General features: G+C 47.8%; 2 protein-coding genes across 2 annotated transcripts; one reads left to right on the forward strand and one right to left on the reverse strand.

Moving 5' to 3' along the window:
* Positions 1–8,397: 8,397 nt before the first annotated feature.
* Positions 8,398–12,761, forward strand: LOC311208950 (tRNA methyltransferase 10 homolog B-like; the record flags this gene model as incomplete). The annotated part of the gene is made up of 8 exons (XM_084285997.1): positions 8,398–8,526; positions 8,610–8,718; positions 8,806–8,918; positions 9,329–9,481; positions 10,050–10,128; positions 10,963–11,030; positions 11,335–11,458; positions 12,018–12,761. The coding sequence occupies 8 exons, from the start codon at positions 8,398–8,400 to the stop codon at positions 12,122–12,124; spliced, it is 882 nt and encodes a 293-aa protein (XP_084142123.1). The 3' UTR covers positions 12,125–12,761.
* A 2,066-nt stretch (positions 12,762–14,827) lies between these two features.
* LOC311208951 (FERM and PDZ domain-containing protein 1-like) lies at positions 14,828–37,108 on the reverse strand (the record flags this gene model as incomplete). Its single annotated transcript, XM_084285998.1, is given in 17 exon segments — positions 14,828–15,060; positions 15,063–15,456; positions 16,543–17,159; positions 18,438–19,253; positions 19,934–20,081; positions 20,524–20,706; positions 21,799–21,894; positions 22,302–22,428; positions 23,482–23,618; positions 23,935–24,054; positions 25,168–25,293; positions 27,700–27,795; positions 31,322–31,429; positions 34,207–34,252; positions 34,387–34,489; positions 36,070–36,227; positions 37,008–37,108. Coding segments are annotated over 17 exon segments (3,609 nt in total).
* Between the last annotated feature and the right edge of the window lie 34,821 nt (positions 37,109–71,929).

Here is a 71,929-nt window from a genome sequence, read left to right on the forward strand (position 1 = left end):
AACAAAGCAAGAGAAGTGGTTAAAGTCTTGTTAAATGAAATAATACCATGCTTTGGGATTCTAGTAGCAATGTCTTCTGATAGAATTTCACATTTTTGTGCACAAGTGGTAGGACAGATAAGTAAGATTCTAAAGATAGATTGGCAACTGCATACTGCTTATAGACCACAGGCAAGTGGACAGGTAGAAAAAATGAACCATTTAATTAAACAATAAATAGCTAAAATTGGATAAGAAGCTAATTTGTCATGGCCTCAATCCCTCTCTTTAGCATTACTTGGAATTAGAGTTAAACCTAGAATAAAAGGGAATTTGAGTCCCTTCAAAATCTTATATGGAAGGCCATAGCAATTTCTATTTAGTGGAGAGGACCTAACGCAGTTAGGATCAGAATATTTATATGCTTATATAACTGAACTTCAGAAACAATTAAATAAAGTACATAAATTTGTTTTAGGGACCAGGGCTAGAGGGTTGGATCAACCAATCCACCCCTTTAAGCTCGGGGATTATATATATATAAAGACTTTTTCAGGACAACCCCTACAGGAAAAATGGAAGGAAAGTGGACGGAACCATACCAAGTATTACTGACAACACACACCGCCATTAAAACTAAGGAGCAAGCAGCTTGGATCCACAATTCAAGGGTGAAGAAGGCCCTGGCGAGGATATGGACCACCACTCCAATTGGACCAACAAAAGTTTTCCAGAAAAAGTTTTCTGTTTTTCCAGATCCTAATGATTGCAGAGGTGCAGTTCTCGGATTCGGGGTGGGCAACTTGGGATGAGAACTTACACCTGACCTTAATACAAACAATTTCTCAAGTAACTAATAAGACGAACTGTTGGGTATGCACCCATCTGCCACAGCATGGGAATAAGGGTGTATCGTTAATTGGGATTCCCTTGCCTGCAAACTTATCTTGGACTAATTTGTGGGAAAACACATCTTGGGGTCGAAAATATTAAGAAGTTTTGGAACTAGAAGTGAGTAGCTTCATGCCGTTAGAATCCTATTATGTATGTGTACAAAGGTGTAACCCGCCTAAGGGTATGGGAAAACAGGATTGTATAAATACAGGTACTACTTATGTGGGGAATCAGACATCTTGTAATCGAACAATTGATATTAGTACAACTAGCAGTTGGGCAAATTCAACCAGCTGGCCAGTACCAGAAGGAAAAGGGTGGTATTGGCTATGCAACGATACAGCCCGTAAGGTCTTGCCTGAGAATTGGAAGGGAACTTGCACTCTTGGAGCGGTAGTCCCCAATATGACAGTACATGATGTAGTGCCTCGAGGTTACTTGAGAAATCATATGCGGAGAATCAGACGAAAAATTGACAATCCATTGATAGAGAGACACACCCCTTTTCATAGTTTTGTTCGATGGTTTATCCCATGGTTAGGAGTGAGTGAATTGGAAAAGGCAATAGTTAATATTTCTGCAATTATAGAGAAGTTCGAAAACAAAACTCTGGATTCTATAAAGGCTCAACAAGAAGAGATATCTAGTTTATCACAGGTAGTATTACAAAATCGGATGGCCCTAGACTTGTTACTGGCCGCTCAAGGGGGAGTCTGTACAGTAATAAACACAAGTTGTTGTATGTATGTAGATCAGAGTGGAAGGATCTCTACCGACCTGGAAGAAATATGGGAGCAGACAAGGGTCCTACATGAGATCAGTGAAGATGATCTTTCATGGAGTTTTAGTGAACTATGGAATAAGTTAACCTCTTGGTTGCCCAATTTTCAATGGTTGAGACAAGTGTTCATTGCTCTAATCGTATTAGTAGTGTTAGGAATATTTGTGTGCATGTTGTTTAGATGCCTGCTTTGTTGTGTTACTGTAAATAATGAAAGTATCTGATGCAAAAGAATTTGCATGGGAAAAGAAAAGGGGGGATTGATTAAGGAGGTATTGGGGAGGCAAGGACAATCCCCAGACAAGGACTGTATATCTCGAAACAAGACACTGGAACTCATGATAAGGAAGCGGCAGGCGGACAGAGAAACGAATGTAAGGACTATAACTCTCGAAACTGGACATTGGAATTCATTATAAAGATACAACAAACGGGAGAATTAGCAACAACCAGCTCTTGCAATTAAGAAACATGCCAATTCAGCAGATTCCTGACCAAAGGTGAAAAGTACACTGTGAGGAAGACTCGGGGTCTTCCTCCCAAAGACCCCTGCCCACGTCCCAAAGACCCCTGCCCACAATTCTTGGAAGGCTCTGCACAGGCGCAAGGTGCCAAAAGGCTAATTAGCATGAGAAGCGAGGGAAGGCGGGGATAGGTAATGCATATGTATAGGTTCTTGTAGAATATTGATAGATTGATTGTATAAATTCAAGACTGCTTTCTGCTTTGGGTATGCACGATAGGTGGAGAGATCCCCCGTGCATCCAGCGCTGCAATAAAGAATATACCACTTAAAGGAATTTCGGCTTCGATCTTTGAATCACTTTTACAGGAAAGGGCAGCGTTCTAGAATTTGCTAGGTAGGCTTAAACAAGTAAACAACTTTTGAAGTTAGAGAGAAGAAAGCAGACAGGAGCAATGAGATACCCTAGGACTGCGGCTTTGAGAACTTCTAGGAACCACAGCTTCGTCAGTGTCTAGCCCTGTGCCTTCTCCAAAGAAGCTCTGCAGAAGATGGCTGTACTTTGTTAGAATCAACACTAATCATTTTGACAAACAGCTTCACAACAGGACTGTGCACAGGACTGGAGTAACTTACCCGGCTATCAGCACTCTCATTCTTTGCCCTTTTTATCACATAATTAGAAACTGAGTATTTTGAAACCACACTTCACAGTGAAGGCCAAGGTCCCTCTTCCTCTCCACAAAACCTATGCTTTACTGGACCTTGCAAATACTTCCATAAAACAAGTGTCTTGCAAGAAAGAGTGTGAAAGATGCTAATAAAACCTCTTGGATGAAGAGGAATCAGAAGAGAACTTCTTGCTCTGAAATGGGGTAGTGCCAGAAGGTGGCAACTCTGTGATACCTCCAGAGAGATGCTGAAAAGAAAAGGGAATGATGCAAGATAGTACTAGCATCCTGAGCCAAACAGGATGGAAGCATGGGAATGAGAAGGGAAAAAATATGACTCTTGTATAGTTGGCAGCATGGCTTCACTCCAGCAGCACCCCCAGAGAAGAAAGCTTCATGCATAGACTGTACGTATGACTGGGTGATCCGTAAGGTTCCACTCCTTGCTGTCCACAAAGACCCTGCCTGCAAACCCTCATCTCCTCTAAGCAAGAGTCTAACTCATGACAGCGTATTTTACACAGTCCTGATCTTCCTGATGCACCTGTACAACAAAAACAATGAGAACAGGCACCTCAGTGGCCCACAGCACAGGAAACAGGAGGGGGGATGAAGCAGTCCTCAAACTCTGTTTTCTCAAGGGTTAGAAAGCTGCGCAACGTTCCCTACATGAAGCCCAGCCCGAGCTGCACTGCAGCAACCAGCCCTCCATTACCTTCTACTCCAAGGACACCCAAATCTCCCAGACTGTATGGAAGCAGCATCGGCTTCTTCCTGCTTCTACTGGATATGTTCAACAACATGGGTTTGGAAATCCACGGCAGTGTGTCAGGGCCCACAGAGTACATCCTCTCTCACACAAATTTTCTGTACGGCTGATGGCCAGTTCATTGGGAAGAACTGTTGTGAATAAAGAGCAGCAGGAAGCCTCAGCAAGGACCTTGGAACATCTCCCTTTACCTGGAAGCTGTTTTTATGCTGCGCCCTTAACTATAGCTCCCATCTGACCTACATGGCAGCTGCAGTGTCTGGACACGTAACCGTGCTGATCTGGAACTTGACGCAGACACAGACCAGCTTTCTGCCTCGATCTTGGATCCACCTCATCTCTATGGCCATGTCTGGGGAATCTGGACTCTTGGCAGACTCTGGTCACCGCTGGCAGACCTACTCTGTTCACCTCGCTCAGGTAGTGAGACACTGTAGCACTGTCCATGTGCCTCTGCCTGTGCTCTACTCATGCTCTACTCCTGACACCTATTCCCATAGGCAGCCACCTCTCCTTTTCTGTTGAGACACAGAGCATGGTGTAGCAAAGTAGCTCAGTGTGGCTTCAGAGCTGCTTTTTAACCACAGGATTAAGTATGAAGATTTACACAACATGAGAAAGCCATAAGTACCTACACAATTCTTAACTCTGACAGTTGTTATTATGAGGTGAGACAAGGCTGGTGAGGGAATAAAACTGACAATGTCAGAAATGCTGCTTCTAGGACTTTTTACATCTATAAAGAGAAGGGCAGTTTTGAGGTGGTTGTATGGTTTACCTGTCTCCTTGTTCATAATGACATTGTAATAAGCAAAAAAAGCTCTGAACTCGTCAGGTGGGTGAGACAAGGCTTTGAAGACATTGGGCAGAAATCCAGTCTGTTCAAGGAAAAAGATAAACCAGTCAAGAACTGTAACTTAACAGAGAACAGCAGGCCACATTAAGCTTAGAGAATAATTAATTAGCACAGCAGTACTGAGCAATCTCCACAGACCCAATCTCTTTGTGCTTTGCACCCATTTATACATGACTAAAAATGTAGTGACGTTGTCCTTAACTAAGTGTTGCTGCAGTTTCATAGCAGGGCTGATTGCCTTGCTCACTTCAGACACACCAGTATTGCCTTGGGGCAATATGACAAACTCCTTTTCAAAGAGAAACATTATCATCTGTTTCATCTCCCTGCTCAGAAGCGACAATGCCCCTTTGACTATCCTACAGCTCCTGGAGCTCTCCTCATTCCTTCAAGTTTACTAGACACAAGACAGAGCCAGTCCAGCCCAAACAGCACGGTGTAGGAGGTACAGGCACACTGAGTATAACATGCTGGCACAGTGACGTTCCTCTGCTTCTTTCTCCATTCTCTCCCGGGTAATTGGCAATGCACAGCACATCTCTTTGATGGCATGCCATTCACAGAGAATCACTTGCTACCTCCTACAGGCAAGAGAAGCTCTTACAGCGCCCACCTGTTCCAGCAGCCAGCATTTATCAGTATGGGATTTCAATTGCCCCTCAGTGCCTGGCTGCCAGACATGGTGAGATCCCTCTGCAGTTTTACACACTCATTTTTTTGTTGTGATTGCAGTAATCGTCTGTAGACTCTACCAGCGTATGGGCTGCTGTTCTTCAGGGTGTTTATGTAGAGCAGCTCATAGTGTAGCTCAGGTGTGCTACACTATGAGCTGCTGGTGTGCTGAATCTTTGCTACAAAGCAAAGATTCAGCAGACTCACAGGACAGGAAGGGATGGACCAGCTTTCCTGTGAGAGGAAGGTCTTGGAAAAGAGAAGTCTCAGAAGAGCTGTGGCTTGTGCAATGTTTCAGCATCAGTGAAGCATGTGCAACGTTCGCTCTCCGCAGCAGTAGGGAAGGAAACTCTCGTCCTCCATACTCTCAGCTGTGTGTTAGGCTTACTGTTCTGTTGTGCCAGTATGCCAAATGTGGTTCCCCATGTAGCGTTGGGTAAAAAAAGTCAAAGCACAGCAGCAGAAGTACCCTCTTAGCCTTTTCATGCTATCATCAAAACAGCTGCCACCACTTTTTTTTTTCTCCAATTCAAACAAATATATATATATATATATATATATATATATATATATATAATATATTTGTAGCAGTGTTTCAATTGAATGCAGATGCTATCCCCAGAAAACATGCCAACATTCCTGCTTCCACCCTACACAACCCAGTCTGACACACTAGCCTCAGGGAACCAGGAAGACATACAGTGTTTACCCTGCAGAATTACCAGTAAAACCCCCATCCTATAGATTGGAAACAGCTTTGGAAGAAGTGCAGCTCACCTCAGTCTTGTATCAGGATTGTGTTACATCAAAGTGTACGGGAACTGGTCTCTTACAATGTATTACCTACTCAAAGTTTGGATGCTTTCCACTGATGTAATTTTACAATAAAACTTCTTACCCTCCTTTCTACTTCCTCCATGAGCTCCACAATATCGTATGGCATGTCCTTCTTACTTGGCACTGGGTATCGTCCAATAGGTTTGGCAGAGCTATCTTCTGTGGTGCTGTATGCATGGCACAGGGCTGCCATGCAGGGCCTTCTCTTTAGTCCCCCAGCGGCTAGGAAAGGCAGATGCTGGTGAAAAAGGAGAGAGGAAAATTTATTATTTGGATGGACATTTATCGTGTTGGGAGCCTGGGAAGGGAGGGTTTTTCCTCAGCTATGACAGGACTGAAGGGCACCTCTGTCTCTGTAAATCACTCTGTGCTGTTAGCAGGCAGCTGGCACACTGGAAAAGAGAACCCAAGCCTCACTCTTGGCTTTAGCACTACACTGCTGAGTGGACATCAGATGAACATGACATCCCCTCACCTCCTTCCTACACGTCACCTTCCTTCCTATTCGTCTCAGATGGCAGGCTAGCGCTGCTGTTCTGCATAGTCCTCACTATTCATGGATCACCCCATCTGCTCCAGTGCTGAACGTGAGGCATCTCACAAGCTAAAATGTTTTCTCCACTGCTCTTCATACAACATCACGTAAACATCCAGCAGTAGACCTAACAGATCTTCAGTAGCGGGCAGCACTATGAATAAATTGAAGACTTTGTTTTTTCTTTTCTGATCCACCTTTTTTACACCAGTCAAAGCAGCCTCACCTCCTGCAGGCCAGTAAAGTGGCACCAGATTCAGGCCTTTTCGTGGCCTTTAGTAAACAGCATTGTCATACCAAGACCATTGGAAAGAGTTTGGTACTGACAGGACTGTGTGTCACACTTTGAAATACCGCACTAATGCAGTAAGGTGTTGTGATCATGCAGTGTTTGGTAGAGAAGCTATAGGCATTTCTAGGTTATGGGCCTTGGTAGCTCTTCAGCTGTGTCTCAAAGCGCTTCACTCCAGCAGCTCTAATTTACAGCTGAGGAAAGTTGCATTCAAGAGGGGTGACTCCCGCTGGGTGAGCGTTAGGTCGGTGGTGAAGGTGTGGGAACAGCACCAAGGTGTCTTGACTCCCTGTACAGAGCGTACTGTGAGCAGTCTCCACAGCTCTTCATCACTCACCACAGCAATATCCAAACTCCCAAGGAACGCCGTGTAATTACCAGTCATTCCAACAGCATTCCCCACAAATTTGGGGTGAAAATTAAACCTGTTAGATCATGCACACTCCAAGTGTTCGTTTTTGGCATGGGTGTAGCTGAGTTCCAAACTGAACTGTCAGTCCCCTCCTACAGCATGAGTGAGTCACCGTGATAACCAGGGTCATGTCTGCTTGCTGCTGTGAAGGATGACTCCAAAGCAGCTGCACCAGGATGCATCTATGCAGCACGGATGAAAATGAGCAGTACACTGCAGCAAGTAACTAGTAAAACGAAAACCATCTCAGAATGTGACTGCTGAGGCTAAACAGAAAAATAAAAATGGAATACGACAAGCAACTTTAGGGCTGCTGAAAGCAAGGTCTCCGAGTACGTAAAGATCAGCCACCCACACTGTTCGCAACCAAAGCCAGTCAGCACGCACCGCTACGAAGGCCGGACTGCTTTTCCCTCTAATAGCGGAAGGGAAAAGTGCCTGGCTCCGAGGAAGCCGTGCGTGTGAAACGGCACAGCCTGAGGAAGGGCTGGCAGGCGGTGACCGACACATTCACCCGCAGTTTGCAACGCCGAAAGAAAAGGAAAAGCTATCAGGGGGCTCCAGCCGCGCGGCCCAAGGGCACAGGACTCCGCCACGGGCGGCCTTCCCCTGCCGGGCGCTCCCGGCCTGCGGCCGCACGGCTGCCTCCCGGCCCCCGGGACCGCGGCCCACGGCTGCCCCGGCGCCGTGGGGCCGGGGCCGGGACCGGGACCGGGACAGGGACCGGGCTCCCCCTGCCCCCTGCCCCGCTGCCGGGTCCCGCGTGGCAGTTGCCTGACAGCCCCCTCCCAGCGGGTAATAAATAAATGAATAAATAAGTAAATAGATAAACAAACAAATCAGCACTCCCAGCGGGTAATAAATAAATAAATAAATGAATGAACGAAAAAATGAAAAATAAATGAATGAATGAATAAATCAGCACGTGCCCATACGGGTAGGTGGAAACTCTCTGGCAGGGTTGTGCCTCTCTCTGCGTGACCCCATCACAGGGGCAGCCGCCCCCTACAGCTACAGCGCTGTTCAGGTGCTTTAGAAACCTCTCCAAGCGCAGCAAGGCGACCCGGGACCCCGGCCAGGCCGGGAGGGGGGGCTCAGGCAAGGCTCCGCGGCCCGGAGCCTCTGCGTGAAAGCAGCTCCCGAGAGCCGGGGCCGGCCGCCCCCCGCTCCGCCCCGCTCCGCCCAGCACGGGCAGCCCCGGAGCGGAGCGGAGCGGAGCGGGTGGGAGCGGCGCCGATGGAGGGCGGCGGCGGCGGCGAGGCGGGGGAGGCGGCGGCGCTCCGCGAGGCGATGCGGCTGCTGCGCATCGAGCCGGCGGCCGCGGGGCCGAGCGCGGCGGGGGCGGGCGGAGCGGCGCCGTGCTCGGTGGGTGCCGGGGCCGGGGCCGGGGCCGGGGCCCGGTGGGCGCCGGTCGGCCGCGGGCGCTGAGCCGTGTGGCCGCCCCGCAGAGGAACGTCCTGCGGAAGCGGAGGCGCTGGGAGCGGGTGCTGGCGGCGCGGAGGAGGCGGCGGCGGCAGGAGAGGGAGCGGAGCCGGGCGCGGCGGGACGGGGGCCGAGGTGAGCGGCGCGGGGCCGGGGGAGGGCGGCGGGGTGGCGGCTGTGTCGCGGCGCAGCCCCTTGAGGTCTCTCGGCTCTGTCCCGCAGGGGCCGCCCGCCGGCACAGCAAGGCCCTGGCGGAGCAGCGGCTGCTGGAGGCGCGGGCGTCGGGGCCCCGGCTCTGCGTGGACCTCGGCATGGCCGACCGCATGTCGCTGAAGGTACGGGGCCGCCGCCCGCCGCCCCTCGGCCCTGCGCGGCTGCGCCCGCGGGGAGGGTCCCGCGAGGAAGCGGCTCCGGGGCGGCAGCAGCGGGAGGGGGCGCGGCGGGACGGGGCGTACAGCCAGGGTGCGGACACGCCGGAGGCTCTCCTGGGCTGAGCGCGGCGGGGGACGCGGGACCCCCCTGCTGTTGGCCACGTCTCCACCTCGAGGCCTGTTGCTCTCCAGCACAGGCTGCCTGGGCGCTTGGCAGCCAGGGCTTCAGCGAGATCTGCAGGCAATGGAGCTGCGCTCCCTGCACCTTCCCTTAGCAGCCGCCCAGCGTCGTGCATGGCGAACACAGCCGTCGCGCTCCTGGCCCTGAGGTTTGTGGGTCACTCGTTAATGTGGTGCTCGTTATCTCTTGGAAGGAAACCAGCCGCCTTGCTTCTCAGATCAGGAGGCTCTACGGGGCCAACAGACAGGCCGAGAAGCCGTTCTGGCTCTACCTGACGGAGTTTGTCGTGGGCTCGTTGATCTATGAGGAATGCTTTCGCATGAATGACGGCTTCTCCAATTACTTGGTAAGGGTTTCTGTCTACGGTGCTTTTGAGGCCTAGAAGGAAAGGCTGCCCTATTCCAGTGGCTTGTGTTCCTGTCTAATGGCACCCTACAGCCATGCCCTGTGCAGGTCAGTGGTGGGCTGACCTGGCCTTCCGTACCAAGCTCAGTGGGACTTACGGATGTGACCTACACATGCAGGTTATGGTAGTGACATTGAGCTGTGTGTTGTGCAGCACACCCGGGGTCGTGTGTTGTAACAGTGAGGGGAGAAAATCACGTGAAACAGAGATTCCTGAATCTTTCAAGAATTAAAATCTCACTTGAAATGAGGAAATTGTTTCTCTCTCTTTCTCAAACCATGTCTAGAGATTTTGATGAAAATTTAATGCATCTTGACGTACTCAATCAGTGCCCATGTAGAATTTTTTTTTTTCAGTTAAAAAAAGAAAAACAAAACAAAACATATTTGTAGGGGTTTAAACGCCTAAAAGCAGTGGCATCACTTTCAATATGCTTCTTTCTGTCTGGAAGCTTGTGTCAGCTGAACTTAGGACTAATGGGCTTCTCTTACTGTGTTGCATTTTCCAGATGGATACTACTCAAGAAAGTTACCTGGACCTGTTTCCTTTAGATGCAATTGTTTATCTCACTCCTGACTCTGAGAATGGTAAATATTTTATTTGCTTTAAGCACAGGTAACCAAGGCATAGGATTGATCTATTTTTTTTAAGCTTTTATTTTAGGAATATTTCATGCATCGTATTCCAAGCATTCGTTGTCTCAAGCTGCATGAGATATACTGTGTCCTTAGATCTTATGCTCAGTCTACTCCAATTTCAATCTGTTTTGGCACAGGATGAAGTTCTAAAGCAATGCCGCTGTGATTTGCAGCAAACCTAACCTAAAACTCTGTGTAGACACCTGCAGTTTGTTATACTACCGAGTAGAAAAGTGGAGATGCAGTGGCAGTTTTGGATGCATTACAAATATCCCCTTTTTGTTTAATTTGGTGCTGAGTTCATTTTCTCCTCTCCCTCCATTTCTACCTGGCCCTATGTTCATGGAGACACAGATCCCTTTCTCGTTCTATGGAAGAAAGCAGCTCTGGTAAAGAATCTGGTTAGGGGGTGTGTGTGTGTGTGTGCGTGTTTGTTTGGTAGGTGACCCTGACAGTGGGAAGCTAACTGCAGAGCAGATTAGGATCACACTCACCACATCAGCCTTGTGCCAGAATAGAAGTTATGAAAAGGAGCAAAGCACTGCTTATAGAGCTGCATCCCTGGCAGTCTGTGCTTTCGGTCTACGTGTGCTCTCCCCTTTTCATGCTGCCTGCAGGTTCAGGCAGACACTTCTGTCTTAGAAGCCTTGGCTTCCTGCACAGTCTGAGGGTGAAAGGTGACTGGCCACAGCTTTCTCATGTAAGTTGGGCCTTGCCTGGAGAATGGTGTAGCGCATGACTTTAGTGTTTTAGGTGATGAGCATGTACTTATCTTGTTTCTAGTCCTTGAAGATATTGATCCAAAAAAAGTGTACATCCTTGGAGGCCTGGTGGATGAAAGTATTCACAAGGTGGGTAGTAGCCTGTTGGAATCTGAAAGTCTTGTCTGCCCTACATTCTACTGAGCAGACATCCGAGTGGCAGCACCCAGTGCTGCTGCTGCCCTGATTTGAGACATCACTATTGTGCCACCATCCGTTTTTCTCACAGAACTTCAAGGTTCTGCCTGGATCCAGCACCAGGCAGAGACCAGAACAGTCTGAGTGAAATGAACTCCAATACAGTTTCCAGCTTCATAGCTGCTTGTCCTCAAAATGATGTTCATGCTATAGATGTTTGTGCACATTGGGTACCTTGTTCCTGTTCCCCTTGCAGAAGCTGACTCTGCGAAGGGCACAAGAGCAATCCTTGCAGACAGCCCGCCTCCCAATTCGTGAGTACATGATAAAAGCTGTAAACACCAAGAACTACCACTCGGAGACACTAGCAATTAATCAAGGTGAGGGGCTGAGCCATGTCCTGTCATGTGCCTGGGTGGGTAAAGTTTACAGGCTCTGAGAGAGCATTTAAAATGAGCAGTGAGGGAAACTGGTAGCAGACTTCTCTTTTGCTAGGCCTTGTCCCTAGTGTTTCAGTTTTAAAAGTCTCACACTTCTCTGTATCAGCCCATTCTCAGGGAGCAGGACTGCACCATTCAGCTTTGCACAATTCAATGTGAGGAGGCTGCCCTTGCTAGAAGTCACTCAAGCTCCTAGGCAAGGGAGGACAGGCCAGTGTCAGCCTGAATCAAGGCAAGTTGCTTTGGTTGTCAAAGCCTATGCTTTTCCTAGTCAGAGCTTCCCCGTCATCATCAAAATAGGTACGTCGCTTGCTCTCAGATAAGCTACCTTAGACATTTGCTCGTAAGATTTGAAGTGAAAAGGAGCACAAGCCCTATGCTAATCTACTCTGGCATCATCTATTCTCAGTTCCTAATGTTTTGCAGCCAGTGGAATATGTAGTATGGCTTGCCATGGATAAGCGTATCAGAGCATGGTACACGTCTCTGTTCCTAACAGTCTTTGATGTCTTGTCAACTTACTACAAGACCCGAAGTTGGCCAGATGCCTTGAAAGCTGGAGTTTCTTCTGGAAAAGGCTACGTGCTTCCAGATGCAGAGAAGTAACTGGAGATACCTCAGCATGACAATGCACAAGAAAACTCTTTTATTTTATGATGTTAAGGAGTTCTGCAGGGAAGAGCAGCAAACTTCAGATTTCAAGCAGAGCCACTAGCATGAACATGTGTAGAAAAAACAGCTCTGCTTAAATTTAATTGCATACAGACTTCGTCAAGAGTGACACATTCTGCCTCAACAGTACAATGCTGGAAATTACTTTTCATCCTGAAATGAAAAACAAAAGCCAGTTGAGCCTTGGCATCAACAAAGAACTGACAGGAATTCAGTTTAACAAGCATCTGCGAATGAAAATAGAGAATCTGTGACTCTTAAACCTGCAGCTGTTCTAAGACAGGGAGGAGAGCTTAACGGTTACTTCTTTCACCTTGATTAAACAGGAAGAATTACAGAGCACATTGTTGAATAAAAGTCCTTCCCAAAGAAAAAGGCAATGCTGTTCTAATTGGGGAACATGGGATGGGAAGAGATTCTGCAATGATTAAAGTTCACAGGTACACCATGTGCTATTTTCTTCATACCTCTTGTACTGAAGAGTTGGTGTGTTGCTGAAGCCTGTAGGTAATTCTGTGCATGCTGCTCACAACCTAAAATAAAATGTTTAAAGTCACATTGCATCCTTAAAGCTACTGCTGTGTTACAATTACCCGTCATCCTGCACTAATGTGCGACGTTTACTAACTCTGATGTTCCTCTTGAAAACGGTATCTGGGATTTGACTGCGCTCTGCGCAGAACCATGACACATTTTATGTCCTGAGCAGAGAGCATTTTTGATGCACACAAGATAAAGTTATCAAAGTCATTGTTGCTTTAAAAACAAACAAGAACACCCACTGTCAATGACTGAAGCTGTTGATAGGCAGTAGTTGTTGATCCCCATATAGGCTGAATTTGTCTTTGCAGGTGCCTGTTGCTTTATTGTAGCCTGTGGGCTCTTTCTGTTTGTAGTCACACTGCACTGCTCATCAGTTGTTAGTGCATAGTTAGGTGTCACTGCACCCTGCTAAAGCAGCAAGTCTGCACTTTGGCTTAAGTATAAGAGATTTTTGTCTTGCTTATTCATCCCCTGAGATTGTTAGGCAGCAGCACACACACTAACTAAAACAACCTGCCAGCGATAACTGTCACAAAATCCTGCTTCAGTGAATATTCAGCTATCCTCCCCCCGTGGCTGAAGGCACTTTAGCCTCTGCAGCCAGGAAAGCAGATGGCCCTCGGGCAGCTTGCCTAGCTTTCTGCCTGTAGGTGCACAGTGAGAGGCAGCACCTGCACTGGAGTCAGTGTAGGGCTGCTAAAGGCTGCCAGATTCCTATGGGTGTTTTTCAGCATCTCCATGGCATGGGAGGTCCCTTAGGACTGCTACAGCATCCATGTAGTACCCACCTGCCAGCACCCTCAGCTGCCTCCATCTCCTACACTAGGGTTCAGCTGCAAGGACTTGTCCTTTACTTCAGAATCATGGGGCAGTCCTGACCACCCGCTTCCTGGGCACATGAGGAGATGGGGTGACCTTGTGTGGAACAAGGCAGCTGGGAGTCTACCTGCTCCCCTTTGCTGCCTTAGGCAGGCCCCTCCATTCTGAGCACACTCATCTGCAGGGACTGTTGGAAGCACCACCCCTGCAAACAAATTCCTAAAGTCAGAAAACAGCACTCGGGGACCTTTTGCTGCCTTCTTTATCACTGGAGACCTGAGGATGTGCCTCCAGCACTGGAAGGCACACTGATTGACTACGCAACTTAGAAAACGTTTACATGCTAACAGCTCATACGTAGCTAGGGATACCTAGCACATAATGCAAGATGAGCTATTGATAAGAAAGTTGGGAAAAGGGGCTTGCCTTCTCCAAGGGAGGCCAACATCATGGCTCATCTCAATGGCTGTCAGGTTGGTACTTCAGTCTTAGGACTTCCTTTTTCGGAAGACAGGGATTCTTAAACAGCTGATATATCATAGCGAGGGGGGGCAAAGGGAAGAAGATGCTGATTAGGGACTTTCTTTAGCATCAGCAAACGGGAACAGAAGATATGGCTGACCCGCAGAAACCATGTCAAAAGGAGAGGATATGGTGTATCCCCAGCCTGGGAAAACCTTCTCTACCCCCTTTGCAAAAGCAGTCAAACAGCACATATATATATATATATATATATTTTCCCCCCCCCTGAAGTGTTTTCAATCACAAGCTCAGCCACAGAGACTGGACTAAGCCGCCTGGGTTTCTTTGTCAGACCAGGGTGGACGTCGATCTCACTCAACTTCAGAGCCTGCTTGGTCATCTCCCTGCCTGGCATGTTTGTAAGGACTGAGGAAAGGCAGACAAAAGGCTCTCTCCGCAGGTGACAGAAGAAGGCTACGACACCACCCTGAGACTAGCCATCTGCAAAGCATTCGGGAGGTAAGGGACAAACCCCAGGCTAGATACATAAGTTACTGAAGTGCTCTATGAGTTTGCATATTACACAGTGCTTGTGTACACAGAATTACACAAAGCTTGGCTAGAGCGGGGCATGCCCTTCCCCATGGCCACCCTTGAACTGGGCAGTTGCCAATGTGCATAGACATGCCCTTCCATGACTATTTGCTGAGCTGGGGGTCTAAACATCCAAGGCAGGAGAGCCTGGTATTGCATGGAGGGAACACATCTGAGCTCCTCTCCACTCACCACATCCATCTGCCACCAACTGGCCTGTCAAAACAGTGGGGGCACCCTGAACTGCTGCATGAGGCAAAACATGGCAGCAGTGGGGGCTGTGTGCTGGCGAGTGAGGAGCTTGGTGCCCAGGTCTGGGCAGCCTTGCCTGTGAAGCTGCTGGTGAACAGCCTGCACAAACTGGTGATAGGTGCCTACCACATCCACAAGTGCGGCCCTGAGCTCCTGCTGCCTCTGCCTGCACAGCTGGCAGTGTGTCACCTGGAAGCAGGCACTGCCAGCTGAACAAGGTGCCCAAATGTCACCCTCAAAGCATCCTGCAGCTCTTCAAGTGGCCGCTCTATTTTCAGAAGCTCCTTGCAACTGGACAGCAGGTCCTGGGAGGCTAAGCCAAGGGCACCCTTGCTCTCAGCACCCTGCTCAGCACATCGGTCTTGCAGGTGGGTTGCTTGGTTCCCTGAGAGGTTTCCCACAACCTCCTTGAGCTCTGTAGTGTAGGCCAGGAAGCAGGAGAAGTCTGCGGGGCTCATCTGTGCTTGGTCATTCAGCTGGCTGAGGGCTTGGACATGAGGGTCCCACATAGCCTTGTCCCTAGCGATGGTCACAGGGTAACTGTCCACAGAGGACCCAGGAAGACTGCGGTTGGTGGATGGTGGGGTGGTGAGGGGCTGCAGAAACAAGCTTCACATAGGAATGGTGGTTTCCTGCTCTCCTTCTTCATCAGGCCTGTGAAAGCAGCTGACATAGGATAGCTGACAGCTGCACTTGTCCATTCCAAATTGTGGTGGAGACGTCTTCATCATGGAAAATCCCCAAAATCTGGTCATGATAGGTCCAGAAAGTGCCTGCTCATCCTTCTTTTGGTTAAAGCAGAGGAAGGAGTAATTTGAAGTCCCGTGGTCTCCTGCTCTTTTCTCCAATGAGCCCAAGGGAATTGGGCCTGAGGAGATGGAAAGCCCTTGAGAAGGAGTCAGGGGAGAGTCTTTCTCCACTTCTGTAACCTGTTCTCTGGGAGAAATCTGAACAGACCAGGTCTGTTCGTGAGCAACATTTTCTGTGTCTTTTCTGGACTCCCCTTCATCCAGCCCATGTCTGCTTCTCAGCTCTTTCTCAAAGGGTAGTGTAGCTGAGGATATCTGCATCTCCTTTCTGACAACATCAACCTCTAGGCACCTACTGGTCCTCTGAGAGTCCAAAAGCTCTAGTGGAGCATCTATTCTCTTCTGAGATGGGCTGGGTGATGTTAGGTCTGATCTCGCACCAAATGAGAGCCAGGAGAGGCGAGTTACAACCCCTGAGGTGCTGCTGCAATCTGTTAACAGCTGGGTTGCATCTGGGAAGCCCATGTGATTTTTACTGAGCACTTTCTGTAAGGCTTCCTTGTTTATTTCTTGTCTGTTTTTTGCCTGCAATGAGGCATGGTCACTCTCATAGTCAGCACAGCCATCAAGGTTAGCTTTTCCTTCCTCACAGGGAGCCAGGACAGGCTTCTCCCATGCAGCTTGCTCCCCAGCAATAGGAAGCAGATCCTGGTCCCGTGTCACCCCATGGGGAATGGCCATGCTGGCAACACAGCATGAAGACGGCAGAGTACATTCATTAGCAGGGCAAGTCACCTCTTGGACCTGGAACAGAGGGACATTGCCAGCCTCATGCTTGACTTCCATCATCTCACCCTCCCCTCCCAGTGCTGCTTGGGCCAGCCAATCTCCGATGCTCACACAACTCTCAGCACTTGGCCACCCAGTATTTACCTCCATTGTGGGACTTCCCTGGACAACTCTGCTTTGTTCCCTGGGAAGGTACACGGGTTCCTCCAGGAACAAGAAAGGTGGGTATACAGCACGTGCTGGACAAAGGTCATCCACAGGTATGGCAATGCCTGCACTCTCCTCCCTGTGGTCACCCTGCAGGCGGACAGCTGAAATGGAAGAAACCACCAAATCAGTCACTGACTTTGTTTCCATGGTGTCAGGTTCCATTTCCATCATGTCAGAGGATGGGTTTGTGCTAGCCGTGTCTCTCTGGGCCTGGGTGGCAGCAGGAAGTCCTGATTCTGCATCTTTCTCAAAGTTCTCTGGGGATGGTGGATCTGGGGGCTGAGCAAGCAGTGGTGGTGTGGGTGGCCAAGTGCAGTAGCTCTGCAGGGAGTCTGGTAAAGCCAGTGGGAAAGTGACCTGTGAGGTATAATTGGTTTTCAGAAAAGATCTCCTCTTCCTCAGGCTCTTGGCATATGTCAGCTGCTTCTCCTTTCCATTCTTCTCTCTTGCTGTCTGCCTTGTCATTAGGTTTTCCCCCAGGCTGTAACACCTTGGTTTCTTTAGGATGCAGGAGTTGTCTATACCTTCCTGGGACATTATCTTGTAGGCTGCTGGCAAGGAAAGAGGATGCAAGTCAGAAAATGGCCCCAGGCAGCAGGATACAGATACACCTACGTAGCGGGCCAAAAAGCTTTTAACTCAAGTCCTACAATTGCAGACATAAGGGTTTGGCAACAGAGCCTGCTTCCTAAGTGCCAAAGGAAAGCCTCTCTTACTGCACCGACTTGGACCAAGCTACATCAAGAAAAATTTATTTGGACCTATGGCTATAAAAACTGAAGTAGAGGATCAGTTATGAAAGGAGCTGGATAGATAATCTCTCCCCTCGCTTACTGAAGTCGCTTGGTCTGACTGTAAATTTGGTGATATAAGCAGTACGCTAGAGTATTACCTACAGGAGCAGATTTATTAACACTGAAGAGAAGCCTCAGAAATTCCCAGCCTGGATATTTAGACCATAAAGACACACAGAGATGACAGCTTTGTGCCTGAACATTGTATTGTCACCATGCAAGAACTCAAAAGCCAACACTATTTTAACTACATAAAATGAATTCTTAAGTTCAGTTAGTGCTAGCAGAGCTGGTTAATTCAGAAAACAAGAACCCTCTCCTTGGTGAGAAAATACAATTACAGAGAGCTGTTGCTCAGCCATAAGTCTACCCTCCCCATTTACATAGCGTGCCTCTAACCCCAGAATTTGTTTTGATCTCAGGGGTGCATGGAGCAATGAGCTGTTTTACTGCTTCCAGCTTTCCCAAAACTTGAAGAATAGCAGAGTGAAGGTAGTGCCTGACAGGAATATCTGTCATCAAGGTGTCTGCAAGTGCAAAGGCACATATCTTTCTTGCATTCTGTTTCTGGAACTCGTTACCTTTTCCATCACCAAAGACTCAGCCTATACAGAAGGATGCACAGAACTTACTCCTGCAGCATGATGGCTTCAAGATCAGCCAGAGCCATACTTTAGTATTCTGGAATTCCTCCAGAAACCTGGGGACTTCCCAGAATGCCAAACTCATTTGAAAACCAATTTTTTTTTCAGATTAAGTGCTTAGATGTGATGACAAACCTCTCTGCCAAGCTGCTGTTCTGACCTCTATATGCACGTTCACTGACAGCTTTGTAAAGTATTCTTTGATGAAGAGTGGCTTGCAGAGAACGGGTGTTCAAAGGTCTTACAACAGTCTTGGGAAAACTCTGAACAGCTGAAGGATGCTCTTTCCCAGAAGACTGACATGGCAAACAGGCATCACCCTAGCTTAGGAGAAGGAAGGAAGGAAGGTGAGGACAGGAGGTGACCTGCAGTGGGGTGGGTACAGGTTTACCTGCCAGGGTGTCCAGGGGGCTGAGGCTGTCTGCAGCATCATAGAACTCTTCCTCAGAGCTGGTGTCACCAAAGCCTGGGGGTGGCTCCAAAATGAGATCACTCGCTTCTGCTACCTGCTCTGCTCCACAGCGTGCCTCTTCTTGGGCTGACACATCTTTCCAAGGCCTTCTTCCAGGGCTGTGACTGATGTTGCTCTTCTCTACACTGCCTGCAGGGGATACGCTGCAACACAGGCTGTAATAGCCCATGGCGTTTCTCTCAGATAGCTTGGTCCCTAGCATAGACACACCTATGTCCACTCCTCTCTCCTCCCAGGGGCTGTGCTCACATCCATGCTCCTCTGCTTCTGGTACCTGCAAGAAACAGAAGAAGTCCCTGCCTTTTGCCCTGCTGGAGCCTTCTGCAGCACAAACAGGAAAGAAACTCTCATCTGAGTTGTTCATTTCGTGTACAGTTGGTGTGTAGAAGTGGAAGAACTCTGGCCTGGAGGAAGAGCAAGCTTCCAACTCATCTTCCTCCAGTGCATCCATTGAGTCACTTGAGCCGCTTGTCTTAAACCCTCGGCTCTCTGTGTTGGCTGAATCTGAAGCCTCAGATGTACTGTCTGTTGTGTTGCCACCTGCATCGTGTTGGTCACTTCCTCCAGCCTGGGGCTTTGTGCTGCTGTCCTTCTCTCGGCTGTGAAGCTCTCCCAGCTCCTTCTCGCACGCAGGAGGGGTGCTGCCGTATGCTGTGGGCATGCCCAAGCAATGCTCTGAGGAGGAATCCAGTTCCCAGGAGTCTTCAGAATCACTGCAGGTTCGAGATTCGTATCCTGTGATTTAAACACATCTGTCAGCCTGTCCTTTGCAGTGGCAAAGAGGAACAGCCAGAAAAGGGTTTACAAACTTGGTCACAGAGTAGGGATTCAAAGCCCAGAGAACTCTGCCTTCAGGTCCTCATCAGTAAACAATGTAAAGATGCAATCTGACCTGCAGGATCATAACCCATAAGTGGAGGCTTGGTCCTTCCTGCCTGCTTTGTCTGCTTTTACTGCAGCACAGTAACACCAAAGGGAGCTGCAGAAAAGCAGCCAGGCAACACGTTGCCTAAAGCCTCTGCCTGCAAACCCTATTAGACTGAAGTTATCCTCACAGGAGACAGGACAGCATGGCAAACAGACTCTCCTTCTCCTGGTCAGCAGATGCTGGCCAGAGGGTAAATTGTTCTGGAGGCTGGTAAAAGCACAAGTGCTCAGTAACAGGTTCAATAGCAGAAACCGCCTCCACTTCTTGGAAATAGATGATAATCATTGCTTCTTTCCCCCTGCCCAACATGTCTGGGGTTCAAGGAAAAATGGCAGTGACACTAAGGCTGATAGTCTCAACATTTTGTAGATGTCACTGTTCATTCCCAGGCTACTGTTCTAGCATGACACTGTTCTTAAGAGGGAATAACACCACCAATACTGCTGGATGATCCACCCACTTTCTCCCCATTCTTTGGCAAATTAACCTTCTTCAGCTGAGACACGGTGCGGTTGCTGTCTTTTCTCTCCCCAAGTAAATATGGAGGCATTCGCATCCACGAACAGTCTGTAGTAGCCAATGATGAGGCAAACAAGATCTTTTGCACTGTTTGATTCCAGCAGCAGAGTCAGCATCTTTTTTTTTTTTTCCAGTAAGGGAACAGAAAACAACAACGTTAGAACAGGCAAACATCACCTGTACCACAGTCTGCAGGAACATGCGGCACACTGAAAAGACATTTCTTCTCCCCCATATGGCCATAATTGTACAGCATTCTGTTTCTGTATGAAACACAGAGAAAGAAGAGAAATAATTTTTGTTGGGTTTTCTTTGATAGGTCTCGCTGATAAAGCACAGCAAGAATAGTAACTTTTCTTCACTCATTTGGTATTCTTCCTAGAATAGACTCAGAAGGAGAGCTCATAAGCCTTTTGTACTAATGATACCATCAGCTTAATGTCAGATTTAATTAAAAAAAAAAAAAAAAAAAAAAAAAAAAGACAGTGTGCATGACTCCCCCCTTTTTCTCTGTCCCTGATGCAGCCACATGCTGGCTACCACAAGAGCACCACTTACCTTCAGATCCTGTAGGTAGATTTTTACCATGCTCACTTTCTCAGACTCCTCTGTAAGCTCCACCCTGCTGATGTTTGCAAACTCTGCCAGACTTGTTATGATGTTTAGCTTGCTATTGATAATCTGGCTCACCCCATACTTGGCACCCACCAGCAATGCAACGTATGATTCTCTGTCCTGTAGCTGTAGGGAGAGAGGTTGAATCTTTAGCTGAAATCTAAGCAGGAACCCATTTGCCTGTGCTGGGCAGGGACTCCTCAGCCACCCATTCTTTTGTGGTATCTTTTAACACTGGACTCCCTTTACAACTGGATTCTAGCCAGCTGCAAAGGGAGCCCCTTGTTACTTACAGGCCGTCAGGTCACCTGCTCCTGGCCGTTCTCTTCTCTGACTTGGGGACCGCAAGTTTCCCTGTGCCCCCAAGGCAGGTGGCCCCAGAGGTGCACCAGGCATCTAACAGATCCAAAGAGGTGGTCAGCAGTAGCTTGCTATCAGAAATGTCACCTGGCTGGCTGTGCCAGATAGACCTAGTAAGACCTACTGGAGCTGGCCAGAAACTTCAAGAAGGCGTTTTTTGGACCCACCTATACTGCTCAGCACTCCATGAACTGTTTGTGGTCCATCATTCATTACAGATCCACATGGGGAGAGGCAACTAGCCAAGAAACCTCTTGCCTGAACAGAATTCTTTTTTACAGAAAGGTTTAAGATTGGCCAAAATATTTTCATAACAGTTGTTTTTTGAAACATGCTCAGATCTTAATCTTTGAATACCTTTTGACATTCAAAACATGGACAGATTTCATCTGATGGGCCAGTCACAAACTTCAATTAGGAAACTATGCATAATTATCAGGTAACTGTTTTGTTATTGACTTCAGTGGAGCTACGCTGAGTTACCCTTGCAGACACCCTGGCCAATATTTACCAAGAGGTCCCAAGGAGGGGAAGAGTGGTATTATACTAGAGCTCATTGAAACAGCATCAGCAGAGCCAATATTACATTTTCTACAAGCATCAAAGCAAAGACATGGAAGAAGGCTCAGCTGCTAGTCTTATGTCAACAGTGTAGAACAATATTTAAATATTCTTGCTTTAGATAGGGTTTGCTTTGGTTTAGAGCTGATCTTGTTCACTGGTGGAAAAAAAGGGTAAAACTACTCCTTGTGTCCTGGATTTCCAGTTATTGTCCAAGTATACTGCATGGAAGATGCACAGAGGAGGCACTGAGACAGCATATCAAACCCCAATTACATTGATAAATAGCACTCGTACCATCAGGGTGGCATTAAAGATCTTCCCATTGTACATCTTCAGGTCACTCAGGATTTGTAGGTAGTTCAGATGCACTTGGACTGCTGCGAGCATATGCTTCATTTTGCAAGACAAGAAACATTGTTTAGAAACATGATGGAGAATAAAATTCGTCAGCTAGCCTATTGGCTAGAAGACATTCTTTTCATACAGGACACAGTATTTGACCAACACATAAAGCTTGCTTTCCATATGCAATAAATCTGAATAGGACCATACTATATTACCACAATTACCATCTGACAACTGCACAAGCAAACTGCATCACAACACACTATATGGGGAAATTAGGGTGCATATGCTGCAGAGATTACAAAATGAAAATACAAGGGGAGAAAAAAAAAAAAACACAACAAGCAGTCACATAGAGAAGAGACCCACACAGGAAAGACATGCCCTCTTTGGCCTTGAGAAATGCTGCCAGTATTCCAGGAGGCACCTCAAACCCAGGCCACGCATACTACCTTCTGCCGAGGGTCCAGCAGGATCTGGTTCCGCTTCATATGGTAGCTGATGGCTTTCTTGATATCCTTCCCTCTCATGTTTCGAAGCAGAGTTGGTGAGATGAAGTTTTCAATTCCCCAGTCTCTCCTGACAGAAAGACAGGAAGGGGAACAAAAGAGGTCCCAACTGTGCTGTCCCACAGCAACAAGAGAACATGCTGAATGGCAGCCAGCTGATGGGGCTGGAGGAACATGTGGTCTCATGTAAAACGCCTGTTTTTCCACTGTTACGCAGGTAACAATCTAAAAGGTCAGTAAGCATATTGGTCTTGTCTGTCCTTGCTATGCGCAGGATGAAAACTGTCTTTACTTCGGTTACAAGATTACCATGTTTCAACATCTCTGGTCCCCTACACCTAAAAATTTGGCACATCTGTTTTGCTGAAAGGTTTACTCAACTGAAGAATTAAATATCCATCAACTAAGAACGGCATACTTGTCTGTACTTGCTTCTCACTCTCCACTGACTGCATATGGTCGAGTATGTCTGGCTGTACACAGGGAATTAGTGGCACTGTATAGGGTGGTTTTGGCTCTGTGGTGCAGTTACAGCACAAATGCCAGTTACTTAATGATTGACCCACGACAATTTCTTAAAGCAGGGCTGGTCTTCAGGGAAAGTTTGATTTAACATCACTGGCAGGCAGCACAGCACACCTGCTGGTTTTTCTGTAGTTTTCCAGATCTTATTATTTCGCATAAGGACTGAAATTAGGTATTTCTGGGAAAGTTCTGGTGGGTGAATGGATGTAAAGTACTGACTGTGAAAAGTTGGTGATTATTCTCTCTCCAAATTACAGCTTGTGTATTTCAGTATACTGGCAGAAGCAGCCTTAGTAAGCACAATTAAGCAGGAGATTTGCAATTTGATGTCCCTCCTGAACCAGAATCTCTGCCTGGTTAGGGAGATGCTCAGATGTTATCATACCCATACTATTTAGGCAACTCACCAGGTTAAAGACAGGGAGGCTCAGGAAGCTAGCTTCCTTGCGTTAAAACACCAGGCAAAATGAACAGAGTGTAGTCTCTTTGGGTCAGAAACAGTCTCCTAACCGGAACTAAACACTAGGCAAACATAGAGATGATGACACTATTTTTTCCAGGCTTACTCACAACGTAACACAGAAATTTTCGAACTTACTCAATGTATTTCAAGGATACTTTCTGTGGGTGAGCACAAGCATAGATTCTCTCTTGTATGTGTAGAGCAGCCAGACGTAACGCCACACTGCATTTCATTTCCACAGCAAACCTTTCCTGAAGCACATCGCTGCAGCTCTGGAACAAACTCAGCTCAGTTAGCATGATGTCACTATTACAAAGCTCAAAAAGAAGTCAGGATAAGACCTCCTATATGACTAGTATGGGCCAAATAGAGGAAGTCACCCAGCTCATTTCATTGTCATTCTGTTAAAAAGCCAAGCTCACAAACTGATTTAAGAATTTACTGCAAGTTCAGTACAAATGCTTTATTCTTATATGCTCTGCATTTCATATTCACGTAACTGAACTGGCTTAAAGCATGCTTCAGCATCAAGAAGAAATGAGTACTGGATGGGAAAAGATCCAGAATTATGAAATGCCTCAATTTCACCTGCAGGTAAAGATATTCGAAGGCAACTGGGTCTTCCTGCAGGAGGTCTAAGGGATCCTTTGGGACAAAGCAAATTCTGAAGAGGCACCGGTAGTCGTGGGATTCTCTTTTTTGGACCACCTGCAATGGACAAACAGCATCATGCCAGAACAACTGGTGCAGTCCCTCCATACATGCATACTGAGCACCTGGCTCATATGAACTCACAGAAATCATTCAAAGCACTGGCAAGTGGGATGGCTGCAGATCAGCCACTGTCCTTAGCAAACACGGGGAGATGCTTCTGTATTTATATCTTAGATTCTTTTTCTGGTTTTCGCTTCTTCCTGTGGTAGTGCCCAAACAGCATTTGATAGAACTTTATTAGTATCTACTGATCTCATATTTGTAGCATAAGCATGACAGAGGTTTCAAGGCCATATGAAAATTGCAAAGGGGCAGGTTTCTCTGCTTTAAAGTTTAGTCTTCAGATACAGCAGCCCAAAGCAGACACTTGGATCATCATCATAATTTCACTACAATGTAAAATCCCTAGGTTATATATTAGCATATTTAATTCTGGGCAAATCCAGTAAAAGTTAATCAACAAAATCTACGCAGAAATTCTCAGACACATGCTTAAGGGATAGATGGTATTAGCTACCAAACCTCTCTGCATTACAGTGGATCACCAACCAGCAAAGCGTCATGTTCATACTGTTGACTCACAAGTAGACTCATTCTCCCACATAAGATTAGCTCAGAATTACTAACAGAGCTAGCAACATATTTGTTTCCTTGCTAGGAGCTTGATCAAAGTTGTTGTTTGGCTGGGTTAACTCTCTTTGACTATCAAGGAAACTGCAAATGGCTCAATACACAGCTATTTTAAGACAATTTCAACTGATCCTCTGTGTTGATGGGCCTGTCTGATAGGTGGCACAAAACATACTTGTTCCCTGATTGCTCTACGTAATCCAAGCCCTATCAGCCTGTGGGTATTGCTTTGCAAGTTCTCTAAAGGGAGCAAGGCACTTCTGAAAGCTCTGTTTCTCAGGGGGCTCTGGCTAATGCAGTGGTAACACATGCAAAAAGCAGAGAGAAGAGGGAAGCATCTCTCTCTGGAGATGGGGCAAAGCCCATTCTCTTGTGACACCTGCGGAGTTGGGCCTTCTCTGCACCTCACTAGCTACAACTCACTGGTATCAGTGCCCCCTAGCACGGCTGTGGGGCCACGCAAGGGGTTCTCCACACCTGCTCAATGAGCTCCTCCTCATGCAGCAAGTGGACCTTTGCTGCATTGTACTGCTCCTCCAGGGTGAGGGCGAAGTGTGCAATGCTCCGGATAGAGAGCTTCTCCTTCAAGGTGAGAACAATATCCTGGGAAGGGAAGGCACATGGATGGTCAAATAATTATAGTTGTTGATCAATACTAGCACACTCAGGGTAGATGATTCCAGTCAGCCTCTGGAAGCTGTGTGGGAAAGCAATGAAAAGGCAGCGGCCAAACCCAAGAGTCTCCACAGCCAAGAACAAGCTTGCTGCAGCAACACAGCAGCAGATTTTTTAGTGGTGTTTCACAGTAAACCAGTGCCTTCCTTTCTTCACTGACAACTTCTGAACACAATGATCTAGACCACAGAGGTCTCAAGGTTAGAGAAAGCCTGTAAGTTCATCAGAAGTGGAGGTACAGATGATGACAGACTCTCTGTGATGCCACACGCAAGCTTGGTGGTTAGCTGCTGTGCTATCCCAGCAGGACAGCCAAGCAACAAAAGCGTACATCGGCCAGGCAGGACAGTGTTCAGAGCCACCCATGTCCACTGATGCTATCCAGCGGGCAATGAAGGGAGCCAAAGGAACTGCAGGGGAAGCATGGGAAGAACAGATGAAGGCAGGAAAACACATTATTTTTAGTAGGTCAGGAGGTCAAGGGAGGGAAACTGCAGCTTGCTAAGAGTGCAATAAGATGCAAATCTTCAAGATGTGGTAGGCATCAAATTAATTTCCTAGAATTGCATTGCCTGGGCTGCTTCATGTCCAAAGTTTTTGCATTACGGTTTTTAAGTTTGGTGGTTTTGAACACTTTGTCACCTTCAGTTCAATTGTTTGCTGTTAACCATTCTAGCTTTCTAGAACTCTACAATACTTTTTGAAGAAAGTGAAAAGAACTGGTGAAAAACATTTTTCTCCACCAAACCCCAAGAATTTGAAACCATAATCATTAGTGAAAATCTTACCAAATTTGATGTAATATTTCAGTTATATGAAGAGTTCTGTTGGAATACTAAGCGTCATGGAAATAAATGGGTTTTTGGCAAACAGAAAACATTATGAAAGGCTTGACTAAGTACAAACTGAAACAGAACTCCTTCAATGCATTCAGTTCTCATGGGGTGAGCATAAATATTTGACTTGTATCAGTTTTATGCAAGGATCTCTAACACAACAAAGGAACTTTAGAAAACAATTATTTCAGGAAGTATTTTACACATTTGAGTGTTACTGTGAGGATGCTGGTGAGGGTTTCACTCAACTCCGGTACAAAAAAGTTGTTCCAGGTTAGAGGTGAGAAACTCAAGTCAAACATGAGGAGCTAATCCATCTTTTAGAAATAAATCCCTTGCAGGTGTACAATCAAATCCTTTTTCAACTCATGCCCCACCTCCTCACCGCCTCCTTGTTTTATTACACTTTTTTCTTTTTATTTGCTCAGCAAATGATTCTCACAAGGTTTGCAGGGACTTCACTGCATGAGTAGACCACAACAGTTTTGTGAAGTTGGGATGAAGCAGACAATAAAATTCTTCTTCAAGAAAATTTTCATTGCATTACAAATAAATTCTCCTTGCTTTGCCCTGAATATTCTTCCAGCCCAATTATCTCTAGTCTGGTCATCACATATCTTTCCACAGTGACTGCACTGCTGCAGGATAATACTTAACACTTAAAAGAAATTACGACCTGCTATCAATGTCAACGAGCCAAGTTCATTAACTCCAACAGAAACAGTGAGCAACACTGCAGATCAGGCCAGAAAAAAGATCAGTTTTTAGGCCTCAATCTAAATAAGACAATTATGGAAAGTGTTGTATTAATGGCTTTAGAATCTGGTGCCTTGTACTTTGAAGAGAATAATGGTTAACTCATCTGTGATGCTTCCAAGCACAACTAATCCTAGGGAGGTGGTGCTGCTTTTCATCTCAATGGGTTCATTGGTTTTCAAGTCCCTGCAGGGAAGATGTTTTCACCAGTGCAGAAATGAGGCTGCAACATGGACGTGGGCTTCAAATAACAAGGCAAAAGTGCACTTGCTGAGCTCACACAATACCCACACCTGGACTCCACTCTCCACGTCCCAGACCAGGAAACTTTTTCTCCTTCTCAGGTATGCACATCATCAGTGCTGTATTAAACAACCTTCTCCTCTGCATTTGGTCATGTGGCTTCCTAGGAAAGCAAAGTTTGTGTGGACAGCTGGTGATCTGTCAGTCCTCCAAGCAAGCTGTCTTCTTGCACAACTTCAACCACACTTAACAAAGTTGTAGTGGTCTCCTAGCCAAGCTCCTGTAAGTTCTGTGAAAACCAGTTGCTGAGAAGAAAAAGAACCAAAGTAACGCTTCCCCTTCAGGAAGGACAAGGAAAATCCAGCTTGATCAGCAGCAGTTGACAATCCAATTGGCACCAGCTGGCCAGTGCAACTAAGAGGTTGCAAGTTCCACTACACGCACTGTTGCAACTGGACTGAATAGAGGTGGTGGGAATGAAGACAGATAACCAAGTTACCTTTACGGTAGTGCTTGTCTCAAACCTGAAAGCTTTTGTCTGCCCATTTTCCAAGTATACCTTGAGAACGTTTGGCATACAAAGAAGAGAATTCCCCTGCAGAACATCAACAAAAAAGAAAACAGTAATTAATCATTAGACATTATGCCTCTGGGCACCAGGCTGCTCTGCCTGACACAATACATCCTAGTATAAACCATAAAATGGTCTGGGTTGAAAGAGACCTTTATAGACCACCTAGATCCAATCCATCTGCCACAGGGAGGGGCACCTTCTGCTAGATCAGGTTGCTCAAAGCCCCATCCAAGCCGGCCCTGAACATCTCCAGGGACGGGGCTTCCACAACTTCTCTGGGTAACCTGTTTCAGTGCCTCACTGCCCTCACAGCAGAAAATTTTTTCCTTACGTCTAATCTAAATCAACCCTCTTTTAGTTTAAAACTGTTACCCCCTTGTCTTACTACTACAGGCCTTGGTAAAAAGCCTCTCTTTATCTTTCTTATAAACCCCCATTGAAAATATTGAAAGGCTGCAATAAGGTCTCCTAAGATCCTTCTCCACACTGAACAACCCTCTCAGCTTTTCTTCACACGAGAGGTGTTCCAGCCCTCTGATCATTTTTGTGACCCTCCACTGGACCTACGTTAGCAGGTCTGTGTCTTGCTTCCTGGGCTGAACACAGCACTCCAGGCAGGGTCTCATGAGACCATTGAAGAGGGTGAGAATCACCTCCCTCGATGCCATGCTTCTGTTTATGTAGGTGTGCTGGGTCTGGCTGGGATGGAGCTACCTTTCCTGCAGCAAACCACACAGTGCTGTGCTCTGCACGTGCAGTTAGAACAGCGTTGGTATCACACTAGTGTTTTTTCTATTGCTGAGCAGTGCTGGCTGGACTCCCTCCAAACCCCACAGAGCCACCCTGCTGGGGGTGGGCAAGAGGTGGGAAGGGACACCACCAGGGCAGCTGACCTAAACAAAAGGGATATTCCATACCATACAGCGTCACACTCAGCAATAAAAGGTAGGGAAGGGGAACGAGATGGGGGGATCTCGTTATGAAGACATCTCTCCTTGCAAACAACTGTTACGCTTATTAGGGCCCTGCATCACAGTCTGTGACCGAACATCGCTTACTGATGGAAAGTAGATTTTTTTTTCTTCTCTCTCTGCTTCCACACAGCCTTTGCTTGTTTTTTCCCCTCTTCCTTTTCCTTTTAATTAAATTATCCTTATCTCAACCTGTGACTTGTTTTTCTTTTTTCTTTCCAGCATACCTTCTTCTTGCTTTTCTTTTGAGTTATGGTGGATTTGGGCTGCCCAGACAGGTAAAACCACCAGAGTGGATATTAGGATATGACTAGATTTTTGCAGGCACACACTGCCAGCTCATATATAATTTTTCATCCACTAATATCCTCATATACTTCTCCATAGGGCTGCATTCATCATCCAGTCTGTTCTGATTGGTGATTGCCCCAATTCAGGTGCAGCACCTTGCACTTGGCCCTTCTGAACTTCATGAGGTTCACATGGCTCCACTCCTCAAGCCTATCAAATGAAAATCTTTCTCTACTTTTACAACTGTCTTTTATGGCACCACTTATTCTGTAAGTATGTTCCCAGGACAGAGCAAGGGAAGGAGAGCCTAACAAATACCTTTGCCAGGTATCTCCGGCTAGTTCAACAGCTGCACATGGCCCAGATATGCCCACTGTCTGGTTCCCACATAGCATAGGAAGACCTGACAGATACAGAAAAGCTGAGAGCTATCCTCCCGCCTTATCAGAGAAGGAGAAATGGCTGTCAGAAAAGACATCTTCCTGTTACTGGGCACTAACCTCCCACTCTGACACTTTCCTCCCACTGGCAGCAGCCATGCCTTCAGCTCGAGACATACTTAAATCATCCATGCTACCAAAAAAGCACCTCCCTTGAATGCTCTGTGAAAGAACTGGGAACATATTATATTCTTTCTGGAGCTGTCTAGAGTTCTTCCTTTAGTAGAGGTTATTTGCACCTTCCTTCTTGTTTTCAGCCTTGTTCTTGTTCTTCTTCCGTCCTGAGAAAGCTTACTCCTCCATCCTTGGACTTGACATTCAGCACATGTTTATGTTCTCGAAGCAGCATATTCCTCCAATTTTAAAGCAGTTCATTCTACTTCTCACGACATTCCCAAGGTTGAAAATGGCATTTTGAAGATGACCTCTCTTATGTTTCATTTGCTGTGCAACACCTTATAAATCTCACAACCTTAATTGCTTTCGATAGTGAGTCCATATGCCATGTAAGTACCACAAGTAAGAATATAAAGACACTTCTGAATTTTGTTCCTTGTTTCTCCACTGCCTGTTTTGTTGGGTTCAAACAACTTACAGTCACCACTGAGAAAAATGAGCAAACATTGCCACTGCTCCTGAGCACAAGCTCTAACTCTTTCATGCTAAGTAACATGAACACATCACATTTTTGACAGCCTTTGCTTCCTCCAAGAATTTCAGAAAAGTTGTGCTGGTTTACATCTAATCCAATATTTTTCTAGTAGCTCCACATATTGTCATATGAATATCACCTTGTACAGCCAGAACTTGAAATCTATATATAAATTCTCATCTACAATTTAAGTATCATCACTTTCCTGGTCAGATCCAATTAGCTGACCAGAATATCCAAGATGGGATTTCTCTCCTTTCATGCAGGCTCTGATAGACTACTACAAATTCATTCTGAAAGCCTCACCTATTGCTTAAGCCTGTACCCCTCATGTTTTGTCTGGTACAAGCTTGATTTACTCCAGATTACAGCTAGGCCCACAGGTTCTAGTAATGCATTGACTGATGCTGACTTCATGATCCTGAGGGACCTGACTCTTGCATATCATTCAGCTGTATGGAAATACGTACTGCGCTCGTAACATAAAATGGAGGCTGGGTAGTGCTGAGGCTCATCAAGAATTTATGTTTCTAAACATAATTGTTATGTTTCAGGTTTCAACTGCAAAAGGCAGCTTCTGGGTTCCTTCCAATTGCCATAGAGATAATTTAGTCATCAGCATTAATGCTCCATTAAGATCATAAGAGTGGTGTATTTACTGAAACAGGAGTCTGCAGTTTTTCAGGGCCACGATACATTTGGCCAGGGCCAGGAGGAGATAACCCAGGTACTTTGGCAGAGAAAGAACCAGCACTGACAGCAGGATTCACCTCTTATCTTTAGGGTTAGGATTTGTCATGCCCAAACTTTAGTCTAGGTTTACTACGGAGAGAATGGCAATTCAAGAGATGACTAGTACATCCCTTGGTGGCAGTGTCACAGCTGTCTAATGCTTGCATAAAGTTTACTTAAACTTTAAGTGGCAAAAGGATAGAAGTAGCACATGCAGATATTTTTCATTAGCCCTAATAAGAAAATGAAAGATAAAGCCTTCTGGAGATGCCAGCACTTCACCGAGGAGCACAGGAAACAAGATGGGACCAAATGCCTGGATGAAAATCCAAGTCAGACAAGCACAGTGAAGGTACAGCCACTCTGTGGGTCCTGGCCATGTTGACCCAGCCCAGCATGGGACCCATTTCTTCTCAGCACACAGTGCTCACAGTGCCCATGTGCAGCCATACCCCACTGACCTGTGTGTGTCCATTCACCAGCACTTCCTCTGCAAAACGTACTTTCACAGGGTTTGTTTTCAGCCTTGCCCTCTTCTCTGCAGTGAGGAACGATGACTTAGGCCCACCCTGAAAAGATAACAGCACTCAGTTGGCAGCTTGGCCTGTTGTACCTATGCACAGAAGGAGCAGCCCACAGTATAGTCATGGGTGCAATCACAGCCAATGCTGCTTCCACCACACCACCTCGCACCTACAGAAGCGGGAGACGTTAGGAGCCTCTCATCTTCCTGCACAATCCAGGCATGCTGCAGGATTTCAGACCTATCTGGGCAGTCACTGAGCCCAAACCCAGCTGCCCAATAACAAGTGGACAAACATGCAACACATACGGTGCACAACCAATTTCGCTACATATCTGTACAGTTACTGTGTTTAAGCATCTGCCCAGCTCCTGCAACGAAACCAGGATCCTGCAGAAAACCTGTTAACCCAACAGCTGGCTTGTGATGGGTATCAACACAGGATACCATAAACTGTCACACACAGAGTGCCTGAAGTCATAGACGAAAACTCTTCTATCAGCATATCACATGAACACAGCAGTGTATGTAGCACTGATGCAATTTCTAGAGCATACTGACCTATTGCAAGTGTTTTAAGAAAACTGCAAGGCTAAAAAGACAACTTGATGTCATCGTGCTGCTGTCACATAACCACAATTTCACCATGACACTTTCACAAGAGATAACATGAGCTTAGGAACCGGAACCACTAGGTTTTTGTACCAATAGGTCCCTCCTCTTGTAAACCATGATATTCCCTACAGAGATGCCAACAGGTGATCAGAGACAGCATCTCTCAGTATCCACCCAAACAGCTTCCAGGTGGAGCACTTATCACAGTCTCAGCAGAGGCACAAATGCCTCCCAGCCTGCCACAGAATCATCTTATTCCAAGCGCATTTGGCAAGGACAGAGGAAGAGAGGTGGGCAGGAGTCTCTGTGCCCTGCCAGCAAGTCCTTCTAGAGACTGCCAGGGCACAGAGAGCATCATGCCCATCAGCTACTCCCAGGAAAGCCTGGACCATCCTGTCTGGCATGGCCAGAGCAGCCACGTCAGAGGGTCTGATAGCCATCAGTGGGAGTTGTTACCTCTCAGCTCTAAGTACAGCTGCCTTCAGAGTGGGGCAAGAGCCAACCCCAAACCCAAGAGATAAGCTGTGGCTGTACTTGGAGGTGTCCTTAAAGTGACCTGCAAAGGAAAAGACAAAAATGGATTTGTGTCCCATTTGCTTCTAAAGCAATGCATAAAGGCCTGTGAAGCGTTTTTCCAAATCTCATAAAGGGTTTTTCTAATCTCTTTTTCTCTGAAAAGTAGTTGCATTTCCCCTTGCTGGCTGACATTCAAGTCTTGTACATCTCTCATTTATCTTTTATCTCCAAAGCTAGACCAAGCATTGGCAAGACTTACTGATGTACTGGACATGGGAAATCAAATTAATAAAAGACAGGAAGCCACCACTCATGGGATTTGCCTAACACTTTTCTGTTACTTTGGCTTTGTGCACATCTGTTCAATGCCAACACCTAGGAGACTTTGTGCAGGAAAAAGGTATTTAGGAGGCTTTGTCTTTAGTGCATTTTCACTGAACTGTCAAGAAACCTCATTAACCTTAAGCCTGAGAGCTCCAGCAACAATTCTGAAGGAAACCAAACATTTTTCTTTTTTCAAAGAACAGAGCTAAATTTAAAAGTCCAAACAATCAAACGAAAATAACTTCCCAAAATGCTTTGCTAGAGGGAAAAAAAATTATCTCCTACAGGCCGCTGTCATACATCAAAAGAAGCCAAAAAGCACACAAACCCAATTTTGTCCTTGCTTTGCAGCTCAGCTTTTACCCACTTTGAAATCTATGTTGGCACACAATTTATGCTGGCAGTACACCCCTGCTGGTGATTTTTACACTGTAGGAATGGGCAACCAGCACTAAAGTTTGTACTAAAACTTGGCTTCTCTTCCCAAAGTAGGATCAACACCCAGGTCCCAGACCTTCCTAGAGATAGATCAGGGAAGCACAACCCAGCCGGCACAAGCAGGCTTGCTTGCTCAGGAGAGAGATGGAAGAGTAAAGAGCAGGGGAGGAATTTATAGGCCAGCCCTTTGCTCAGCTCAGTCACAGGGCCTGCTGAACTATCAAGGGGAAATCCTCAGGTGATTAGTACTGAATCCTCAGGTGATTCAGTACTGAATAGGCAGGCAGAGCCCAGAGAAAAAGGGATAAACGTTTTCCCACAGTCAGAAGGAGTGCTAGAAAGCACCCGAGGCTTGAGAAAAACTCAAGAGCTTTAAAGGAGCACTGAGGGTGAGGGCAGGGTGGTGGTGGGGGATTCCACAGCCTCAGCATTTGCCTTACAAGTCCTGGAGTGTAGAAGGCTTCCTGACCCCTCTGGGGCCAAGACAGCTGTGGCACGTGGGTAGCACCCATGCTGCTCCTGGCAGGCTGGCACGAGACATGGCATGCTGGGTGAGATGCCTGTGGCCTTGGGGGAGGCCTCCCCATGGCCATGCCCTCCTGGCTCACAGGCGGCTGATGCAAAACCATGGCCAGGCACCTCCTGAGCCCTTCTCAGGATGCCTCTAGCTCCAAATCACTCACTGAGCCCCCCGCATGGGGCAGATTCTGTGGGGGCTCTTGCCCCCTGACCAGGGGAGCTGTGAGGCATTACCACTGATTATCCCTAGAAGCTCTTCAAAAGGCACAGGTGTGCACAGTAGTTCCTTGCAGCTCCCTCACAGCTTCGGCCAAGCCCATGCATCCTGCAAGCCACCCCATCTGCCCCACCTTCCCAGGGCTGCCCAGGATGGGAAGCACAGCTGCTGAGAGTGCTCGAGAAGCCATTTACCGACGTGCTGCGCAGGACGGTTAGGAAGAGCTCGTCACCAGCCTCCCTGTAACAGAGACAGATGCAATCAGCCAGGGTCAGCAGCTGCTCGTACCGTTGTAAACCCTGGTGAAAGTGGGTTCCCACACTTCCACTCTTTGCCCCCGTCCCCTTGTCCAGACAGGGTGAACAGGACCATACCTGATCATGTCAGCCACCCGTTCAATGGACATGTCCTCTACCATGGTGGAGTTTATCCGGAGGAGCTGGTCACCTGGCAGCAGCTTCCCATCAGCAGTGCTCCCTGTGGACAATTGGCACACTGTTAGTCATGGACTGGCAGACCTCCTTCCCGGGGGATGCACACTGAGCTCTCTCCTCTTCCCACCCACCACCCGCTTGCCTCAGCAACTCCCTCTGTGTGGCAAAATAAAAAGGGGCCAAGAGGCTTGGGGCCCTGATGTGAGCTGGTACACTCAGCCTGTATTCACACCACCTAGCCTGGGCTGCTCTCTGGTCACCAAACCTCTTAGCAACCCTCTTGTGCGTGCCTTGTCCATTGTCACAGTGCATTATATAGCACTCACAGGCACTGTGTGCCTTGGGCATAGTGGGGATGTTCATAGGATCTTGGGAGGCCACAGGATGACTGAGAGGGATCACCAGACTGCCTGCTACACCTCTCCCTGGGAGAGAGAGTCTACACTCCTGGCATAATGATGGCCCTTGGCCACCCAGGAGAGCATGGAGGTCTTTTCAACCACACTGGTTGCTGGGAAGACCCACAAAGAGGTTTTCTGAAGACTAACAGCCACAGGACCCAAGAGGCTACAGAGCAGGCAGACTTCTGGTCTGAAGAACAGAATTGTGCAGGCAGCCCCTGGCTCCATTACCACAAGCCTACTGGTCAAGGTATTTTATTTCTCAACCAGACAGGTTTGCCCACATAGCACGCTAGCACCCAGCACCCTGGCACACAGAAAAACACAGAACACAAAGACAAAGGGTTGGAATTAAACACAGGACTTTTAGCCATGGCCAAGACTTAAAAGGACAAGTTTCTCTGTGTCTGTTTTATTAAAACACTGATGCTTTCAGATTAGGAAAAAAGAAGAGCCTAACAAAAACCACTCCATCTACACTTTTTACCCTTGAATATTCAGCTAATTTAGTCACAGGTTTCACATGGGGGGATGTCACAGCCTACATAGCCTGCTGGAGTCAGAGCCCAGACCACTCTTCAGCTACCTTTCCCACACCATCTACCTGTCCAGCTTGGGCAGTTTTTCCTCTGGCTGTCAGACTGTTACCAATGGGGGTACAAAGCAAGATTTTTGTGTATCTAATAGGAAAAACAAACAAACAAACAACAAAAAACACCTTAGAAGCAGAGTTATGTCCCTTCTTATGGGGAAGAGTTGATTTGCTCGACCTAAGCAGAACTCCAGCTAGACTGCCTGTATCTAGCAGTGATCCTCTCTCTATTACAGGGCATTAAGCCCAGACAGCATTTTCGGCAACAGGATCTCACTGCAGAGTAAGAACTGTAAGATTAGATAAAATTCTTCCTTGGCATTTCAAATTCAACTCCAAAAAGAACTTTTCTTTCAAACAGCTTTTTGTGTCTCTCAAGATCAGCTGTGTCTGAGTGCAACCAAACAATTCATGGTGAAGTTGGCACTGTTTTAGATTTCCTCTGTGCTGTGAGAAATCAGACAGATGTTCAAGCACTCTGCATGTCACGGGCACACAGGCTTTCTCTCTTCAGAGATCAAGGTTCACGTGCTAACCATAGGCATCTGGCAGAAGTTTATCACAAAGGCTATTTGGGACAGCTCAGGCTTCTCACACATATGCTTGTAGGGAGAAGAAAATGGTGCTTACCTGCAGTGACAGATGCAATTGTAAGAGGAAGGTTTGGGCAAATCTCAAAGCCATAGTGATGGAGGACCAAGTCTTTGTACACCGTGACAGTGAGCCTGACATGGCTGGCAGGCTGGCCTCTGCCATCCGTGGTGGCATTTGTCACAGGCAGTCTGCCACTGTGAGACAAGAAATTGGTGATTAATTAAGATATAGTCAGAAAAAATGTTATCAAAGGGGCTTAGATTCCACAACCCCCCGATTTCAATGGGCTGCACAAATATACATAGAGGTCAGAACTCTTTTGGGTACCCATGGGAGTCTCCATGGTGGGCAGGCCAGCAGTGCTCCCCTGGGCTCCAGGGAAGTGTGAAGATAACAGGCCAGCAGTACCAGGCAGTTGCAGCCACAACTCTTTCAGCCACCTCAGTCCAGTGGTTGCATGGAAGGAGAAATCCAGGTGAGCCCCACAGCAAGCCCTGACCTCCATGGGTCCAAGCAACACCTTCACCCAGCAATGTGGTGAGAGAATTTGCAGCTCTCAGCTCCTGCCAGGATTCCATCCAGTTTAATTTTGATTCACAGACCTTAGAAAAGCAAAGCAGATACGGGCCACGATCTCTTGCAAATGCAACACTGCCTTGTCCTTAAGACCTGGGCCAATGGCAAGACACAAGAGTTACAAGCCCATCTTCAAGAGAAGCACATTTCACATTGAACAGTATTGTGTTTCTGTAGGTATGGTTCACAAAATAGGAATGGGTGAAAGAAGGAACATTTGGCCCACTTGAAAATGAGGGAGATGCTTGAAAACACTGCTTATTTCTATGGAATGCAGTATGCATATTTTGAAGGAACTGTAACACTGAGCGAGAACTGCGACCTATGACTCTCCACGTTCACTGGAAACAAGCTTGTGCTGTCTCTGATCAAAGCTGATCAACAAATACAATGTTTACCTGGACGCACCATCCCGGGAGCGATGAAGCCATTTCGCTACCATTTGCTCTATTCGACATGCTTTACGTGTCTGGATTAAGTTAGTCTCCAAATCTTCCATTTATCTGAAAGTGACAGAAATCACAGGAAAAAAAAATCATAAAAGATAGAAAAGTCTGAACAGTGCCTAGAAGATTTAACACCACCAACTCACAACTCCTGTTTCCCGTGCCTGCACTTTTGTTTTGTCCAGAGTGGTGGTTATACTGCATTAAATTCTCATAGCAGAGAACAACCTAGTAGTCTCTGCAGTCCTTTCTCAAGGTATCTGGATCCTGCAATTTGTTCTCTCAGAAAGGGAAAACTGAGCTTTCTTATGACTATGGGAAATGCCTGGGATCTCCAATTAATGTGGTCCTGCCCAGGACCACATCCAGATGGTTTTAAATATCTCCAAAAAGGGAGACTCTAAACCCCTCTGGGCATCCAGTGCTACTACTGCTCAGTTGAAAAGTGCTTCCTGATGTTCACTGGGAACCTCCCGTGTTTCAGATTGTGCCCACTGCCTCTTGTCCTGGCACTGGGCAGCACTGAAAAAGATTCTGGCTCCATCTTTGCACCCTCCATTCAGGTATTTATACATATTGAGATTTCCTCTCAGGCACTCTGTTTTCCAGCCTGATCAGTTTCAGCTCTCTCAGCCTTTCCTCATAAGACAGACGCTCCATTTCCTTTATTGTTTTCATAACCCTTTGCTGGATATTCTCCAGCAGCTCCATGAATGCCCTGGGGAACACAGAACTGGACACAGCGCACTAGGTGTGGCCTCTCAAGTGCTGGAGAGATGGGAAGGATCACCTTCCTCGACCTGCTTGGCAATACTTTCTTTCTCTAATGTAGCCAAGAGTACAGGTGGCCTTCTTTACAGTGAAGGCTCATTGCTGGCTCATGTTCAACTTGGCGTCCACCAGGCCCCCTAAGCATTTTCTGCCAGGTTGCTTTCCAGCTGGGTGGCCCCCAGCATGTCCTGGTGCCCAGAGCTGGTTTTCTCCAGGGGCAGAACTTGGCACTTCCCCTTATTGAACTCTGGGAGGCTCCTAACCCAACAGCACATTTCTCCAGCCTGTAAAGGTCCCTCTGAATGGCAGCATGACCCTCTAGCCTATCAGCAACTCCTCCTGGTTTTGTCATCTGCAAACTTGCTGAGGGTACACTCTGCCCCATCATCCAGATCATTAATGACAACACTAAAACAGGACTGGACCCAGTATTGACCCCTAGTATACAGCGCTAGTTACTGGCTTCCAACGTGAACTTCCAACTCTGGGCCCAGCCATTGAGCCAGTTTTTGGTTCACCTCACTGTCTGCCCATCTTACCTGTACATCAGCAGCTTCTCTATGAGGTTCTCATGGGGGGCAGTGTCAAAAGCCTTAAAAAGTCCAGGTAGATAATGCCCACTGCTTTCCCCTCATCCATCAGGTTGGTCATTTCATCATAGAAGCTTATCATATTAATGAAGCATGACTTCCCCAATGTGTATCCATGCTCGCTCCTGCTGATGATTTTCTTGTCCTTCAAGAATTGACCCTTGACTGCCTTCGGAAGGCAGGTAACTAGTATATCACCTCATTGTGAGGGGTTTCCTGGGATTAATATAACCACAGAAATTAAACGTAGAGCAGTAAGGAAGCAGAAAACTGAGTGGCCAGTGCAAGCTTCTGCACATAGCTCACAAACTTAAATTGAGTTCATAAATGATCTCAAATGAATTTCTCTAAATGAAGTCCATAAACTTAAACCTGTCTCTGGTAAAACTGATCTAGAGTACTGATGTCTACTAATGCTAGAACTCTGAACATATGTGGTTCCAGAAATAATCAGTGAAGTGAATGGCTCATTCTGGATCTTCTAATTAAAAGTTCTAGTTAAGCAATATGAAAATGGTCACTCAGCCAACCTGTTCCTTGTGCTTATACCTCCTACTGTGAAACCTATGGGATGGGGTGTGACACAAGCAACGTGGTGAAAAAGTGCATCTACCAGGGTAGTAAGGAATGACTCCCAACCCTCCAAAATAGGTTCTGTGAAAAAGGTTAGGCAGTCAAAGACCCAAATGAAGTGCTGTTATACACAAATGCACACAGTATGTGGTAACAAACAAGAGGAGCTGATAGCCACTGCCCAGCTAGAAAACTGCAATTTGATTGCTGTCACAGAAACTTGATGGCATGAATCAAATGACTGCAGTGCAGCAAGCAATGGCTATAAACCATTCAGAAGGGATAGGCAAGGAAGGAAAGGTATGGGAAATGCCCTATGCAAAAAATGGAACTGACTGCACAGAGAACAGCAACGCACAGATTGAGAGCTTATGGATGAAAAACAGAGACTAAGCCAACAAAAGAAAATTTGTGGTTTATATCTACTACAGGCCACTCAATCAAGGAGAGGATGCTGAGAGGAGTTCTTTCTTCAGCAACAGTAAATATCATGCTCACAGGCCCTGACCCTGCTAGGGGACTTCAACCAACCTGATATCTGCTGGAAAAGTGGCACACCAAACTGCAAGCAGTCAAGGAGACTATTGTAGTGTGTTGAGAATAACTTCTTAGTACAGATGATGGGAAGACCAACAAGAAGAGAGATGTTGCCAGACCTGTTATTCACCAATGTGGAAGAATTTACGGGACAGCTCAAGACTTCAGGTAGCCTGGCCTGTAGTGAACATGCCCTGGCAGAATTCTCAATCTTGAGCGATACAGGATAGGCAAAAAGTAGAGTTAACACCCTAAACCTCAGAAAGACAAACTTTAGGCTGTTTAGGGGACTAGTTCATGGGATCTCTTGGGAAACTGCCCTAAGAGATGAAAGGGAGAGCTGGGAGATATTTAAAGACATTTTTCTTCGGGCACAAGAGCTCTCAATCCTGACATGCAAGAAGTCAGGCAGGGAAGACAGGAAACCAGTTTAGCTAAGTCAAAACCTCTTAGCCAAACTCAAAGCAAAAACAAAGTGCAGAGGCAGGAGATACACATGCTGGAAAGATTACAGAGAGATGGCCTGAGAACACTGGAAGTGTACCAGGAACCACAAGGCACAGATGGAGCAGAACTTGGCCAAAGATGTGAAAAAATAATCCAAAGGTTTCTTCAAGTACACAGGACAACAAAGATAGATAAAAAACTGTGCACCCCACAATGAGTGGTACAGGAGACCTGCCTACAATCAACATGGAGAACTCAACTTCTTTGCCTCAATCTTCACCAGCAAGCTACATCACCCAAGTTGCAAAATCCAAATACAGGTACTTGGAGAATGACATAATGCTGATGCGCCAGGGGAGTTTTAGGTTGGATCTTAGGAAGAACTTCTTTACTGAAAGGGTTGTTAGACATTGGAACAGGCTGCCCAGGGAAGTGGTGGAGTCACCATCCCTGGAAGTCTTTAAAAGACGTTTAGATAGTCTTTAATAGACGTTTAGAGCTTAGGGATATGGTTTAGTGGGAACTGTTAGTGCTAGGTCAGAGGTTGGACTCGATGATCTTGAGGTCTCTTCCAACCTAGAAATTCTGTGATTCTGTGATTCTCAACATTTTTGGAGATGACATCAAGTTGTGTAATGCAGTTGACATGCTGTACAAAGGGATAGCATCCAGAGGGACCTTGGCAAACTTAAGAGGTGGGCCCGTGCAAACATGAGGTTCACCAAGGTCAAGTGCAAGGTCCTGTGCCTGGGTTGGGACAATCCCAAACATGAATACAGACTTGGTTACAAGTGGATCTTGCAACCCATGAAGCCAGCTACATCCTGGGCTGCATTAAAAGCAGCATGGCCAGCAGGGTGAAGAAGGTGATTCTCCCCTTCTGCTCTTCTCTCGGGAGACCCCGCCTGGAGCCCTGCATCCAGCTTTGGTGCCCCCAGCACAAGAAGGACAGAAACTTGTTAGAGCAGGTCCATAGGAGGGCCACAAGAATTATCTCTGATCGTCCAAAGGGCTGCTCTCATCCTCTAATCTTCCGATGGCTGGAACACCTCTCCTACAAAGACCGGCTGAGAGAGCTCGGGTTGCTCAGCCTAGAGAATAGAAGGCTCTGGAGAAAACTTAAACAAGCCTTCCAGTACCTAAAGGGGTAAAGACAGGGAGGGACTCTTTAGCTGGTAGTGTAGTGACAATGGGCAATGGTTTTAAACTCAAAGAACGTAGATTTAGATTAGATATTAGGAATAAATTCTTTAATACGAGGGTGGTGACATATTTGAACAGGTTGCCCAGAGAAGTCGTGGATGCCCTATCCCTGGAAGTGTTTAAGGCCAGGTTGGATGGGACTTTGAACAAACTGGTCTAATGGAAGGTGTCAAGTGGAAGGTGTACTTGCTCACAGCAGGGGGACTGGAACTAGATGATCTTTAAGGTCCCTTTCAATCCAAAGCATTCTGTGATTGTTTTAGTCCTACTGAAATGAAGAACTGTGGCACTGAAATCCTCTGGCTCAGATTTATTTAACTCATTATGACTTTAATTGCACCTAAAAACGTTTAAAAAAAAAATGCTGTTTCTTTCGAAGATGTGAAGGTCAGGTCAGCTTCCAGACCCCTAACATAATCTGCCAGTCTACCTCTGCTCTACAAAGCCGGCTCATTAGTAATTTTAATATCATACCTTCCAAGTTACAGAAAGCCTGTAGCCACCATTCTCATTACTTGTTCAAATGCTGTAAAGAACTGTGGGCTGCAGGTGGACCAAATGCAAAATGAATCAGAAAATATGTTTGCATCTACAAAAAGTTATAAATAATATCAACACTTCATATTTCAAATATTGACAAAGAAACAATCACCTTTCACACTGTCTTCCACTCAATCTGCAAGATTTGTAAGTCCTCAGCTCTTGATCTTCTGCTCAGACAGTAAACTCAGCACATCAGGGATATTCTTTGTTATGCTGAGATGACAGCAGCTGCTGATCCATGGCAGAAGCTCTGCTGCAAGAGAAACATTAGTAAGTGAATATCAGAATAACAAGATATAAAAAAGATGCTTGGAAGCTGACAGAAATGAGGCATGAGACATTTTGTCTGAACACAAACTGGATCTCTATTCCTCTTCACATTCTCCACTCACTACATTCTTCCTAACAATGATGAAAGGATGGGACCAATATTTGTTGATTTCTCTTTTGCTTCCCCGGAAGCTGTTTTGGCCCCTTTCACTACCCAACCACATAGCAATGGACAGAAAAGAGGGTCATAAAATTCAACCCTTCATTTCTTTCATGAGCATTTTTTTGGCTGCTCTTTCTTATGCAGCACAATCAAAAAGTGATTCTAGCCACACTGCTCCTACACCTGCCTCTGAACAGCATCTTTGAGCTGAAATGAGCATCCTTGCAATCAAACAGTACTTTCTGAAGGAAGAAATAGATTATTGGATAGGAAATCTGGCCTCTTTCCAGATGGGTGACTGGGAAATAATCATAGCACAAGTACAAGCATAGCAGTTCTGCAGCCAGGAAGACATAAATCGGACATTTCAAGCCAAGGCCTAATCATTCATCATCTACACTTAACATCATTCTTTCAGTCAAAATATTTCACCTTCTCTGTCTGTAGGCAGCCCTAGACACTGTTACACGTGTGTCACAGTGTGGCCGCTCCGTCCTCTATCCCTGCCCCTTATATTTTTCTTCTTTGCAGAAAGGACAGACTTTCCCTTCCATACTTGTGCTGCCCTTCATAAAAAAATGATTTCTGGAGGAAGTCTGAGTCCACATGACAAGGACAAAAATCTTGAAGAATGAACACAAATGCTCAGAAACCCTTGATGGAATATAAAAGAAGAAAAAAAAAATCACTCTTCTTCCTGTAAAACATAACGTTTGAGATAGGCATCTTAAAAGAGAATGCTTTGGCAGTTATTTCCTTATAGCAGTGCAAAACTCAGTGCAGTAGGGTTTGTTTTCTTTCTCAGGGTATCCCCTGGGCATGCAGGCACCTACACGTGCTGTGTGTGAAAATGTTATCCATCCCTTTGCATGTACAAACCAAGCTTGTGTGACTGGCACCTCCTCTTTGCTTCAAAACATCCCCAGAAAAGCTCTCACCGGAGTCTTTTTCCCACTTGCACCTGCCATTTTGAAACGTTTTTGGATCAAGTCCTCAAACACATCATGGAACTGCTTGACTGGACCAGAATCATAATACCAAAAGATCCTTAAACTTTGTTAGAGGAAAACAAGACTTTGAGGAAAGCAAAGAACTGCACAAACAGAAACAGTTGAAATAACCTGTCGTAAAACATCTCTAGATGTGTTCCAGCCTTACTGCCACTGACCTGAATCACAGGTCTTCTAGAAACATCATTCTCAGTGATGACTACAATACAATCAAAATAGCGCACCCTTTCCTTCCCCAGTTCAATAACATATACTGACAAAGAGCTTCTTCGACCTCCCAAGAGGGAGGCTTAAAGAGCTTCTTTAAGGCTTCTTCAACCTCCCAACCTCAGGCCAGCTTCCTAGTCACTCTGCAACAATACTTGCAGGCAGAGATTATCATGGAAGTACATAGTTCAGGCACCTAAGCTCCAGCTAATACTGTGCAGCCCTGACATGAAACCTTGCCATGCTGAGCTGAACTGTATGACCATGGAAGACACTGAAACCTTGCCTCTGGCCACCCTAGCATGCCATGGACCAAATACTAGCAGCAACCTCCACAGCAGCTGGGGTGTTGAAAATACAGGCAAATAAGATTTAATGTCAGTCACTGCCATGATCCAAAGCATAAATACAGCGCTTTGTGTTGGTTCTGTCTATTTTTCATTTAAATCAAATCTCTCTTTTTGTGCATGATCAAAACCTGAATACTAGGTTAGATCTTTAAAAAAAAAGCTGTATGTTGTCCCTCAGGAGCAGCTCAAAGTTCCTAAAACAACCTCTTGTCCTCTTCCCAATTGTCCTTTATGGGGCTGTTGAGTCTCACAGAAGGTGCAAGACTGCTCCATTCATTGAAGCTAATTAGGCCTCAGCATCTTTTCATATCCTTTGAATCACAGAATCACAGAATTTCTAGGTTGGAAGAGACCTCAAGGTCATCGAGTCCAACCTCTGACCTAACGCTAGCAGTCCCCACTAAACCATATCCCTAAGCTCTACATCTAAACGTCTTTTCAAGACTTCCAGGGATGGTGACTCCACCACTTCCCTGGGCAGCCTGTTCCAGTGCCTAACAACCCTTTCAGTAAAGAAGTTCTTCCTAACATCTAACCTAAAACTCCCCTGGCGCAACTTTAGCCCATTCCCCCTCGTCCTGTCACCAGGCACGTGGGAGAACAGGCCAACCCCCACCTCACTACAGCCTCCCTTGAGGTACCTAAAAAGAGCGATAAGGTCACCCCTGAGCCTCCTCTTCTCCAGGCTGAACAAGCCCAGCTCCCTCAGCCGCTCCTCGTAGGACTTGTTCTCCAGGCCCCTCACCAGCTTCGTCGCCCTTCTCTGCACCCGCTCAAGCACCTCGATGTCCTTCTTGTAGCGAGGGGCCCAAAACTGAACACAGTACTCGAGGTGCGGCCTCACCAGAGCTGAGTACAGGGGGACGATCACCTCCCTAGCCCTGCTGGTCACACTGTTCCTGATACAAGCCAGGATGCCGTTGGCCTTCTTGGCCACCTGAGCACACTGCTGGCTCATATTCAGCTGACTATCCACCATCACTCCCAGGTCCTTCTCTGCCAGGCAGCTCTCCAACCATTCCTCTCCCAGCCTGTAGCTCTGCTTGGGGTTATTGCGCCCCAGGTGCAGGACCCGGCGCTTGGCCTTGTTGAACTTCATGCAGTTGACCTCAGCCCATCGGTGCAGCCTATCCAGATCCTCCTGCAGAGCTTTCCTACCCTCAAGCAGATCGACACACGCACCTAACTTGGTGTCATCTGCAAACTTACTGAGGGTGCACTCGATGCCCTCGTCCAGATCATCGATGAAGATATTAAAGAGGACTGGCCCCAGCACCGAGCCCTGGGGGACGCCACTAGTGACTGGCCTCCAACTGGACTTGGCTCCATTCACCACGACTCTTTGGGCCCGGCTATCCAGCCAGTTTCTAACCCAACGAAGCGTGCGCCAGTCCAAGCCAAGAGCAGCCAGTTTCTTGAGGAGAATGCTGTGGGAGACGGTGTCAAAAGCCTTGCTGAAGTCAAGGTAGACCACATCCACAGCCTTTCTCTCATCCACCCAGCGCGTCACTCTGTCATAGAAGGAGATCAGGTTCGTCAGGGATGACCTGCCTTTCATAAAGCCATGCTGGCTGGGCCTGATCGCCTGCTTCCCCTGCAAGTGCTGCATGATGACTCTCAGGAGGATCTGCTCCATGAGCTTTCCTGGCACTGAGGTCAAACTGACAGGCCTGTAGTTTCCCGGGTCTGCCCTCCGGCCCTTCTTGTAGATGGGCGTCACGTTTGCTAGCCGCCAGTCAATTGGGACCTCCCCCGATAGCCAGGACTGCTGATAAATGATGGTCACATCGCACAGGAAGGATGCTGCATATTCCTAGAAACCAAATGTACCAGTCCTGAGCAGCTCCCCACCTCCTCCTGCCAACCACGCTCAGCAAACACACTATTTGCCCCTCAAAAAAAAAAAAAAAAAACAACAGTTAGAACATACACAAAAAAAAAAAAAACAAACCAAACCAAAACAAAACATACAACTGAGCTCAACAAATGCCAAAAAGACATGCACACACAGCAGCCCCGGCAGGGGTAATCACAGACTTACCCTTCGCAGATGAAAGAGGAGACTCTGATACAACCCTACTCAGTCTCTTGGTAATGCTGCACCTACGTGGTCAAGCCTCTTGTAGCATGTAATCAAGCTGGGTTTAGTCCTCTGGAGAGTTACCCAACTGGGTTGATTCATCTAGAGATCAAAATACAGATCAAACACAGGAGCGTAAGCCACCATCCCAAAAACAGTGAGCCAGCAGCCTCTACTAAATATCCCTCTATTAAGTGAATTCCAAGCACTTAGAAAACCTGAAATCCATAGACTCCAGCCGTCCTAAAGAACCCTGCAACTGACTGAAGGAAACACAAAGCACTTACCCCAAAGAGCAGCCCAGGCAGAATGAACTCTGATGGCATACCTGGGGCTCATATACCTTTTGGCCCCACCCAGCACCCACACCAAATCACCTGGAAAGGGGAGGGGCAAAGCACAAGAAAGTAGAAAGAGGAGGAGCAGCAGCTGTGGTTTATTTACTTATTTATAAGGCTTACCTCAACAGCATGCAGAATGCAGACAAGAGAACTGGGGTGTTTCTACAAGCAACAATCCCCATGCTTTTGCTGCAGCTTTTAATGTTAGAAGGACGATATGACCAAGCAAGTAACTGAAGCTTTTTCAGCTGGAATTAGCTCTAAATTTTATTTAGGTAGAAAGAAAAATCTAGGAGCAGAACTGATTATACATCAACAAAATCAATTCTGTTCCACTCGCAGGAAAAATCACGTACTTCAGTAGGCTGAGAACCAAAAGGCTATGCTCATGGGTCAAAACACACTACAGGACACTGGGGCCAGGCCCTCCGCTGCACCCACTTAAAACCCATCCCTACACTCACCAAGGTGCAACCCCAACCCAAACACAGACACAGCATTTCAGCCTCAACACAGGTTTCGGAACTGCTGGAAAGCAGGCTTCATCCTCAGCAAGTCGTGCTCAGGCTGCACAAGAGGGGGCTTCGGGCACCTCCTTGCCTACCGAAGAAGACCGCCATCAGGAACTGCCACACCAGACAACCGTTTTCATCTACAACACCTTTCTCAGGAGCCACACAGCATTCCAGCGACCTGCCTTCCCCCTACTCTAAAGGCTATCTCAGCCCACCTTGTCTGTGGCACCTCATAAACTGGAGAGAAAGCAACTGCAGCAGCAGAAGCCACAACACCCTTTGGACAGTTACTCTTATCCCCTCGAGTACCTCAGCCGCTGGCCTGCCCCACATGGCAGATGCTTCCATATGTTCTCTTTACCCACTTATAGCACCTCTAAAAGGCAAACTGGAATTTTACTCTATTGGATGTAAGAAAATAACTGCAGTGACAACCGCACCCCAAAAGTAACAGCTAGCTCTGCTCATCACGCACCAGCCACTCCAGAGGCACCTCGGGTCATGACGTCCTGGACTGCACACTGCCTTTCAGCCTGAACAAAGGAAAACACAGTCACAAGATAATCATTCAGCTGCCAGCATTAGCACCCATCCCTCAACAACACAAAGGGACCCCATTTACAATATTATCATTTCAAAACAGAAGCCCCTTTACCTCAGCACCTCAGAAGTACATCAAACCAGTCACCGAGCTGCCTACGGAGTGCTGAACAGTTCCAGAAGGAGCTCTTTCCTGTGACAGGTTCCTCCAAAGGTTTACACTCTACTGGTGAGAGGGTAGAAATACAAAGAAAAATTTCAAAACCCCATATCCGTAAGCTTTCAAGATTTGACAGACCTCCTCAAGCACACTGTTCAAGCACTATGCGAGCAGCTGCTCACAAGCAGATATACTCTCCCACCCCCAACATCTGACAAACACCACAGAGGTGACTGTGCCAGCTGCCCTTCAGTACATGCCCAGAGGCAGACCGGATGTCTTCGCCAACACAGTCCAGACAATGTATTAGTACACCCATGCACTGCCACGTTAGCTGTCATCACTAACTGCCAGGCAGGACAGCTCCAGACCAAACACATACACACACAGCCACGCCACAAACACTACAAGCAAAACACACAACACAAGGCGCAAGAAAAAGTGACCCCCAGAGGGAAGCCCTGTGGCAACAGCAAGTCAGAACCGGTGCTCTGCAGCAGACCCCAGGAGAGACTCAAGTGTCACGACACGCAACTGGAAGCAACTGCCAGAACTGGGATGATGGAGGCATAAAAAGCCTGCCTTCAAGACAAGACACCAGAAGGATGGGGACTGAAAACCCCGTAAGAAGACGCTTAGGAATTCAATTCCCAAGCAAGAGCTCCTGATGCGACCCAGATGACTTCCGCAAGAGTGAGGATGGAAACAGATGCGATCTCAAACAGAATACGATGCACAAGACCTGAAACAGACCTGCTCTTTAAGCAGCGACTGCAAGACAAGAAGTGCTCGGATCAGAGTTATGATGACAAAACAAGCATTGAGGCCCTTCAGCACCGCTACCAAGTCGCCTGTCTGGTCAGTCCAGTGTAAAAAGCTAGAAGGATATCAAGACCCGAGAAGCACAGAACAGACGCTGCAGAAGCAACACCACAAGAGAGACGAACAGAAGAAAACTGTCCTGCCTGGCGCACGCACTCACGCTACAAAATAATCCCGCTGCTTCTATTAGGCTGGTGACCCAGCCACAAGCATCCTGAACTTGACCCAGCCTGAGCCACCCTCACAGTGGCACCAAGTCTATTCAGCCAGCTGGTTCCATGCTGCTCTGGCTCCCAGCTCCCATTAGCCACCCCAGATATGCAAATACCAGGTGACCCCCAACTTAGCTCTCAGGTTGCTGCATGGTAAATTCCCTCCGCCTCAAGAAATGCACAGGCACTGATTGTCATCTTAGTCAATTGCCAGGCTCATCATCAGCTGCAAAAACAGACTAACAGCATTCACTAGGACGCCGGCCCCATTGCTCACCTTCTCCACAATGCTGACTACTACTGATGCAACATACGATTGTGCTCACGTGATCCTCTCCGAGTCCAAGCTCCAACAGTGCAGCCAGTATCATCCACACCACCTGGGAAAACAAAGGGATTAAAGGATCGTCGCTTTCACAACAAATCACCCAATGGTGGTTTTTTGTTGTTGTTGTTTGTGTGTGTGTGTTTCTTGTTTTTTTGTGTTTGTTTGTTTTTTTTGAAATCTGCTTTAGCTCAAAAGCATTCAGCCTGCAGACAAGAGAACTGGGGTGTTTCTAGAAGCAACGATCCCCATGCTTTTGCTACAGCTTTGAATATTAAAAGGACAATACAACCCAGCAAGTAACTGGAAATTGCTTAACTGGAAATAGCTCAAACTTTTTTTGTTTTTTTAACATAGAAAGAAAAATCTAGGTGCAGAACAGATTATACGCCAAAACAATCAAACAGCAAACAATCTTCCCTTCGCTTCAGATAAGGGATGACCAGGCTGACAACACAAACCTTCCCTCAGAGCTTCGTGACGTGAGCATTTCCCTTCCCTGTCCACGACTGCACAAAGCACATGCAAAGACAGGAGAAAAGCACACTCTGAGGCACCTCACAGCCACAGCGTACCTGCTTGTGGTGGTTTTACCGTGCTGGGCAGCTAAACCCCACAACCGCTCTCTCACTCCCCCTCTTTTAGATAAGGAGGGGGAGAAGTAAAGCAAAGAACAACTCACGGGTTGAGATAAGGATAATTTAATTAAAAGGGAAATAATAATAATAGTTAAATAAAGATTATTATGAACTAAACAATTTAACTAAAGGAAAATAAAAAGGGAAAGGGGAAAAGGGAGGGGGAAAGGGAAAAAATAAAAAGAAGGGAGAAAAACAAACAGATAAAATAAATGAAGGCTATATGGAAGCGCAGAGGAAAGAAATTACTCTCTACTTCCCACAAATGAGCGATGATTGACCACGTCCTTGAAGCAGGGCCTCAACACACTTGGCTGTTGTTCTGGAGGACAAATGTTTTCACAATGAGAGCCCTCCCCTCCCCTCTTTTTCTTTTTTCCACCTTGTATTGCTGAGTGTGACATCAGATGGTATGGAATATCCTTTTGGCTTGTTTAGCTCAGTTGCCCTGGTGATCTTCCTTCCTCACCTTTTGCCCACCCCTGCTTTCTAGCTCTGGAAGGTGTTAGAGGGAGCCCTGATGCTGTGCCAGTATTGCTTAGCAGCAAACATGACAGCGGTGTGATACCAGTGCTGTTCTAGCTACAAGTGCAGAGCAGAGCACAGCAGTGTATGGGCTGCTGCAGGGAAAGTTAACAGACCCAGTACACCTCGCTACAATAAAGATAGAGTTTTTGTGAATACACTTGGAAAAGAGCAGCAAAGCTGGTGAGGGAACTAGAAAATGACATGAGGAACAGCTAAGGGAACTGGGATTTAAGTCTGGAAAGAAGGCGGCAGTGGGGAGGCCACACTGACCTCTACAGCTACTGAAAGGAGGTTGTAGCAAGGTGTCGGTCTCTTGTCTCGAGTGACAAGTGATAGGGTGTGAGGGAATGGCCTCAAGTTGTGCCAAGGGAGGTTTAGGTTGGATATCAAGAAGCATTTCTTCATGGAAGGGGGTGGTTAGACATTAGAAAAGGGAAGTGGTAGTCACCATCCTTAAAAGTATTTAAGAGACGTGTGGACATAGCACTTAGGGATATGATTTAGTGGTAGCATTAGGTTGATGGTTGGACTTGATGGCCTTAAGGGTCTTTTCCAACATAAGCGATCAAAGTGTGGAGCAAGAATTCTTGTTGAGAATGGGGATTCAAATAACAAGTGCATTTTCGGGAACTGGCTCTATCCTTCATTGTAGGTGAAAGCAGCTCTGTGGGCCCTCCAAGGAGGCACCTCTGTAGTGATTGCAAATGGAATCCACCCAAAGAACTTGGGTCATGTCATCACAGATTGTGGCAGGGAAGAAAGTTGGAACTTCTTTTTCAGAGGGAAACCTGCAGGTGACTACAGAAGTAACATGTGCATTGGGAGCTGTAGACATTTCCTGAAAGTTTAGGGTTGAAATTTGGCTAGGCCTGCCTGTTCAACAAATGGAAAACTGTGCTCTGCTTGACAAATGGCTTTTGAAAGGTAATTTTTAACGTTGGAAGAGAACATCTTGAATCCTCCACTCGTGTTCCTTCCAGCTGATGACTTGCTGCATCAGACTTGCATTCAGAGAACTAAGTAGAATTTGTAGTGTTTTCAGTCTTAGAGGTTATCATCTCTTATTGAAAAATTCAGGGTGAAAACCTGCATGTAGAATGTACTGCTGAACTAAGATACTGTGTAGTTTTATCTTCATCGTAAGTTCTTTTTATGACTCGGTCTTTTGTTACTCTATGTAGGAATGTTTTCCTGCCTCTGTGTTGCTGTGACAATGTAACAATGGCCACAGAAAGTCAGTCCAAAGATCTGTGATCCTAGCAGAACAGAACAAGTATAGAGTGCTACTTGTGACTTGCACTTTAAGACAAGCAAATGCCTTGGAGTATAAAAACACTTAATGGATTTCTTGTAAAAATTGGCCATATCCTTTGAACCCACGTAAACACTTTGCATATGTGGGTTACAGCAGTCATGAGCCTTAACTAGGTATTGTGTGTGAACTCTGGAGCTACCACTATGTGAAGAACTGCTTCCCTTATTTTGTGTTTGTTTGTGAACCCTAACCCTCTAACCCTAACCCTCTAACCATAATCATAAAAAAAACACCCTAACCCTAACCCATGCGGATCTAACCCTAACCCCTAACCCTAACAAAAAGAAAAGGCCACCTAACCCTAACCCTAATGACCCACAACAAAAAAACATAACCCTAACCCTAACCTAATGGCGGATCCAACCCTCTAACCCCCTAACCCTAACCCCAACCCCCTAACCCTAAACCCTACCCCCAACCCCTAATTCTTACCCCAACCCCAACCCCTAACCCCAACCTCTAACCCCAACCCCTTACCCTTACCCCAACCCCAACCCTAACCACTAACACTAACCCTAACCCTTATTCCCGAGAACTACTTCTCCCGGCATGCTCTGGGCAACAAACATGGCCTCCCGGAAGCCCGGTGCCGGAAAACTACGCCTACCAGCATTCCCCAGGCAGCTGGCTTGACCAATCACAGGCCGAGTGTTCGAGAAATACATTTACTATCACTCACTGTAACCCAAGCACTTACTGCCCTTTCAAAAAAGCCTCAAGCACTAACACTAAAAAACTTCGAAACCCCTACAGGCCTAACCCAAACTATTTACCACACTAAACCCCTGAAATCCTATGCCTAGAAGCCCTAACCCAAACACTGAGGACGCTCAAAATCGAAACCCAAAACATTAGGATTCTCAAAGCCCTAAACAACAAAATTAGAACGCTCAAAGCCTTAACCCCGAACTTAAGATGCTCAAAACCCAAAGCCCTAACCCAAAACAGTAGGATGCGCAAAGCCCTAACCCAGAACATTAGGACGCTCAAAACACAAACCAAAACCCAAAACTTTAGGACGCTCTAAACACAAACTGAAAACATTAAGACACACATAACTCTAACCCAAAAATTAAGATGCTTAAAACCCAAAGCCCTAACCCAAAACAATAGGACGCTCAACACCATAACCCAAAACTTAATGTGCTTAAAACCCAAAGCCAACCAAAAACAGTAGGATGTGCAAAGCCCTAACCCAAAACAGTAGGACGCTCAAAATGCAAACCCAAAAAATTAGGACATTCAAAACCCTAACCCTGGAGAACCTAACCTGAAAAGAAAAAAAAAATAAAGGATCTTAAAACACTAACCCTAAATAAATGACCAAAAATAAAACCCTAGGACCCGAACACTAAAAAAACCTATCAACACTACAACCCAAAAACCTCTAAAACCCTAACAGGCTAACCCTTAAACCCTTAAAACCCTAACTGTTAGAACTCCAACCCAGTTATACACCAGTTACCTCCCTTAAGGGATACAGAGAAGCTCTCTCAGATATGGTAGTCCTACTTCTCGTGCATGCAGCCGGAGGTCGGTCTCATTCTGGTGCTGATGGTGGTGGAAGCAGGGGCAAAGGTGGTACTGCTTGAGATTCCACAGCCACCAGAGGTGGATTGTTAGGATATGGAGATGGTAGGTTATCCAACGGCTCCCGTTTATTATCTTTTTCTTTTTCCTGTTCTTCTTCTTCAAATTTCTTATCTGCTTTTAGTGTAAATATTGAGGCTGGAAAAGGACATGAAGTCCTCCTGATCCATAATCCTGCATAATCACTTTCTTAGTGATTAGGGCAAAAAGGTTCCTTTGAATTAACATGTGTATTTAAGGCATGACAAATCCAGTCTTCAAAGGATCCAAAAACAGGCCGAAAGACATGTGGCCTTAAAGGCTCCTTTGGCCATTCTATCACACAATACTGGACCGTTTATTTACTTTTTCCTTTTCTGGGGCCCCTCTCATTCCAATTTCTCACCGTTATTCCTAATGGACTTTCTAGTGGTATGTCTGGTAATTTGCTCCCTTTCTTCTGGTCCCTTGTCTTAAATTTTGTCTGACCCATCTAGGAATGTTACTGTGGCAATTCCCACAGCCCTTGGTTACCTTAATAAGAGTGTCTTACAGAGGATTTAAGATCTATCACACACCCACAAATCCTATAGGAATCGCTTCGATCCTTCACCGGCCAAGTCCCTCGCGGGAGATTTGAACCGTGGTTAGAAGACCTCCACAATCGCTTCAGAACTAAATTCTGTCTCAGTCACACTCTTACACACACAGGCAACCGAATCCCACCCAACGTAACAGTATACGCTTTAAACGCTTACGACTCCGTTGTCTTCGTTTGGATCCTCACACGCAGAATTACGGGCAACATATAGTGCTGAGGCCAGCAAGGGAGCTGAAAAAAAATCAAAACCTTTATTAACCTTTATTCAGGTTCAAGATGCCATTAGTCCCGACCTGACTCGAACAGCAGCCAGCACATGGCGGGGCGACTCTCCTAGATCAAATAGGAATTAAGGAACCAAAGCCCTCCCGGACGAGCCCCCAGGTGTCACACATGACTGGGTCCCAAACTGGATTGCAATTAAAGTTTACAATTTATTAAATCAATAGAGGTAAGCCAGTAGTTGCTCGCAAACAGACATACTGTGCCAGCTGCCCTTCGGTACGTGCCCAGATGCAGACCGGATGTCTTCGCCAAAACACTCCAGACAGTGTATTAGTACACCCATGCACTGCCACGTTAGCTGTCATCACTAACTGCCAGGCAGGACAGCTCCAGACCAAACACATACACACACAGCCACGCCACAAACACTACAAGCAAAACACACAACACAAGGCGCAAGAAAAAGTGACCCCCCCCCAGAGGGAAGCCCTATGGCAACAGCAAGTCAGAACAGGTGCTCTGCACCAGACCCCAGGAGAGACTCAAGTGTCACGACACACGACTGGAAGCAACTGCCAGAACTGGGATGATGGAGGCATAAAAAGCCTGCCTTCAAGACAAGACACCAGAAGGATGGGGACTGAAAACCCCATAAGATGACGCTTAGGAAATCAATTCCCAAGCAGGAGCTCCTGATGCGACCCAGATGACTTCCGCAAGAGTGAGGATGGAAACAGACGCGATCTCAAACAGAATACGATGCACAAGACCTGAAACAGACCTGCTCTTTAAGCAGCGACTGCAAGACAAGAAGTGCTCGGATCAGAGTTATGATGACAAAACAAGCATTGAGGCCCTTCAGCACCGCTACCAAGTCCCCTGTCTGGTCAGTCCAGTGTAAAAAGCTAGGAGGATATCAAGACCCGAGAAGCACAGAACAGACGCTGCAGAAGCAACACCACAAGAGAGACGAACAGAAGAAAACTGTCCTGCCTGGCGCACACACTCACGCTACAAAATAATCCCGCTTCTTCTATTAGGCTGGTGACCCAGCCACAAGCATCCTGAACGTGACCCAGCCTGAGCCACCCTCACAGTGGCACCTAGTCTATTCAGCCAGCTGGTTCCATGCTGCTCTGGCTCCCAGCTCCCATTTAGCCACCCCAGATATGCAAATACCAGGTGCCCCCCAACTTAGCTCTCAGGTTGCTGCATGGTAAATTCCCTCTGTCTCAAGAAATGCACAGGCACTGATTGTCATCTTAGGCAACTGCCAGGCTCATCATCAGCTGCAAAAACAGAGTACCAGCATTCACTAGGACGCCGGCCCCATTGCTCACCTTCTCCACAATGCTGACTACTACTGATGCAACATACGATTGTGCTCACGTGATCCTCTCCGAGTCCAAGCTCCAACAGTGCAGCCAGTATCATCCACACCACCTGGGAAAACAAAGGGATTAAAGGATCGTCGCTTTCACAACAAATCACCCAATGGTGGTTTTTTGTTGTTGTTGTTTGTGTGTGTGTGTTTCTTGTTTTTTTTGTGTTTGTTTGGTTTTTTTGAAATCTGCTTTAGCTCAAAAGCATTCAGCCTGCAGACAAGAGAACTGGGGCTGTTTCTAGAAGCAACGATCCCCATGCTTTTGCTACAGCTTTGAATATTAAAAGGACAATACAACCCAGCAAGTAACTGGAAATTGCGTAACTGGAAATAGCTCAAACTTTTTTTTTTTAATATAGAAAGAAAAATCTAGGAGCAGAACAGATTACATGCCAAAAGAAGAATTCAATTCCATTCCGCTCGCAGGAGAAATCACTTACTTCAGTAGGCTATCTGAGAACCAAAAGGCTATGCTGATGTGTTAAAACACACTACAGGACACTGGGGCCAGGCCCTCCGCTGCACCCACTTAAAACCCATCCCTACACTCACCAAGGTGCAACCCCAACCCAAACACAGACGCAGCATTTCAGCCTCACAGTTTCCAGAACTGCTGGAAAGCAAGCTTCATACTCAGCGAGGCGTGCCCAGGCTACACAGGACAGGGCTCCGGGCAACTCTTTGCCTACCAAAGAAGACCGCCATCAGCACCTGCTTTGTTCCGATTCTAAAGACTAACATCACAGCCCACGTTGCCTGGGACACCTGATAAACAGAAGAGAAAGCAGCCATACCATTTTCAAGCCGTCCCTGCACGTGTCGCTCCTCGATGATCTGCAACCTCTTCTCAAATCCTCAACCGCTTCTGTGGAGAGCCTGCCATGGCACCTGCAAAGCAAGACCCTTCGCAGTCACCTCGTGCTACTTGGCAGTTCTGCTCCAATCCAGCTCACAAACAGCCCGCCCTTCCCGTGCTGCTCTTCAGAGTGCAGCTTGGCCCCACTCAGCCTGTGCGACACACCTGTGAAACAAAAAGAAAAGCATAGGCTGAAGCAGCATCCAAAGACACAGCACAGCTAGGACACTTACTCTCATCTGCTCCCTAACCTCTGCCCCCTCACCTGCCCTCGAGGAAGATGCTTCCATCTGCTCTCTTAAGCCAGCTACAACACACCTCTGAAATATAAACAGGATTTTTACTGTATTTTGCGCAGTTAAGTAACTTGCAGTGACAGCTGCACCACTAAAGTAACTGCTAGATCTGCTCATCGCTCACCTTGCTAAAAGAAGCTGCGGTCAAGTCCTGTGTTGTACACTGTGTTTCAGCTTTAGCAAATGAAAACGGTCACAAGATAATCGTTCAGCCGCCAGCATTAGCACCCATCCCTCAACAACAGAAGGGACCCCATTTACAAATTATCGTTTCAAAACAGCAGCCCCCTTACCTCAGGACCTCAGAAGTACATCAAGCCAGTCACCAAGCTGCCTACGGAGCGCTGGACAGTTCCAGAAGGAGCTCTTTCATGTGAGCAGTTCCTACTAAGGTACACGCTCTACTGGGGACAGGAAAGATATAAAAATAAAAGTTTCAAAACCCCATATCTGTAAGCTTTCAAGATTCAACAGTGCACCGTTCAAGCATTATGGGAGCAGCTGCTCGCAAGAAGATCAACTCTGCCAAATCCACATCTCCAAACCTCCAGAGATGACTGTGCCAGCTGCCCTTCAGTACGCGCCCAGAGGCAGACCGGATGTCTTTGCCAATACAGTCCGGACAATGTATTAGTACACCCATGCACTGCCACGTTAGCTGTCATCACTAACTGCCAGGCAGGACAGCTTCAGTACTTTGTGCAGTTAAGTAACTGCAGTGACAACTGCACCACTAAAGTAACTGCTAGATCTGCTCATCGCTCTCCTTGCTAAAAGAAGCTGCGGTCAAGTCCTGTGTTGTACACTGTGTTTCAGCTTTAGCAAATGAAAACGGTCACAAGATAATCGTTCAGCTGCCAGCATTAGCACCCATCCCTCAACAACACAAAGGGACCCCGTTTACAATATTATCGTTTCAAAACAGAAGCCCCCTTACCTCAGCACCTCAGAAGTAGACCAAGCCAGTCACCGAGCTGCCTACGGAGCGCTGAACAGTTCCAGAAGGAGCTCTTTCCTGCGACAGGTTCCTCCAAAGGTTTACACTGTACTGGGGACAGGATAGAAATAAAAATAAAACTTTCAAAACCCCGTATCTGTAAGCTTTCAGGATTCGACAGACCTCCACAAGCACACTGTTCAAGCACTATGCAAACAGCTGCTCACAAGCAGATATACTCTCCCCCCCCAACATCTGACAAACAACACTGAGATGACTGTGCCTGCTGCCCTTCAGTACGTGCCCAGATGCAGACCGGATGTCTTCGCCAAAACACTCCAGACAATGTATTAGCACACCCATGCACTGCCACGCTAGCTGTCATCACTAACTGCCAGGCAGGACAGCTCCAGACCAAACACATACACACACAGCCACGCCACAAACACTACAAGCAAAACACACAACACAAGGCGCAAGAAAAAGTGACCCCCCCCCAGAGGGAAGCCCTATGGCAACAGCAAGTCAGAACAGGTGCTCTGCACCAGACCCCAGGAGAGACTCAAGTGTCACGACACGCGACTGGAAGCAACTGCCAGAACTGGGATGATGGAGGCCTAAAAAGCCTGCCTTCAAGGCAAGAGACCAGAAGGATGGGGAATGAAAACCCCATAAGACGACGCTTAGGAAATCAATTCCCAAGCAGGAGCTCCTGATGCGGCCCAGATGACTTCCGCAAGAGTGAGGATGGAAACAGACGCGATCTCAAACCGAATATGATGCATGAGACCTGAAACAGAACTGCATTTCAAGCAGCGACTGCAAGACAAGAAGTGCTCGGATCAGAGCCACGATGACAAAACAAGCACTGAGGCCCTTCAGCACCACTACCAAGTCGCCTGTCTGGTCAGTCCAGTGTAAAAAGCTAGAAGGATATCAAGACCCGAGAAGCACAGAACAGACGCTGCAGAAGCAACGCTACAAGACAGACGAACAGAAGAAAACTGTCCTGCCTGGCGCACACACTCACGCTACAAAATAATCCCGCTTCTTCTATTAGGCTGGTGACCCAGCCACAAGCATCCTGAACTTGACCCAGCCTGAGCCACCCTCACAGTGGCACCAAGTCTATTCAGCCAGCTGGTTCCATGCTGCTCTGGCTCCCAGCTCCCATTAGCCACCCCAGATATGCAAATACCAGGTGACCCCCAACTTAGCTCTCAGGTTGCTGCATGGTAAATTCCCTCCGCCTCCAGAAATGCACAGGCACTGGTCGTCATCTTAGTCAATTGCCAGGCTCATCATCAGCTGCAAAAACAGAGTACCAGCATTCACTAGGACGCCGGCCCCATTGCTCACCTTCTCCACAATGCTGACTACTGCTGATGCAACATACAACTATGCTCACCTGTTCCTCTCCAAATCCAAGCTCCAACAGTGCAACCAGTATCATCCACACCACCTGGGAAAACAAAGGGATTAAATGATCGTTGCGTTCACAACACATCACCCAATGGTGGGTTTCTTTTGTTTTTGTTGTTTTTTGTGTGTGTGTGTTTCCTTTATTTTTTTTTTTTTTGGTCTGCTTTAGCTCAACAGCATGCAGAGTGCAAACAAGAAAACTGGGGTGTTTCTAGAAGCAACAATCCCCATGCTTTTGCTGCAGCTTTGAATATTAAAAGGACAATACGACTCAGCAAGTAACTGGAACTTTCTTACCTGGAATTAGCTCAAACTTTTCTTCGCATTGAAAGAAAAATCTAGGAGCAGAACAGATTATACACCAACAAAATTAATTCCATTTCATCCCCAGAAAAAAAATCACATACTCTCATCCCCTCCTGTACCTCAGCCGCTTGCCTACCCCACGTGGCACATGCTTCCATCTGTTCTCTTTACCCACTTATAGCACCTCTAAAAGGCAAACTGGAATTTTACTCTATTGGATGTAGGAAAATAACTGCAGTGACAACCGCGCCCCAAACTGAGCCAGCAGCCCCTACTAAACATCCCTCTACTAAGTGAATTCCAAGCACTTAAAATCCAGAAATCCATAGACTCCAGCCTGCCTAAACAACCCTGCAACTGACCGAAGGAAAAACAAAGCACTGACCCCAAATAGCAGCCCAAGCAGAAGGAGCTCTCTGATGCCATGCCTGGGGCTCATATAGCATTTAGCCCCGCCCAGCACCCAAACCCAATCACCTGGGAAAGGGGAGGGGCAAAGCACATGAAAGTAGGAAGAAAGCAAAAGAAGCAGCAGACTGTGTCCGCCTGCAGTACTCGATTGCCACCAGCAGGTGGCGACAGAGGGCGCCCGCGGGCGCCACTACGCATGCGCGGACCCCAGCCGCCTGCAGTACTCGATTGCCACCGACAGGTGGCGGCAGAGGGCGCCCGCGGGCGCCACCGCGCATGCGCGGACCCTGGCCGCCTGCAGTACACGATTGCCAACGGAGGTAGCAATACCTCCTGCTGCAATACCTCTCTCTTCCCAGTTCCTTTACTTCAGTTGCTCAACAGCTCTAACTCAGATTCTTCGCTCACAGCGCCACAGCAAATTCTGCCCGGGCCACACAACACACGCTACACAAGCTACATTGCTTAGGACACACAAGCTGGAACGTTCCCGCCCAACAATCAGTCGCATCGCACAGGATGGATGCCGCATACTCCTAGAAACCAAACCTACCAGTCCTGAGCAGCTCTCAACCTCCACCTGCCTACCACGTTCAGCACACTAACTGTTTGCCCCTCAGAAAACCAGAAACTTAGAACATACACACACAAACAAACAACAACAAAAAAAAAACAGAGCTCCACAAACGCCAAAAAGACATGCACACACAGCAACCCCGGCAGGAGTAATCACAGACTTACCCTTTGCAGATGAAAAAGGTGACTCTGATACAACCCTGCTCAGTCTCTTGGTAATGCTGCATCTACGCTGCCAAGCCACACGTAGCATGTAATCAAGCTGGTATAACTCTCCAGGGGACTAAAACAAGTGGTTTTAAACATGTAGAGATTAAAATATATCTCAAAAATAGGAGAATATGCGGCCATCCTAAAAAAAAGTGAGCCAGCAGCCTCTACTAAATATCCCTACTAAATAACTGCCAGAACTGGGATGATGGAGGCCTAAAAAGCCTGCCTTCAAGGCAAGAGACCAGAAGGATGGGGACTGAAAACCCCATAAGACGACGCTACTAGCGGGTACTGCTGACGAACGCCACCGCGGCAAGGTAAGGCAAGGCAAGGCAAGGCTCGGCTCGGCTCCCCGGCCCAGGACAGCTCTCGGCGGTCGAAGGGAAGCCCGAGCCCGAGCCCGGAGCTCAGCGCCGCTCGTAGCGTGCCCGATCCGCCGCCCAGGAGCAGCAGGAGTCCCCGCCGAGCGCTGCGGCCCCGGAGCGGCGGGGCCGGGGCCGGGGCCGGGGCACTCACTGTAACCCATCAGCTCCCCGCCGGGCGCCTCTGCCACGATGAAGTACTCGGGCCAGTTCGTCAGGTACTGCAGGTAGAAGGGATCCCGTACTGTGGCCGCCAGTTAAGGATAACAGCAACGTCGGCGCGGCGCCCCCCGAGGCCTCCCACCAGGCGGCCGGCAGCAGCGGAAGGATACGGTCTCCATCAGGTAAGGGTTACGGTTAGGCTAAAGGTAAGTGTAAGGTTTAGATTTAGTCTTAGGGTAAGTGTAGCAGAAAGGGTCAGGTTTACGGTAAGGGTAAGTGTTAGGATAAGGGTAAGATTTAGGGATAGGGTAGAGGTTTTCATTCGTTAAAGCTGAAAGCATTATGGAATCTGGGACGTCACAGCCAGAGCTGCCTATGGCAAGGTGAGAGAGGAAAATATGGAGCAGATGTTCTACTCCTAGTTTTTTCTTTATATGGAAATAAAAGTTTGAGCTAATTCCAGTTGGAAGAGTTCCAATTACTTGCTTGGTCATAATGTCTTTTAAGATTGAAAGCTGCAGCAAAAGCATGGGGATTTTTGCTTCTAGAAACACCCTAGTTCTCTTGTCTGCACTATGCATGCTTTTGAGCTAAAACTGATTAAAAAATAAAAAGAAAAATCACACACACACAAAAAAAACAAACAAAACCAAACACACCACCGCTGCTGCTGCAGTTTTCCTACTTCCTTGTGCTTTGCCCCTACCCTTCCCAGGTGATTGGGTTTGGGTGCTAGGCGGGGCCAAATGGTATATGAGTCGAAGGCATCCCCTCAGAGAGCTCATTCTGCTTGGGCTGCTCTTTGGGGTGTTTGTTTTTCCTTCGGTCAGTTGCAGGGTTCTTCAGGTGGGTCAGAGTCTATGGACTGATGCGTTTCCAAGTAGCGAGGGGTACGCACATCTTTTTGAGGTAACAGCTAGTAGGATCTGTTAGAATAAACTAATGTAGTACTTGGTGCCTTTATTGCATGCAGTTCTTTATCAGGTGACTAACTGTTGTGAGTAACTGAAGTCAACGTTACTTGGTGTGTTTGCTATGCGGTGCCTATGCGGACTATTGCACAAGACACAGCTTTCTGACATCTGGCCCAGCAACTACTAAATATGGGGAGGGGAGAAGCTGAAGAATGACCAAAGGACAAAGCCTGGGAGGAAGACTACGAGCCTTCAGTAGGAGCGGCCCCCAGGGGGACCACCGGACACTGATAACGCATGCACCAGTGGGAGGGTTCGGATTTTGGGAACTAATTAGAATAACCCTGCCTTTAGGCCTAGTAGTAATGAATATGTATTAGCCTAGCAGAATAAAAACCAGCCGCCTGATGTAACTTGTGTGCGTCTTGGTGGAGCAGAGACTGCTGGCGCACCCAGCGCTGTTTGCTTACCTCTATTCCTTTAATAAATCATAAACATTAATTGTAAGCCTATTTGGGACTCGGTCATTTATTACAACTGAGACCTCCCGATGGGTGGAAGCGGTCGGGATAGCTCGGGATGCTGAGGCATGGTGCTGCAAGGAGGTTGGTGGTCGGTGGCGCCCTGGGGCAGGCTGAATTGGGAGGGGGCGAGGCGGCGGGTGGTCGGTGGCTTCTGTGGAAAAGGCGCTTGTATGGGGGGCTGCGCATTCAGAGGAATCTTGACAGGCTGCAGATAGGGGCAGGCAGGAACCTTTTGAAGTTCAGGAGAGGGAAATGCCAAGCCCTACCCCTAGGGAGAAACACCTCTGTTTACCAGCAGTGGCTAGCTCGATACTGAATAAGCATTTCTTCATGGAAGGGGTGCTTTGATATTAGAACAGGCTGCCCGGGGAAGTGGTAAGAGACCCGATCCTTAAAAGTATTGAAGAGACATGTGGACATAGCCCGGGAGTCCGGCCTCCGGCAGGGCGGGAGCTGGCTCTTCCGAGCCCCTGTGCTCCGGTCTTGTGCGACGCGTTTGCAAGCAGCACCGGGTTCTGGGTCCGACATCGGACGGTGCGGGGACGGCGATTGCGGGGCCGTCGGATATCGGGGGCTGGCTATCTCGTGTCCCGGGGATCCGAATTCAGGGGGCGTGGGGGCCGGCCGTGCAGTGAAGCGGGGGGCTGGCGTCTGCCGGGTTCCCAGAGAGCGGGCTTTCGGTCCCGTGCGGTTCGGTGGCCGGCCGTCCCGAAACCCTGGGCACCGGTCTTGTGCTAGACTCAGCGGGGTCCGGGGCCGAACTCGGCTTCTCGGGGCCGGCGGTCCCGGTGTCCAGGTGTCCCGCCTCGGGCGGCGTGGGGCCGGCTGTCCCTAGCAGCTGGGCTCCCAAGAGCTTCTGGGCTCCCAAGCGTCGCCCAAGACCGGATCCCAGCTAATCGGGACGGCCGGCCACACCGCTGCGACTAGCACAAGCGTCTCCCGACAACAGAGCCCAGGGGCTTGCGAGGGTCAGATCCCGCGCCCCGGGATAGAGAAACGAGGAGCGCGGGTCGGCCGGCCGCAGCTTCGCATGGGACCGAACCCCCTGTCTCCGGGACGGCCAGACCCCGAGCCGGCAGACAGCAGCCTCCCGCTTCACGGCACAGTCGGCCCCCAACCCGCCCGAGTTCTGATCACCGGGACACGGGACAGCCGGCCGCGCCGCCCGAGGCCGGACACCTGGAGCCTGGGACCGCCGTCCCGGACAAAGCCAAAGTCGGACCCGGACCCCGCTGCGGATAGCACACGCGTCGCCCAGGACCGCAGCCCAGGACCTCGGAACGGTCGCATCCCGCGCCTCCGGCAGGAGCTACCCGGGAGGGCAGGACAGCCTGCCGCAGCTCCGCAAGAGACCGAACCTGCTGGATTCCGGGACGGCCAGAGCCCGAGCCGATGGGCAGCAGCCTCCCACTTCACAGCTCGGCAGGCACCCACGTCGCCCGACTTTGGACCCACGGCACAGCCGGCACTCGCGCCGCTGGAGGCCGGACACACGGGCCTCGGGATCGCCGTCCCCAAACCGGCCGAAGTCACACACGCTCTCCGGTGCGTCCAGCACACGCATCGCAAAGACCGGAGCCCAGACTATAGGGTCAGCCAGCCCCGCGCCGCCCGAGGTCGGACCGGGAACCCGGTGCGCTTGGCACATGCGTCGCCCAAGAACGGCGCCCAGGGCCGCGGGATGGCCGTGCGTCACGCAGCCCGATTTCGGACCCCCGGGACACGGGACAACTGGCACCCGCGCCACTGAGGACAGAATCCCGTGCCCCGGGGGGATCACCATTCTCAAAGCGCCCGAAGCCGGCTCCGGACCTCGCTGCGACTTGCACACGCCTCGCCCAAGACCGGAGCACAGGTTCTAGGGACAGACAGCTCCAGAGCCGCCCGAGGTCGGACCGCGGCCGCGGTGTGCTTGGCACATGCGTCGCCAAAGACCAGAGCCCCGGGAAGCGTGATGGCCGGACCCCACGCAGCCCGAGTTCGGAACCACGGGACATGGGACAGCCGGCACCCATGCGTGTCTCTTGGGGACTTGGAAGGAGTCCTGATGCTGCGCCAGCACTATGCAGCAATAGACACAACACTGGAGTGATATCAGTGCTGTTCCAGCTACGAGTGCAGAGTACAGCACTGTGCGGGCTGCTGCAGGGAAAAGGTGACTCCAGCTCAGACAGACCCAACACAACTTCCACACCTTATTCCATAACATTTCTTTCACAATCAGGTACAGTTTAGTATATAGATGGTCTCATCACCATTGTTTTCTGTCCATTGAAGCATTTTTATGTCTGTACTTCTCTTTATTCTATAGGTCTTTTCCCAAAATGCTCATAAAAACTGTTGATGGTTTCACCTTCATCTGTCAAAGTGGTCACTCAGGGCAGGCGAAGTAGGTTTTCTTGACAGCAGCACCAGCTTAGCTCGCATCACTGTTGCACTTGCCCGGTTCCTTGCAAACTTGACCTGTCATTGGTTCTGCAGTGTCCTCCTACAACACATAACTTGGATGACAGATTAATTTTCTCCCAGTGTTAAATCTCCTTGAGGCACACACTTGATATCCCCATCTTTCTGCATCACCCACCAGGTATACCCTGGACCTTGGGCAAAGACAATCTCACGAGTGGGTTTGCCTTTTCCCGAGGCAGGAGCAACCCACACTGCCTTCCCCATCCACCTTCCTATATGCACTACGGGAACCTTAGCTCCTTTCACAGTGTGTAGGGGTTTTGTTTCAGCAGGACCAGCACGGCTTTCAGACCCCCTGTTGTTAACTAGCCAAGTGGCCTCTGGTAGATTTATATCCCAGTGTTTCTATGTCGCAGCACCCAATGCTCTCAGCATAGTTTTTAACAGCCCATTGTACCTCTCAACCTTCCCAGAGGCTTGTGGGTGATAAAGGATGTGATAGACCCATTCAATGCCATGTCTCTTGGCCCAGGAAGTTATCAAATTTTTTTGGAAGTGACTCCCATTGTCGGACTCAATTCTTTCTGGTGGACCATGTCGCCACAGCACTTGCCTTTCCAGGCCCAAGATAGTGTTTCGGGCAGTGGCATGGTTTACAGGGTATGTTTCCAGCCACCCAGTAGTTGCTTCTTCCATGGTGAGTATGTACCATTTGCCTTGGCGGGTTTGTGGAAGTGATCCGATGTAGTCAATCTGCCAGGCCTCACCATATCGAAATCCAAGCCATCTCCCCCTATTCCAGGGAGACTTTACCCTCATGGCTTGTTTGATTGCAGCACAGGTCTCACACTGATGGGTAACCTGTGTGATGGCCTCAATGGTCAGGTCCACCCCTCGATCACGAGCCCATCTATATGTGGCATCCCTCCCCAGATGTCCTGATATTTCATCGGCCCATCGAGCTACAGACAGCCCTTAAGTCCCCAGTCCAGGTCCACCTGAGCTATTTCAATTTTTGAAGCTCGATCTACTTCTTCGTTGTTCTGATGTTGTTCAGTAGCACGATTCTTAGGCATATGGGCATCTACATGACATACCTTTACAGCCAGGTTTTCTACCCGGGCAGCAATACCTTGCCACAGGGTAGCAGCCCAGATAGGTCTACCTCTGCGCTGCCAGTTGTTCTGTTTCCATTGTCGCAGCCACCCCTATAGCGCATTTGCCACCGTCCATGAATCAGTGTAGAGATACAGTACCGGCCACTTTTCTCCTTCAGCAATTTCTAGGGCCAGTTGTATAGCTTTCACTGCTGCATACTGACTTGACTCACCTTCCCCTTCCATGGCCTCCACAACTTGTCGTGTGGGACTCCACACAGCAGCTTTCCACTTCCGATGGCTCCCTACCACACGGAAGGATCCGTCAGTAAACAACGCATACTGCTTTCTGTCTTCTGGCAACTCAGTGTATGGTGGTGCCTCTTCAGCACGAGTTACTTCTGTCGGTGCTCCGAAATCCCTGCCCTCTGGCCAGTCCATAATCTCTTCCAGGATTCCCGGGCGGTTGGGTTTCCCCATTCGAGCCCGCTGTGTAATTAACGCTACCCATTAACTCCACGTAGCATCGGTTGCATGATGTGTAGTGGGGATTTTCTCTTTGAACATCCAATGTAACACAGGTAGCCGTGGGGCCAAGAAAACTTGTGCTTCTGTACCAACAACTTCTGAAGCGACTCGAATCCCCTCATATGCGGTTAATATTTCCTTTTCAGTTGGGGTGTAATTGGCTTCTGATCCTCGATAGCCCCGGCTCCAGAACCCCAAAGGTCGGTCTCGACTTTCTCCTGGGGTCTTCTGCCAGAGGCTCCAGGTGAGCCCATGCTCCCCAGCTGCAGTGTACAGTATGTTTTGCACAGCTGGTCCAGTACGGTCAGGCCCAAGGGCAAGTGCACGAGCTATTTCTTTTTTGAGTTGTTCAAAGGCCTGTTGTTGCTCGGGGCCCCACTCAAAAGAGTTCCTCTATATTGAATTCCTTTTTTGAGTCACTCAATATAGAGGACTCACAAGCTGACTATAGCCTGGCACATGCATTCTCCAAAATTCCACAAGACGTAGGAACGCTTCTGTTTCTTTTTTGCTGGTTGGCGGAGACAGAACTGTTATTTTGTTGATCACATCCGTCGGAATGTGGCGACGTCCATCCTGCCATTTTACCCCCAAGAACTGGATTTCCTGTGCAGCTCCCTTGACCTTATTCTGTTTAATGGCAAATCCAGCTTTCAGGAGAATTTGAATTATTTTCTTCCCTTTCTCAAAAACTTCTTCTGCTGTGTTACCCCATACGATGATATCATCGATATACTGCAGGTGTTCAGGAGCGTTCCCCTGTTCCAGTGTCATCTGGATCAGTCCATGGCAGATGGTAGGGCTGTGTTTCCACCCCTGGGGCAGTGATTCCAAGTACTGAATGCCCCTCCAAGTGAAAGCAAATTGTGGCCTGCATGCTGCTGCAATGCAGCATGTGGCCTGCATGCTGCTGCTGCAAGACGGATAGAGAAAAACGCATTAGCAATATCGATTGTAGCATACCACTTGGCTGCCTTTGACTCTAGTTCGTACTGGAGTTCTAGCATGTCTGGCACTGCTGCTCTTAGTGGTGGTGTGACTTCATTCAGGCCTCGATAGTCCACTGTTAGCCTCCACTCGCCATTGGCCTTTCGCACTGGCCATATAGGACTGTTAAAAGGTGAATGAGTCTTGCTGATCACTCCTTGGCTCTCCAGATGGTGAACTAACTCATGGAGAAATCGGGGAGTCTCGGTTGGTGCAATATTGCCACCGGTGCACAGTTGTAGTCGCAATTGGCACTTGCTGTTCTTCAATCCTCAGCAATCCTACAGCAGAAGGGTCTTGTGAGAGACCAGGCAGGGTAGACAGCTGCTTAATCTTCTCTGTGCTCAAGGCAGCTATGCCAAAAGCCCACCGGTACCCTTTTGGATCCTTGAGGTACCCTTTCCTGAGGTTGTTTATGCCGACGATGCACGGAGCCTGTGGGCCAATCACGATGTTCTTCCAAACGTGAAAGAGAAGTCTCTTCATCAGGGTCAGGAGTCTTACTATTCCTTGTACTCCCTCTGGGGGACTGTTCAGCAGAAACTGTTGGAGGCAGCAATCCTCCTAGGGGCCCTCTTTGTTGCTGCTGTATCTTTCCGTAGCTCACGTAGCCGAGCAGCTAGGGCCGAGGTCAGTTCACCCTTCCACTTCATCATATCTTCCCCGTGGTCAAGTAAATAAAACCACAAGGTACCTCGCGGTGTGCGTCCCGGATTCTCCCTTGTTTGAGCCAGGGACTGCTGGTGCTTGAAGGCCGAAAGACTTTTCCATGTAGGTGAGGACGAAGCTATGTGTTCATCTAACCGTTGGGACAGTCTCTCCACAGCTGAAATGCAGCCCCGTACTGGGGCAGAGAGATTTTCTTCATATTTATGAAGTGGATTGGACACGTTGTCCACAGTTGGCCCCATCCCCTCGTCCCAACCCATGACTGCCAGTGTGCTGGCATGTGTTGGGGGTGCAGCCCGTAAAAACTTCCGCCGCATGGAGGCTGTGCATTGGACTTCATCGGGGTCTTTAGGTGCCTGGGCGTTGTTTAAATCACTATAAAGCATCTCCAGCACAGCTAATTCCCGCAGCTGCTGGAGGCCCTTATCCATAGTGGTCCATTTGTTTACTTGGGAGACAATACCCTCTTTGTGGGGATACCTTTCTTTCACAGCTGTTAGGATTCACCTCCGGAGGCTGATAACTTGTGCCTCTCTTCCAATTACTCTGTCAATGAGCCTTTCTCTAGAAAGGGATCCCAGCTGCTTGGCTTCATTGCCTTCTAGCTGTTGGGTATTGGCCCCACTATCCCAGCGACGAAGCAGGCAAGTGAGGATGTGCTCACCTGTACAGCAGCTGAAGTCTTTTCGTATTTCTCGCAGCTCACTCAAGGATAGAGACTGAGTAGTTTCTGATTCATCTATGATTTCAGTCTCTTCTTCGTGATGTTGCCGTGATAACGCTGCTTTAGAGCCTCTTGCCTTTCCCTCCTCTCCCTCATCCGTAGGAGGAGCTTCTTCCCTTACTAAACGACCTGATCTCCATTTCCACTGTTTCGTCTTTACTACAGGGGCGACTGATACCAAAGATGGTCGGTCCTCTGGGGTGGTCACAGTGTGTGCTGTCTCATCATCAAATTGAAGAACCTCCCTATCCCCTTGAGGGTGCTGGGCAATGTTTATTGACATCTGACAGGCGTTAGCCAGACCCCAGCAGAGTACAGCCAGCTGGTGGAGTTCTCCAGTATTGCCAGGATCAGGGCATACATCTTTTAAACATTCTACCAGCTTTCTTGGATTTTGTGCTTGTTCAGGGGTGAAATTTACAACCATTGGAGGAGAAAACTGTGATAGGTACCTGCCCAAATCCCCACACACACCTTGCCACCCACAACTTTGTCTGGGGACAGGTCCTTGGATAATATTCTTAATCAATTGCTTTGCCTTGGGGAAGAAGACAAACACTAGACCTAGTAATAGGAGGATACTATCTGACCAGGGGTATCCAAGATACTGAAAGGCTGCTGTAATTAGCCCACAGGGAGAAAAGTAGAAGACACCACACCCGATATTATTCACTGATTGACTGCTGGGGGCAAAAAAGAAGGCACTGTAATTCTTAATATTTTAAATAAGATAATCTCCAGGAGACCAGGAGGATAACAATGCCGGGCTTGAATACTAAACAAAACTGAAGGCCAGAATGTTACAGTACAACATGAGTAAAAAAAAAAAAAAGCACAGACTTCAACACTTTCTCCAATCGGATGTAAAGGAAAAAAGAAAACAGAGAGTGAGCTACATACAACGTATCCACACAGAAAAGTATTCCCAGAAAACCGAGCATTACCAGCGCTCACTGGAACCCTCACCGCCCTTACAAAAAAAGCCTCAAGCCCTAACATCCAAAAAACCTCGAAACCCCTACAGACCTAACCCAAACTCTTTACCACACTAAACCCCTGAAGACCTATGCCTAAAACCCCTAACCCAAAATCTAAGGATGCTCCAAACCCAACCCAAAACGTTAGGATGCTCAAAGCCCTAGCCCAAAAACTTAGGGCGCTCCAAACCCTAACCCCAAAACATTAAGAAGAACAAAACCCTAACCCAAAATCTTAGTGTAATACACCATAAATGTTTGTTCTTTGTCCTTTGTGTTATTTTTATTACCCTTACCATATATTATTACCCTTATCATAACCCATACTCTAACACATACTTCTACCCGTACCCTTACCCTTACTGTAACCCTTACCCTTCTCCTTACCCCTACCCTTACCCTTAACCTTACCCTTAACCTAACCCTAAACCTTACCCTTATCCTAACACTTACCCTTACCGTAAACCTTACCCTTTCTGCTACACTTACCCTAAGACTAAATCTAAACCTTACACTTACCTTTAGCCTAACCGTCACCCTTACCTGACGGAGACCGTATCCTTCCACTGCCGCGGGCCGCCTGGCGGGAGGCCTCGGGGGGCGCCGCGCCGATGTTGCTGTGCTCCTTAACTGGCGGCCGCAGTACGGGATCCCCTTCTACCTGCAGTATCTGTCGCACTGGCCCGAGTACTTCATCGTGGCAGAGGCGCCCGGCGGGGAGCTGATGGGTTACAGTGAGTGCACCGGCCCCGGCCCCGCCGCTCCGGGGCCGCAGCGCTCGGCGGGGACTCCTGCTGCTCCTGGGCGGCGGATCGGGCACGCTACGAGCGGCGCTGAGCTCCGGGCTCGGGCTCGGGCTTCCCTTCGACCGCCGAGAGCTGTCCTGGGCCGGGGAGCCGAGCTGAGCCTTGCCTTGCCTTGCCTTACGTTGCCGCGGTGGCGTTCGTCAGCAGTACCCACTACTAGCGTCGTCTTATGGGGTTTTCAGTCCCCATCCTTCTGGTCTCTTGCCTTGAAGGCAGGCTTTTTAGGCCTCCATCATCCCAGTTCTGGCAGTTGCTTCCAGTCGCGTGTCGTGACATTTGAGTCTCTCCTTGGATCTGGTGCAGAGCACCTGTTCTGACTTGCTGTTGCCATAGGGCTTCCCTCCGGGGGTCACTTTTTCTTGCGCCTTGTGTTGTGTGTTTTGTTTGTAGTGTTTGTGGGGTGGCTGTGTGTGTATTTGTTTGGTCTGGAGCTGTCCTGCCTGGCAGTTAGTGATGACAGCTAACGTGGCAGTGCATGGGTGTGCTAATACATTGTCTGGAGTGTTTTGGCGAAGACATCCGGTCTGCATCTAGGCACGTACTGAAGGGCAGCAGGCACAGTCATCTCAGTGTTGTTTGTCAGATGTTGGGGGGGGAGAGTATATCTGCTTGTGAGCAGCTGTTTGCATAGTGCTTGAATGGTGTGCTTGAGGAGGTCTGTCGAATCTTGAAAGCTTACAGATATGGGGTTTTGAAAGTTTTATTTTTATTTCTATCCTGTCCCCAGTACAGTGTAAACCTTTGGAGGAACCTGTCGCAGGAAAGAGCTCCTTCTGGAACTGTTCAGCGCTCCGTAGGCAGCTCGGTGACTGGCTTGGTCTACTTCTGAGGTGCTGAGGTAAGGGGGCTTCTGTTTTGAAACGATAATATTGTAAACGGGGTCCCTTTGTGTTGTTGAGGGATGGGTGCTAATGCTGGCAGCTGAACGATTATCTTGTGACCGTTTTCATTTGCTAAAGCTGAAACACAGTGTACAACACAGGACTTGACCGCAGCTTCTTTTAGCAAGGAGAGCGATGAGCAGATCTAGCAGTTACTTTAGTGGTGCAGTTGTCACTGCAGTTACTTAACTGCACAAAGTACTGAAGCTGTCCTGCCTGGCAGTTAGTGATGACAGCTAACGTGGCAGTGCATGGGTGTACTAATACATTGTCCGGACTGTATTGGCAAAGACATCCGGTCTGCCTCTGGGCGCGTACTGAAGGGCAGCTGGCACAGTCATCTCTGGAGGTTGGGAGATGTGGATTTGGCGTAGTTGATCTTCTTGCGAGCAGCTGCTCCCATAATGCTTGAACGGTGCACTGTTGAATCTTGAAAGCTTACAGATATGGGGTTTTGAAAGTTTTATTTTTATTTCTATCCTGTCCCCAGTAGAGCGTGTACCTTAGTAGGAACTGCTCACAGGAAAGAGCTCCTTCTGGAACTGTCCAGCACTCGGTAGGCAGCTCAGTGACTGGCTTGATGTACTTCTGAGGTGCTGAGGTAAGGGGGCTTCTGTTTTGAAACGATAATATTGTAAACGGGGTCCCTTTGTGTTGTTGAGGGATGGGTGCTAATGCTGGCAGCTGAACGATTATCTTGTGACCGTTTTCATTTGCTAAAGCTGAAACACAGTGTACAACACAGGACTTGACCGCAGCTTCTTTTAGCAAGGAGAGCGATGAGCAGATCTAGCAGTTACTTTAGTGGTGCAGTTGTCACTGCAGTTACTTAACTGCACAAAATACAGTAAAAATCCTGTTTATATTTCAGAGGTGTTGTAGCTGGCCTAAGAGAGCA

This window comes from Netta rufina (assembly GCF_964035555.1).
Source record: "Netta rufina genome assembly, chromosome: 4".
In the NCBI taxonomy this organism is placed as follows: domain Eukaryota; kingdom Metazoa; phylum Chordata; class Aves; order Anseriformes; family Anatidae; genus Netta; species Netta rufina.